The sequence below is a fragment of the Gossypium raimondii genome, chromosome 9, assembly GCF_025698545.1.
Source record: "Gossypium raimondii isolate GPD5lz chromosome 9, ASM2569854v1, whole genome shotgun sequence".
Classification (NCBI taxonomy): Eukaryota; Viridiplantae; Streptophyta; class Magnoliopsida; order Malvales; family Malvaceae; genus Gossypium; species Gossypium raimondii.
In genome coordinates, this window is record NC_068573.1 from 13,669,451 (window position 1) to 13,741,539 (window position 72,089).

Here is a 72,089-nt window from a genome sequence, read left to right on the forward strand (position 1 = left end):
CTAAAACATGAGTTTCAGCACTTATCATAATATTTATTTTGATAATTAAATTTAAATAAAAATATATTTTATTATTTTTAATAGTGAAAAGGGTCATTTGGGTGGATTTGAACCTGTAATTTTTTTCGAAATCGAGCCTCAGCTCGACTCATGAACCCCTCTAATGAAAAGGGTTATTTTTATTTTTATCTAATATGTAAATCATACATCTCCTTTAGAATCATGTTTTCATTTCCGATTCTATTTATGTTATTACTTTATTTTTCTTTGGTTTTGTTTTTTCCATTATGTAAAAAATTGAGATTTAATTTTTATATTATAATTTTATTTATCATAGTTAATTATTTCCATCAAAATGAAAAGTATCTTAAGAATACATATATTAGTGACTAAATCACGGATAAAATGATCAAGTATTGATGCTCAAGTCTTCAGTTGACGTCAATTTAGATTTTTATTCATGGACAACAACTCCTACCCCTATTGGTTATAAGAAATACAAGAACTATATATATTTTATTTAATTTGTAAATCATATACCTCTTTTAAAATCATGTTTTTATTTTTAACTTGATTTTTCTCTTATTAATTTCTTTGTCGAGTATAATATTTAATTCATTCATTAAGTTAAAATTTGAGATTTAGCTTTAATACTTTAATTTGGTATAATTTGATCTTCCTAAATTTATCTTGCATTTAATTTCTCTAAATTCTTAACATCATTACTTGTTCATGTTAAAGTTTTGACATAATAAATTTTTTTTAAAAAGTCATATTTCAATTGAATGCTTTTTTTTTTTGGGTAGAATAAACAGCATAAGCGAAATCAAATAGAACACCCTAATTCGATGAAGAAGCATTATAATCCACCAAAAGCAGCTCCCTAATAAAAAGTGGAGGCTCCTTAAACAGATGAAATCACAACAACTCTAAAACATCAATTTTAGCCAAAATAAATCCGCAATTGCATTTTACGCCCGTGGTATATGTCTAACACGAACCTCCCAGTTCCAAATAAGCATTTGATGGATTGGTCTAAGCTTCTTCAACCTACTATTCGTAGCTCCACCAGCTAGAGTTAACCTAATCAATAAAGCATTATCACACTTTAATTTCAACATTCTAAATCCCTTATTCCAAGCTAAGTGTAGCCCTTCAAGCATTGCCTTTGCTTCAACCTGAAACATTGTCCCCTCCCCAATCAACATTGAAAAACCAAATAACCACAACCCATTATATGTAGGCGACCAATGTGAACCTACTACCTAGGGATGAAAGTGATAAGATTTGGATAATGTTGATAAAACACTTCTCGTCCAACTTGTGCCTATATGCACTATTTCTTAAACACAACTACGACTATCTGAGAAAACAAACATATTCTGACTCTTCCATAGTATCCAACAAAAACTGGGAAAGAGAGTTTGCCAATTGATCTTATCATTAACACAAAAATTAACATTTTTGAAATTCCATGTCAGCTAATCCTCCAAAGGTAAAAAAAAAGAAATTTACCTAGTTTTAAGCTGAAACTAACGCCTACCAAACAACCCTTGAAAAAGAGCAATCCCGCACTGCATGGATTCATGAGTCAACCCCATAGTCACACCTCAGGAAATGGCTATCCATGGTCATATGGCTTTGCAATCGCTCCTCATTTGTCAATAACCTATTCCATCATAGAAGTTACAGAAACACCCTTACTCACAAATTGTCAATAACCTTAACCTTCTAAATGAGCTCCCAATGAGTAGACAATCCATTAGGCTCAAACTAGCATCAATTCTTATAAGTTTCCTTGAACGAAAACTTATAACTCATCATCTATTTCCAAATCAACTAATCTGGTGTGATTGTTGGTGATGGAGGATTTATAGCTTCAATGTAAACCAAAATCGAGCTAGGAAGCCAATTGCTTAGCCTAACCCAACCTCATCCTCCTGAAGCATCCACTACATCACACAGACATAGCGTGTCATCTGGTTGACCTATACCAATATAGAAATCTGTAAGAGGTCTATGTAGTCTTAACCAAATATCATTCCAAAAATTGGTCATCCTACCATCACCAATAGACAAGAAGACATTATCAAGAACCTTATTCCACATCTTCGATAGAGACCTCCAAACATAAGAGCAATTACTCCTTCAGATAAAAACCAGTAACACCCCATCAATCATGTACTTCTTTCGCAACACTTGTACCCAAAAGGCCTTTTTATTTGTCAACAATTGGTAACCTAGTTTGCGCAGAAATAATTTGTTCTAATCAACTAAATTTCACAACCCAAGACCCCTACATCCATAGGATGACAACACTTCTCCCAAGCCAAAAGTGTTGGCTTACGATCTAACGAAGTTGAACCCCAAATAAAATTCCGAGCTAACTTCTCAATCTCCCGACAAATAGAAACTGGCACACGAATTATACCTATAAAATAATTGGATATAGACAACAGAACAACCTTCGCTAATGTTATTCTGCTTGCTACAGAAAGTTTCTTCGCTTCCCATCCATTAAGCTTCCTTTGGACTTTATCCACTACAAAATTAAACTTTTACTGTCCAACTCTCACATGCATCAAAGGCATGACCAAGTACATTTCCAACTTGTCCATGTAATGCCCCGAATTTTGGGCCTAGAAGTATTGGATATTGAGCAAGGGAACGGTTAGGAAACTCTATACAAAAGTATGTTTACTTTAGTGGTTAAGGGTCCTGAGAGGAGTTGGAAAAGTCCTGGGTTCAAACTTAGGCCTTAGCAAAAATTTTGGTTAAGTGGATAAAACCTTGGATGCTTGGATGTAGGCCTTTTAAATTTGTGTTAAAAAAATATCATAAGGAAGCATGTGGTCTAGTGGTTGTGGCGTCATTAAGGTTACAAGGGAGCCTGGGTTCAAGTCTTGGTTCTCACAATTTATTTTAGTTTTTCTTTTAGGAGAACCTGGACTTTGGCCTTTAGACCTTTTTATTAATTGAAGATAAAATGTGACACAAAAAGAGCTTGTGGAAATGAGGAAAGTGGTGTGTTCAGCTATTGAGGGGGGCTTGGGTTTGAATCCCATTGCTAGCAAAAAGGATATTTATTTTGCTAGCATCAGGCGGTAGGAGTTTGAGGTGGTTTCGAACTCTGTTGGGTGAGAGTTTGAATGGGTCTTGGAGGTTGTTATGGAGGATAAGGGGAGAGATTTGAGGATTTTTTTCAAAGGATTTGGAGGAGAGGAGTGTTGTAGCCAAATTGTGCAACTTCTATGTGCAAATTCAGCTAGGGGAGCTCTTTTGGTGTATTTCGGCAATGTGAAAGTGAGTAGGTGCCGAATTCTTCTGGTATTTTCGGGTTTTGTTTTCTTATCTTGGCACATTTTTGACCATTCGGGTCCTCTTTTCTTTAAACATTATTTCTCGTTTGGCTTTTGGTCATTCTGCCGGAAACATTAGACATCAAGTGCCTTTTTCTAATTATTTCTTTTTGAAGTCTTTTTCTCTAATTCTTCTTTGGAAGAACTTAACATCTCTTTGCTTCTATTTTCTCTCGATCCAATTCAACCCCTCTCCACTCTTATGTTGTTGTTTTTCTGCTCGGTTTCTTTAGGGCCTAATATTTCTTCTTCTTCCATATTCTTTTGATACTAAGCCGAATCACTGTTGTTTCCCTTCGACTCATAGCCTTGAACTAGATAGCAATCTTATTTCTCTTTCACTGTGGTCAGTCGCGGTTTGGAGGTTACCTAGACTTTCGATAAGCTCTTATTCTTTCTTGTGTTGTTGGATGCTAAGTGCTTTCTCTTTCTTTAATAAATGTTTCCTTTGGTTGTTCACGCGTGGTCGAATCCCTTTTTCTTCCTCGATGATGGTGGTGGCACTTTTTGATTTTTAGATCATTACAAAGGGTGAAGGGGTTTGTCAAGGATTGCAGTGGTATTCATTTGAGCTAATAATGTATGATGTTAGCCGATTATTCTGGTGTTGGGTCCCTAAATCTTTAGATGTTTTCAAATTTTTAATAGAATCCATGGACAGGCAGATACACGATTAAGCGGGTGATTAATTTTGTTAGTAGCCTAAGAAGGCTAGGGGCATCCGATCAAGTAAGGCTCGGGTTTGACATTCGATAATTTCTGCGCTATTCTGAAAAAAAGTGTGTAATCACACTGTCTTTTCTGTGAATCGGCAAAGGCTGAAAAGTTGAAAAGCTTAAAATACGGTGATTGAGGCCACATAGGCATGGGAACGTTCGTGTGGTGAACTGAGACCATGAATATGGATGTTAGACTGTAGAGGCCACCCCGAGCATTCTCGTGCTCTTGGACTGTTATGGGCCTCGTTGCGCTACAATAGGTCGTGTAGGCCCCACATAGATAAAATCCATGTTAAGTGGCAAATACTGGACTGGGCTATGTAGTTCACATAGCCGTGACTGACTTTGGACTAAAAGGCCACACAGAAGTGTGTGGGCCCACTTGGGCCAAATTTGGGCCTTGGGCCCAATTGCACTGTTATGACCATTTAGGTTACTGTGTCACTCGAGGCAACCGTAGGCCCTCGAAAAGGTTGTTAAATAACCAAAATACCCCTACAAGGTAAAATGACCGTAATGCCCCTAGAGGGTAAATGACTATTTTTCCCCTCGAATGTAAATGACTGATTTGTGCTATAGTTTGATTGACTTAACTATGAGTGATATGACTGATTTTGAGCATAACATCCTGTATTCACGTATGTTACTATGGCATGTCATTCTGCATGGGGCTGGGTTAATATTGACGGAGGAAGTGTATGGCTTGTAGTCGTTCTGTTCAAGGCTTACTGTCTTTCTACTTATGGCTTTTAGCCGTTCTGTTATCTGGCAGTGTTTTTGCGATACTTATGGCTTTTAGCCATTCTGTTCACTTAATACTACAACCGATGCTAAGCTTGGTGTGTTGGCTGGGTGGGTCGATTTTATCCCCACATGGTGTGTTAGTTGGTACGAGTGGTGTATTGGTTGGATTGGGCTGGATTTCTGTCCGCATATTTGCATCTCATATTGATTCTGTAATGGGCTTAGGTCCACCCGGTTCTGTTAAAGGCTCAGGCCCAGTCTGTTTCTGCATACCGTATATCTGACTATTTGTATTATAAGGGATTACACACTGAGTTTTCGTAAACTTACCCTTCTGTCTAACTGTACAGGTAATCCCTAGCCTTAGGTGATTTGGAGCCACGAGAGACTCGGAGGTGGCCACACGACTGCTAACGCTCTATTGTAGCCTTTTTATTTGAATTTTATATTTTGGGTTTTAATTTTGTAATAAGGCCTTTTAATTTCTGGATTTTAAATTTAGGATTTGATTTGATTTTGATTTATATCTGCTAGAAGTAGAACATGTTTTTCCAAAACAGTAACTATTTTCTAACACCACGTTTCAGCAACTCAATTTTTAAATATCACATTTTCGTAAATCATTTACTTTAAATTAAGCCTCCGCAACAATAAGGTTTTGAAGGTAATAACTTTTTAAAAGGGAATATTTTTTTAGAAAACCACGATAGGAAATAAACAAACGCAAACTGAGGTTTTGTACAAAGTGTTAAATGGCAAGAAGATTGAAATTTCAAGAAGGGTTTTTAACGAAAACATGGTTTTCAAAAAACACCTCAATATGACACGCCAAATTCGGTCACAACGTTTGGGCCGGGTTTGGGGCGTTACATTTAGTGGTATCAGAGCCAAGTTGCAAAACTCAACTGTGGAATGGGTTTTCAAAATTTTTTATTACAAGAGGTTGGTTTCAAATATGTGAAGTGTTTTGAGGTATTTTACTGAAAAGTGTGGCACACCGAGTCTCCGGCACCAAATTTGTAATTTCTCTGACTCTTTTTACTGTTATAGACTGAAATGTTATACTGAGAAACTCCATAGATAGAGTAAACTGAAAAAAAACAAACTGTAATGAGTTTGCGAATGCGAAAACAAATTCTAAACTACTGTTTCTCATAAGACATCTACTTAATCACTAAAATTTTAACTAAATTGCATAATTTTTTTTAAATAAGATAATACGCAAAGAGAAAATGAGCACTAGAAGGGGTACAAGAGGCCGCGGTAGAGGTCGTGGTAGTATTTGGTCTGGGTCTTCGGCATCAGGCCACATGCCCAACGTTGAGGCGAGGGAAGTACTGGCTCCACTGGTAGCTGAGACAGGGTCGTTTGATCGAGCGGCTGGGGACGACGTATTGTCCCAAGCAATGTTGAGGATTCTAGAAAGGGTTGCGGGTACTGCTGGGTCGAATACCGTTAGTATGGGTCGCGGGTTAGTTATAGAACGACTCCGGTCAAATGGAGCAGAGATCTTTAGGGGAGTTTCTAAGGTGGCCTCGAGTGTGGTAGAATACTGGTTAGAGGCCACCGAAAGAATTATGGATGACTTCGACTGTACATCGGAACAAAAGTTGAAGGGTACTGTGTCCCTACTGAGAGATGAAGCCTATCAGTGGTGGCTTACGGTAAAAGAAGGTACTCCGTCTGACCGATTAACCTGGTAATTCTTTAAGTCCATGTTTCAGGGATAGTATGTGGGCACCAGCTATGTCGACGCTCGTAGGAAAGAATTTTTGAATTTGGTTCAAGGTGACAGATCTGTGGCTAAGTATGAGGCAGAATTTTTTTGACTTAGTCGGTATGGCCAAGGAATAGTAGCAAAAGAATACGAGCGCTGTATTTGATTTGAAAACTGCCTTAGAGACAGTCTCCGAGTGTTGATAGCTCCACAGAGGAAGCAGGGCTTTGTTGCGTTAGTAGAGAAAGATAAGATTGTTGATGAGGTAAAGCGCGCCGAGCGTCCAAACTGGGAAAAGGAAAGGAGAAGAGATAAGAGGGGTTTAGAACCCTCCAATTCAGATCGGAGGCCTAAGAGAAAGGCTAGAATGGAAGGGCCAGTTCGGGTTAGGGCCCTGCTGCTGTTACTGGATCATAGCCTTGTGTGGGTTGTGGGAGCTATCATCGGGGTGACTGTGAGAAAAGGATTGGGACGTGTTTCAGGTGCAGATTAGTGGAGCACTTTGTGAGAGATTGTCCACAGAGACCTGGGCAGATGCAGGCTATAGGGCAGGGTTTTGCTCAGCTAGTGAGAGGTAGACAGTAGCCGCCAGGAGGTCGTGGTCAGGCCAGGGGTGGAAACAGAGTGGGTCGTGGAGCACCAGGTAGGGCTGCTAGTCAAGCTGAGGCGAAGCAAACAGCTTTGGTCTATGCAGCACGTCGTCGAGAGGTCAGAGATGCTCCAGATGCAGATACTGGTACTTACTTAATCCATAGTGTACTAAATTTAATTTGGAACTAGAGTGCGCATCAGGAGTGTAGTGGTGTAGATTGAGCTAAGCGGTTGTTCTGATAGTTGGAAATTTCGAGGAAATTTTTTTTATACGGGGTAGAATTGTAATGCCCCAAAATTTGGGCCTAGAAGTATTGGGCCTTGAGCAAGGGAATGGTTAGGAAACTGTGCATAGAAATATGTTTTCTTTAGTTGTTAAAGGTTCTAAGAGGAGTTGGAAAAGTCCTGCATTCAAACCTGGGCCTTAGTAAAATTTTTGTTTTAAGTGGATAAGACCCTGGATGCTTGGATGTAGGCCTTTTAAATTTTTGTGTTAAAAAATGTCATAAGGAAGCATGTGGTCTAGTGGTTGTGGTGTCATTAAGGTTATAAGAGAGCTTGGGTTCAAGCCTTGTCTCTCGTAATTTATTTTAGTTTTTCTTTTATGGGAACTTGGACTTTGGCCTTTAAACCTTTTTATTAATTGAAGATAAAATGTGACACAAAAAGAGCTTGTGGCAAGGAGGCAAGTGGCTTGTTGAGCTATTGAGGGGGGCTTGGGATTGAATCCCATTGCAAGCAAAAAGGATATTTATTTTGCTAGCATGAGGTGGCAGAAGTTTAAGGTGGTTTCGAACTCTGTTGGGTGAGAGTTTGAATGGGTATTGGAGGTTGTTATGGAGGATATTAAGGAGGGATAAGGGGAGAGATTTGAGGAGTTTTTCAAGGGATTTAGAGGAGAGGAGTGTCGTAGCTGAATTCTCCAACTTCTATGTACAAATTCGGCTAGGGGAACTCTTTTGGTGCATTTCGACAATGTGAGAGTGAGTAGGTGCCGAATTCTTCTGGTATTTTCGGGTTTTATTTTCTTATATTGGCACATTTTTGACCATTCGGGTCCTCTTTTCTTTAAACATTATTTCTCGTTTGGCTTTTGGTCACTCTGCCGGAAACATTAGACATCAAGTGCCTTTTTCTAATTATTTCTTTTTGAAGTCTTTTTCTCTAATTCTTCTTTGGTCGAACTTAACATCCCTTTGCTTCTATTTTCTCTTGACCCAATTCAACCCCTCTCCACTCTTATGTTGTTGTTTTTCTGCTCGGTTTCTTTAGGGCCTAATAGTTCTTCTTCTTCCATGTTCTTTTGATACTAAGCCGAATCGCTATTGTTTCCCTTCAAATCATAGCCTTGAACTAGATAGCAATCTCATTTTTCTTTCACTGTGGTCGGTTGCGGTTTGGAGGTCACCTAGACTTCCAGTAAGCTCTTATTCTTTCTTGTGTTGTTGGATGCCAAGCGCTTTCTCTTTCTTTAATAATTGTTTCCTTTGATTGTTCACGCGTGGTCGAATCCCATTTTCTTCCTCGATGATGGTGTTGGCACTTTTGGGTTTTTAGATCATTATAAAGGGTGAAAGGGTTTGTCGAGGATCGTAGTGGTAGTCAATCCTTTTCTTATCTCGCAATCTAAGGTAATCATTTAGGCTAATAATGTATGATGTTAGCCGATTATTCTTGTGTTGGGTTCCTAAATCTTTTGATGTTTTCAATCTTTAAATAGAATCCGTGGACAGGCAGATACACGATTAAGCGGGTGATCGATTCTGTTAGTAGTCTAAGAAGGCTAGGGGTAGGAGTGAGCAAAACTCGATTCGACTCGAAAAAATAAAAAAAAATTTGAATTTCGAGTTAAATGAATCGAGTTATTCGAGTTATTCGAATCAACTCGAATTTTGTTTTCAAATTTCGAGTTCGAATCGAGTTGAGTTTTCGAATTCGAATAACTCGAATAATTCGAATATCAAACTATAATATTTTACTTTTTTACCCCATACTCCCAAACCTTTTTACTTCTCCCTCAAAACTTTTACTCCTTCCCACTTTCCCCCCAAAACTTTTACCCCCTCCCCTCCCAACCCCCAATCTACCCAAAATTCATTTCCCACCAAAATTTTACTCTCACATTTACTTTTTCTCAAAATTTTACTCTTAAAAACCCTCAAAACCTTTTATCTTTCCCCAAAATTTTTACTCCCTCCCACTTTTCCCCTAAAACTTTTATTCCCTTCCCATCCCACCTCCTATCTATCCCAAACCCTCTCCCCTCCAATTTTTTTTAAATATTTTCCCTCCAAAATTTTGCTCCCCCTATTTACTTTTCCTCAAACTTTTATTCCCGAAAAATTTTTATTTTCCCCCAAAAATTTTACTTCTCACCCTTTACTCTCAAATAAAAAATCAAAATTGTCCAAAAAAAAATCACTAAACATAAATAGTAATAATTTTATTTATATCTACTATTTATATTATTAAATTAAATTTTAGATTTTAGATTATTTATATTATTGAATAGTTTAGTCATATTGAATATTTATATTAAAATTTAATTATTAATTATGCCATAAAATATTCATGTTAAAATTTTATATTAGTATCAATTTCATATTTTATTTTTAAAATAACTTTTATTAAAAAAATCATATTTTTACATTTAATATATTTTTTAATTCCAAAATACATAGTGACAAGAATCTGAAGATAACTGAAACAACTGAGAAAGCAAAGAAACTAACCAGTATATAAAAATTAATAAAAAATTTTATTACGATGGGTGACAGTGGTTACAAGGACCCAAAACTATTTTTTAAAATTTAACTCGAACAAATATATTCAATTCAATTCGATTCGAATTCCATCTCACTCGACTCGATTATAGACACTTGAGTTTAATTATCTGTGTTTAATGTTGTTATTTATTTGCTAGTAAACTTACTAAGCTTTATGCTTACTTCTTGTATTTCTCTTTCTCTTGTAGTATTGCAAGGCTACTTCAAGGATCCTAAAGAAGTCGGAGATCGTCCACACTATCAACCACAACTGCTCGGTATTTTATGATGAAACTCGTTTGAGTTATGGCATATATAGGGATTTAGTTATTTTGCATGTTTGTAATTATGATTTTACTAAAGAATGAGGTGTAAGTATTTGATGATGAATGATTATTAACAATGGTTAAGTATGAAGGTGTTTGTTGTTATAAGAGTCTAGGTGATAAATTATGCACGGAAATCATGAAATGGGTAAAATTTTGTAGAGAAACAGAATTCAGGCAGCACAGTGACGTGACTTTGAAAAATCACCTAGGATGGTATAAAATGAACTAGAGGGTGAATGATATATGAAATTAAATCTTGTTGAGTCTATTTTCATGGAGAAATAACGGTTTAGCAAAAAGAATTTTATATTTTGAGATATGTGAATTTTAGTGAGACAGGGTCAGATCTATTTTTGGAGTCCCCTATTCTGAGTTTAAAAAATCATTAAAAATTCTACAAAAATGTTTATGAGTTGTAATTTATATTATTAGTTTCCTTAATGAGTCTATTTTCTTTAGGAACAAGTAGGAACACCATATGAAAATCCTATAATGAGAAAATTTATTTTTAGAAACAAGAGGTCAGAACAGTCGAATGGTGAAACAGGGGAGACTTTAACTAATAAACTGTAAAAATTGGCCAAACGAAAATTCTAAAAATTTTATTCTAGGAAGATATATGAGTCTAGTTTTAGGGAAAATTTACGAATTAAATTTTGAGTCCCATAGCTCGAGTTATAATCAATTTAGTATCTGCTGCGCGATTGGACAGATTTGCTGTGAATAATAAAATTAATTTTCAAAGTAAATTTTTATGCTTCAAATTAGTAAGATAAGCTAACTAATACCTCGTGCTTGACTCCGGCAACGGTCTTGAGTAAGGGGTGTTACAGTTGTCGACTATGGTTTTTAGAAATTAAATCAAATTTTGAAAATAAGGTTGAAAAGATATTTAATTTTGAAATAAGGATTGGTTTGAAAAAGGGTCGAATTTAGGAGTGATTCAAAAGCAAATAACCCAAAATTTCAAAATTAACCTAATTTTTCCCCCACCTACAAGAAACCACGATAGTTCTTCCCCTTAAATTTTATTTTTTCATCCCTTATATTCCCAAGCTCTATTTGTTCAATTTTGATTTCCAAACTTCAATCCTTTGATTTCTACCATCATCCTAGCATTAAACCTCCATAGAATTCTATAAAAACCATCAAAAGCACCATTGATTTTGTTATTGCTCAACTTTTAGGATTTTTATATTTTTAATTAAACGATCATTCCTTCTTTAGCTAAGGTAATATTTTTATTTCTTATTAGTTTTTAATGTTATCTGGACTTTAAAACTGAGATTTTATTCATTGAATCAAGGGTTTTGAATAAATGCCAAAAATTGAGTCGTTAATGGCGAAATTTGGGATTTTGTATAAAATCAATGTTTCAAAGTGATTTTCAACTTGTTTTGATGTCATTAAGAGGCTTTTAAACTTTCCTTATAGTTTCATCAAGAGATTCTAAGGTTTTAATGAGTTTTCATGGAAAATGGCTATTTAATGTCAAAATTTTGGAACCATAAATCTGTGTAATTTTGTATAGTTTGAAGGTTGAGAACCATGCGTAGATGATTAATTAGATGATAGAAATAAATTTTAGGCATGAGGAATAAGTACAGATTGAGATATTTGAATTTCAAGTTTGTAAGATAGAAGTTTCAGTTCCAAGAGGGAGGAACCTTAGACTTGTGTTTTTGATAGTTTGAGTGAGTTTATAGCTGTATATTAATCATTTTTATTGTGTGGTTAATTGTTTTAAAGATATAGAATCATTAGATCCTTCGATGAGCAAGGCGAAAGGCAAGGAAAAATTGGTTTAAGCTTTAGGTGATTAGGCGAAAGTGCGAACGGTGAGTGTTTAGAATTGCTACTTGTAGACATGATTCATAGCCTTAATCTAGAGATTAGGAATAGCCTAAAAGCCTATCCTATGTTTCGAGTGTAAGCTCTCTCGTACCCCTCATTAACTTGTATGATATGTTATAATGTGATATGGTTTGTGAACTATGATGTGTGATATGGCATGGAATACATGTTGAATAACAGTGATAATATTGTGTTAATAATGCAAATATGCACTGAAACTGTGCAGCAAATCAATAAGTAATTATATGGTTGATTGTGGATAGTTTGGCCTTGTGACTTTATGAGACCGTTGGATATAGTTGGCATGCCAGGGGATTTGTGAGTACTCAGATATATGTTGTGTTTTTGGGGCATTGAGGCCCGAGATAGTTTTGGAGAGATAAGAGAATGTGAGCTAAGCTCCATTCACCGGGATATGTTGGTGTGTCAAAGAGTGTTAGCTAAATGCTATGCTTTTGGGATATGTTCGACTCTACAAGTCTTTGGTGCGTTGGAGATCCGTGTATCTGATGTGTGGTGATAGTGCCCGCCTTTATGTTTCATAGCTTCAAGTGCCAATTTATCATTAAGTGAAATATTATGACTTGTGATGTTTGCATAAAAAATGACTATTAAATTAGATGAGTTGTTAATTATTGCATGTATGTTATGGAGTGTCATTATAGTAAACCAAGTATGTGAATGTACCTTAGTCATTTTCATTTGACGTATGATTTCATGTCGACTTAGTAGTTATTCCGATCATTCACAGAGCTTGTTTAAGATGACCCACTATTTTTTAAACTTTGTAGACCGTTTGCGTTTTCGGTGTGGGTGGTGCAGAAATCCAATGAAGTGATTCAAGCTAGGCAAGTATTGGAGTTGGTGTTATCATTATCATTATTTTGAACTATGGGAATAAGGCAATGTGGTAGTTTTGCTGGTTGATTATTGCCATGCCTTTTTGGATGTTTGCATGATTTTATTTCCTTTAGGATTTATGGACATTGTTAATAGTCTATTGGTTTGCTTGATTGGAAACATTGATGATGCTTTGAACTAGATTTTTAAGGTCGATCTGATGATTGTTTATTGAAGTTTATTGACATGTTGAAGCGGTATGTGCTTCATTGTATTAAATGCCCAGGTATGGTATTAATTTTGCTGTTGAGTATAGAGGTATCAATAATCGAGCACCAGTATCGATACTTCTGAGCTAATTTGAATGTGTAGGAAAACAATAGCTCATTTTTGTATTGATACCAGTTCTCGAGTATCGGTACTCTAGGTAAAAATAAAGATATTTTTATATTGTATCACTAATTACTGAATTTTAATTTTTTCCGAGAAATAAAATGCTAATTTGGTACTGATTTTCTAAGCGGTACCGATACCATCTATGAGATTTATCGATACCATCGAATGAGTATCAAAACCTACGTGATATTTTAGAAACTTTTGCTAAATGTTCTTTAAACATGCTTTTAACTCATGATTTGATTGTTGAATGTATGTTAGGTGAAATTTAACGTCCTCTAGGGTATTCTTGATTTGGAATCTCTATAAATGTTCGAATTTGAGGATGTTCACATGCTAGTGAGACGTTATGTAATGCGTGATGTTGTGATGGTGGTGTAGCATCCTGTTACTCTGGCTTGGTGACCGGACTGAGTATAGGGTGTTACATTTGGTGGTATCAGAGCTTATGTTATCCAACACTCAGACCTAAGTTATTTATGTGTGAACTAGGGTTGTGAAACCCATGTGTCCAAATTCCTCTGAATGCTTGCATTGATTGAGATGTCTTTGTTTGAATTGCATGAGTTTGTTAGAAATTCGGGTAGGAGCGAGAACGCATTGCCTTTATTCTAAATTTTTCTTACTGGAACGTGACTTGGATCATTTACCCGCCACTCACACCTTTTACTTGTTTGTGTATGTTAGATTATTAGATTCAATATGCCTCTTAGAAGTGTAAATGTGAATGTGAATGCTCAAGACAATGGTACATCCTCTGCACCTCTTGTGCCGTTGCGTAGAGTGAACATACCTAATGAGTGTGTTGACCCTCTGATGGAAGCTATGATTGGAGTGTTTCAGAAGATTGTTGGTGCTAACCCTGCTCTTGCACCTGCCAATCCTGGACCTGTTAATTGAGGGTTACTGCTTGAACGTCTGCGGGCGTTGGGTGGTAAAGAGTTTTCTGGATTAAAAGAGTCTGATCCGACCATAGCTGAGTACTAGTTGGAAGGAGTGGAAAGGATCCTTGAGTAAATGTCCTATTTTAACGAGGAGAAGTTGGGTTGTACATGTCCCTACTCAACAGTGAGGCTAATCGTTGGTGGAATACTGTTAAGAGAGGTACTATCGCTAGCCATTTGACTTGGGGATATTTTCTCGAGGTTTATAAGAGAAATTTTATGGGCGAGTAGTACATGGAAGCTCATAAATGTGAGTTCTTAGACTTGGTCCAAGGTAATTTGTTTGTGGCTAATTATGAGTCGGAGTTTGTGTGACTCAGTCAGTATGCTCTTGAGATGGTTCTTTTTGAGAGGGACCATTGTAAGAGGTAAGGTTTTAGGCTTAATCATTCAATCTGGGTTTACTTGGTAGCTCAGAACGTGAAATTGTTTGATGAGTTAGTTGAGAAAGACAAAGCAGTTGGGAAGACTTTGGCTGAGCCGCCTCATTCTGTTGTAACTGAATCGTGTAAGAGGACTTACAATGGTGCATCTAGATGATCGCCTAAGAGAGGGCGTGATAATCAGAGTTATGGTGGACGTGTGAGACATAGGTTCTGACTGAGTTAGTCGAACAGTACAACAGTGTTGTGGTTAGTATTGGAGGTTCAATGACTGGTTCTGGATGGCCACTTTGTGTACATTGTGAGCGTAGGCATCCTGGTGAGTGCTACAAGTTGATAGGTGGATGTTTTATGTATGGCTAGAAGGAACATATGTTGATGGGTTGTCTAAACAAGGTTGAGGATTCACAAACTCAGAGTTCTACACCTGCATCGGCGCCTGTTAGAGGTTGTGGTTGTGCTAGAGGTAATGGAAGACCCATTAGACATTGAGTTGTTGCTTATATTGTTGCTACTCAGGTTGAGTCTAGAGGTCAAACTCATGTTTATGCTGTTAGGGAGCCGGAGGATCAGGATTCGACTGATGTTATTGCAGGTACTTTCACTTTGCAGTCTATTCCATTATTCTCTTTGGTTGATTCTGGTTCTACCCATTCATATATCTTGAGTGAATTCACATGTAAGTTAGGGATTCCTGTAAAGACTATTTGTTTGGGTATGACTGTTATTAGCTCTTTTGGTAACATAATTATGGTAAATTGAGTGTATGGAAGGTGTCCCTTTATGATTCAAGGGCATGTTCTCTTTGTGGATATTATGGAATTTCCTTTCTATGGTTTTGATGTGATTCTTGGTATGGACTGATTAACTGAACATAAGGTTAATGAAGATTTTGAAATGAAACAAATTTCTTTGAGGAATAGTGATGGTTTTGAAATTGTGGTTGTTGGTGAAAGACCAGGATTTATGTCTAATGTGGTTTCAGCTTTAAAGGCTGAAAAGATGGTGGGGAAAGGTTGTGAAGCTTGTTTAGCTTATATGATGAATTAAATTAGCAAGGAATTGAGAGTTCTGGATATACATACTGTTAAGGATTTTCCTAACGTGTTTCTTGAAGAGTTGCTTGGTTTGCCACCAGAACGTGAAACGGAGTTTGGTATTGAGCTCTATCCTGGTACTGCACCGGTGTCTATTGTGCACTATCGTATGACACAAAAAGAGCTCAAGGTGTTAAAAATTCAGTTGCAAGATTTTCTTGACAAAGGGTTCATTCGACCAAGTGTATATTCGTGGGGTGCACCGGTTTTGTTTGTGAAGAAGAAGGATGGTATGTTGCGGTTGTGTATCGACTATAGGTAGTTGAATAAGTTGACCATTAAGAATAAGAATCCTTTAACTTGAATTGATGACTTATTTCATCAGTTTAGAGTAGCGATGGTGTTTTCGAAGATTCATCTAGGATCTAGGTATTATTAGTTAATGGTGAAGGAGTCTAACATCTTGAAAACTGCTTTTAGTACTCGGTATGGATATTTCAAGCTTTTGATCATGTCGTTTGGTTTAACTAATGCCCTTACTGCGTTCATGGATTTGATGAATTGTGTATTTCACTCATACTTGGATCAATTTGTGCTTGTCTTCATAGACGATACTTTAGTGTATTCTCGTTTTGAGGAGGACCACGATGCACATTTGAGGATTTTACGTAGATTTTGAGGGATAAGCAGTTGTATGCAAAGTGGAGTAAGTGCGAATTTTGGTTAAAAGAAGTGACATTCTTAGGCCATGTTGTGTCGGCAGATGTAATCCATGTGAATCCAAAAAAAAAAAATGGAAGCGATCTTAGAGTGGAAATCGCCAAGGAGTGTTATTGAAGTTCAGAGTTTCTTGGGTTTAGCTGGCTATTATCGTAGATTCGTTGAAGGGTTTTCCCTTATTGCTACACCCTTAACAAAATTACTTCAAGAAAACGTGGTATTTGAATAGACTGTTGAAAGGCAGAAAAGTTTTGAACAACTTAAGGCAATTTTGACTGAGACACTGTGTTGATTCAACTAGAGCCTAGAAAAGATTTTGTGGTTTACATTGATTCTTCGTATTTGAGACTCGGTTGTGTGTTAATGTAAGAGGGCAAGTTTGTGGATTATGCCTCAAGACAGTGAAGACACATGAGTATAATTATACAACTCATGACTTGGAGTTAGCTGCTGTGGTATTCATGCATAAGATTTGGCGCCATCATTTGTATAGTGAGAAGTGTATTATCTTTACAGATAATAAGAGCCTTAAGTACCTCCTCACCTAAAAGGAGTTGAATTTAAGGCAGAGGTATTGGATTGAACTTTTGAAGGATTATGATATTGCCAAGAAAGTGTCAATGCTGTTACTTTCAACTAGCTTGGGTAATATCTCTTTTCTTTTCAATTTCTTATTGATATTGTCAGTTAAAAACAAAAATTTTCACATTTGGAATTTCAGGGATTTTAATTGATTTTAAATCTATTTTTCCAGATTTTAATGAGATGTTAAACCGTTTTAAAATTCAGCCCCAAATTTGGCCACCATTGGTAGTGGTGCGTGTGCCTATGTGCAAGAAAGGGGGCTATTTTATTTCTTGGGTCTTTCCCATATTTTCCCAGCATTAAATTGTGTTATTGAACCCTACTAATCATCCTTTAATTACATGTTAATTATGGAGAGATGTTCTTGTTCAATTAGCCAATCGGATCCCACAAATCGTGAAACGTAAGTGCAACTAAGGATAACTAGTTTGTTATTTCGACATAGTTGTTGGGTAAAGATTATGAATTGATTAAATGAAGGAATTTAATGATTAATTAGCTACTGATTTTCCAGTATATTATTGAATTAGGTGTTTACCCGAACGCCCCAAATCATCCGTAAAGGCAAAGAACGATTGTACGTACGGTTCGCATAGATACAGTGTAAGGAGTGTAACTAATCTGGATTCATAAAATAGTTATAATTTCAACGATTGGTTTGAACTCATAAATGGGTGTTTGGGGTCTGATGTAATGGTAAATTGATTGAATTTATACTGAATTTTTGTTTAGGTTCGTTTAAGGAATTATTAAGGAAAATTGGAAGATTTGCTAATGTGCTGTGAGGAAGCGAAAAATAAGGTGTGGGTCTTAAAGTTATAAAATTGTTTGAAAATGTTAAATATCATGTTATATTTGTTAAATTAGCTTGCTTATTGGATTGAATTAATAGCCAAATTATTGATTTTGTGAGTGGCCGAACCAAGTATGTTTCGAGCCTTAAAAGATTGACATATCAGCAAAATTGGTAGTTTGATAGTATGGATGTTTGATTGAGTCTGTAATTGCATATTTGAGCTATAAGATATGAGAATTTTTGACTGGATGATATAATGTGTTGAGATATTAAGTTTATATATGACTTAAATGCATGAGATATTTGTTATATTGTGTACTAGAAAGGGTTCTATTTATGCACAATGAAAATCCGTAAAGTATGTGAAATTGAACGATATTGATTGATACCAACACAATGGTAATTTGAAAGATTGGAATACTATTTCCATTTACTGAAAGTATGTGATTATTCAGGACATGCTGAGCATGCCAAATGAATGTGAAAAGTATTGGGATATGATTATGTATAAGATTGTGTGACATATTGCATATGCATTTGGTTGGGATTTTGTGGTTGATGAAGGAGTTCCGTGGAGTACCAACATCATATTAAGTCCGCATTATTTGTAGTTAGTGCACTGCACTTGGAGTACTAAGGAAAATGGTGATATATCTCATTTTTACTGGCCTAATTTTTTGCATTTTGTTATCGGAGGTTTTAACCACAACGGACTTAAGCCCGTAATGTTTTGGAGTTTGGATGACAGGTTCTGGGAACTTGTGGTATGTAGCGGTAGGAACCTTTTTACATTACATCATGCTCACGACATATTGGAATGTTATTGATTTATGATATGTGTTGTATTGTGTGTATTGAATGGTATTGAAATTAATAATTATTACTCGAATGAATGATGTCCCATGTACAAACACCGTTTGACATCAATTTGATAATGACTATGTAATGATATGAAATTCCTATGATGGTTTTGTTTCCTTCTGTTAAAGTTAATATGTTTCACTGTATTTGATAGTTATGGTTTTGTTTCCTTTGCATAAGCTCACCACTAATAGTGTTTAACTTTTCAGGGAAACTTCAAAATTAGGATCGGACTTAGCATTCGGAGAATCACCTTGGACCTCAGACTATTCTTAATAAGTATTATTAAGTCTTTATTGGTTTTGGTTTGTAATTTTTAATTATTTCTGGTCAGTGGCTTAGTAACTTTTCTTTTGGGGATTTTTGCATACATGGATTACTCAAGCATAATAACCAGATAATGCATGATATTGGACTTAAGTAAAATTTGATATTGTTCCCTAGTTTCCGTTGCATTGCAAAGGAACCATTTTTGAAAAATAAATCGATAAGGTAATTAAGTTTCCAAAATGACTTGAAAAATGATTTTTCTGCTACATTAGTTTAACATCTAGTTTTTTGTAAAGAAGAGTGACAAAAAAATAGATTTTCTAAAACAACACAATCAACAATAAAATGAATCTTAAGTATACACAGCCTAGTGAATGAATGCTTTTACGCTAAATCGAAGTACAACTACAATTTTCTAAAAAATGAGTTTATTTAAGGCCTTCAAAAGTTATGTAAGTTAGCTTAGCTATTTTGGTGGCTAATGTAGCCTTCTCAATCAAGCCATAACATCTAGGCCGGGGTTTGGGAGGTTACATTAAGCAAGGTGTTAAGGGAGATTTTGATGTTGGCAGTGAAGGTATATTGAATTTTCGAGGTAGATTGTGTGTATTGCATGATGTGGATTTGAGACAAGCAATTCTTACCGAGATGCATAGTATCTCTTACACTGCATCCCGGTAGTGGTAAAATGCATCATGGTCTTCAAGAGATTTATTAGTGGCCTGGCTTGAAGTGTGATGTTACGGATTTTGTGACTCAATGTTTTGTTTATCAAAAGGTAAAGGTAGAGATGATCAGTATCCTTCAGGTTTGTTCCAACCAATTGCGATTCCTTAAGAGAAGTGGGAAAGGAACACCATGGACTTCGTCTCAGTTTTGCCTTTGACCCCGACGAAGAAGGATTCAGTATGGGTAATATTTGATCGGTTTTCGAAGAGTACACATTTCTTAGTAGTGCATACCAATTATTCATTGTAGAAGCTGACACAGTTGTATATTGCTGAAATTGTACATCTTCATGAGGTTCCAGTTTCTATTACTTCATATAGGGATCCACGTTTTACTTCTAGGTTCTGGAAAATTTTGCAAGAGGCTTTGGGATCGAAGCTTACTTTCAGTACAACTTATCATACCCAGACAGATGGTCAATCAGAGAGGGTAATTAAATTTTTAGAGGATATGTTGCGAAGTTGTGTGATCGAGTTTATTGGAAGTTGGGAAAGGTATTTTCCCTTAGCAGAGTTTGGTTACATCAGAAGTTTTCAATCGAGTATTCGTATGGCACCGCTTGAAGCATTGTAGCATAGGAAGTGTAGGACTCATTTATGTTGGACGAAATTGGATGGGAAGTGAGTTGTTGGACTGGATTTGGTTCATGAGACTGAAGAGAAAGTGAAGTTAAGTTGTGATCGATTGAAAGAAGCATCTGATAGGCAGAAATCTTATATGGATTTGAAACTTCAAGATATCGAGTTTCATGTCGGTGATAAGGTGTTCTTGAAAGTTACGCATTGGAAGAAGGTTCTGAGTTTTGGTACGAAGGGTAAATTGAATCCAAGATATGTTGGACCTTAAGAAGTTGTTGAGAGGATTGGTTCAGTAGCTTATCGACTCAAGTTGCTGCCAGAACTTGAGAGAATCCATGACGTTTTCCATGTATCTATGTTATGGAAGTATCGTTTAGATTTGTCACACATTATTCTTGTGTAGGAGATTGAAGTTCGAACTGATCTCACTTAAGAGGAAGGGCCGATTGAGATTTTGACTCAAGAAGAGAAGGTTTTGCGAAATAAGAGAGTTCTGTTAGTTAAGGTTTTATCGCACAACCATTATACATAAAAGGCTACTTAAGAAGTCAAAGATGCGATGGAATGAAAATATCCTTATTTGTTTAGCTCAGGCAAATTTCAAGGATGAAATTCTTTTTAGAGGGGGAGAGTTGTCACATCCCAAAATTGGATCTAAAAGTTTCGAAGGTAAAATGGGAATTCTGGCTCACAATAGGTTCAAAAATTTTGCATTGTTGTAACTCGAAATTGTTTTCAATTACGGTTTATGGAAATTAAATCAATTTTTGAAAGATCTTTAATTTTGAAATAAGGACTATTTTGAAAAAGGGTCAAAGTTAGGAGTGGTTAAAAAGAAAATAACCTAAAACTTCAAAATCAACCTAATATTTCCCCCACCTACAGGAAACCCAGGATAATTCTTCCCCTTAAATTTTTTTTTGTCATCCTGTACATTCCCAAGCTCCATTCGTTCAATTTTGATTGCCAAACTTCAATCCTTTAATTTCTACCATCAACCTAGCATTAAACTACCATAGAATTCCATAAAAACCATAAAAAAAAACACCATTGATTTTGTTATTGCTCAACTTTTGGGATTTTTGGATTTTCAATTAAACGATTGTTCATGTAACAACCCTAACCCGTATATGTGACTGGGTTTAGCGTTACGGAGCATTACCAAATAAAAGTAACTTAAAGTCATTCATTTCCAAACATTTTAATAAATATAGCATAATTTATTAATATACAATCATATCGTCCCTTATTCAAGCTCTTGAGGCCTTAGAATCACTTTAGAAATGATTCGGGACTAAATCAAAAACATTTGACGCATTAAGGAAAAAGTTAGAAAAATTCAAACTGCTGGGGTCACACGCCCGTGCCTCAGGCCATGTAACAATTGAAATAGGGAGACACGACCTTGCCCTAGCCCGCACCAGTGCCAGTTTAACTTTTTGACTTGGGTCACACTGCCAAACCACACGTCCGTGTGTCAGGTCGTGTAACTCTCAAAATGGCCTCACACGCCTATGTGTCAGGCCGTGTGCTAGGCCGCGTAACTGTCTGACTTGAATGCCTCTAAAACCTACAGAGGTCACACGATTGAGACACACACTCCTGTCTTAGGCCATGTAGGCAAGAAATTGGCCAAAATCAAGCCATTTCCTTCACCCATTTCAAGCATGTACCTACAAGCCATTTGCAGCCTTAACCAAGGCAATCAAAACATACCAAAACATGCATTAAAATGACAATTCAAAAAACCAAAATCCATTCAACTGATATGCCATATAGGCACCTCAATCACAATCAAACTACTTTACTTAAACATATGCATTACAGTACTTAAAGCATATACAACTAATTCAATATCATCTTAAAGCATATCACAATTGAGACCACAAGCAACACAACATGACGTACCATACTAATGTCCTAAGAACAACCAACCAATGTGCCATTTATAGGCACCACAATTATAACCAACATCAACAACTAAAACATGTAAGCTTTGATCTATTTCTTGCATAACACTTCATTCATTCACAAGCCAAAACAAATCACAAGTGATCAATTCCATACATTTCTAATTGTATTAAGAAGATACCTATTTACAATCTTAATAAAGTACCTAACATCTTAGTCTAGTATTTTTGTCCTAATGTACTATAAAAACCTATATAACCAGATATACATGCCACAACCCTAAGGAGAACAAGAACTACCAACATAGATGGATAGTGTGAATCGAAGATTGATCCGTTCAAAAGTCAGCAATGACGATCTAAAAAATAGTGCACAAAAACATATAAGCTTATAGAGCTTAGTAAGAACATAACATATCTTTTAACTGAACAAAAATTTAATACAACTCATATTTTACTCGATTTGAAGTTACCAGAGTGTAAACAGAGGCATGTATGTGCTATTTATGGTACCGAAGTACAAATAGGGGCACGTATGTGCAATTAAGGGTATAATTAATTATAAGCATTTAATTACATAACTATAATGTAAAATATACAAGTAGAAATTCAATTATGTATTGAAATAGTACGAACTTACTTTGATAACTAGAGCATTTAAATGCGATCGAGCTAATCCATGATTTTCACCTTTCCTTGATTTAATTTTGGTTGAGATTTATCTTGATCTAAATAAAAATTTATATTCAATTAAGTATTTCAATCAATCTCAACATTCAATTCAAACTATAATTCACATTATGCATAATTACAATTTTGCCCCTAACTTTTAACCTTTTACAATTTGGTCATTAAACTCAGAATTGAAATTTATGCAATTTCATCCACATTCCATATTAGATGATTTACCTAGGGACTCATATCAACCCACACAATTCATCAATTCACAATTTTACCATGATATTTTTCTACTTTTACAAATAAGTCCCTAAATGATAATTTCATCAAAAATCACTTTACAAAAGTTGTGTACTTAACAACAACAACTCGTAATTTTTCATTAAACTCCAAATAATAAGCAAACATGTTCATGAGAAAACCCTAATCCTTTAACAATTTTGCAAATTAGTCCCCAGGCTAGCTAGATTAAGCTACAACGATCCTGAAAACATAAAAATCATTAAAAATGGGACAAATCATCACTTACATGCAATAGAATATCTTGGCCGAACCTAGCAAGCTTCCATGGAGGGTTTCTTTTTTTGTTTTTTTGGTGGAAGAAGATAGAATAAAGATGATAGGTTTGTTTTTTTCTTAATTTACATTAATTTATTTATTGATTTACTAAATTACCCTTTGTTATAACATAAAAAGTCCTCTTATTTAATGTCCATCCTTGTCCAATATTTACAATAATGTTTTATTTACCATATAAATCCCTTAACAATTTAATTTCATAGCTAATAGATACCTTTCACTATTAGAACCCTACTTTTACACCTTTTTTATTTAGTCCTTTTCATTTAATTAAGCATGCAAACGTCAAAATTTCTTAACAAAATTTTTATACGACACTACTAGCATATTGTAGATATTAAAATAATAATAAAATAAATGTTCACTCATCAAATTTGTTGTCCCAAAACCACTATTCTGATTTCACTAAAAAACGGGTTGTTACAGTTCCTCCTTCAACTAAGGTACTGTTTCAATTTCTTATTAGTCTTTAATAATATCTAGCCTTTAAAACTAAAATTTTATCCATTGAATCAAGGGTTCTAAATAAATGCCAAAAGTTAGCTCGTTAATGGTGAAATTCAAAATTTTGTATAAAATTGATATTTCAAAGTGATTTTCAACTTGTTTTTGATGTAATTAGAAGGTTTCTAAATTTTCCCTAAAGTTTCATCAAGAGATTCTAAGGTTTTAATGAGTTTTCATGGAAAATGGCTATTTTACGTTGAAATTTTGAAACCACAAATTTGTGTAATTTTATATATTTTAAAGGTTGATAACCATGCGTAGATGAATAATTAGATTATAGGAATCAATTTTAGGCAAGGGGAATGAGTAGAGATTGAGATATTTGAATTTCAAGTTTGTAAGTCAGAAGTTTTAGTTCCAAGAAGGAGGAACCTCAGACTGGCGTTTTTGATAGTTTGAATGACTTTCAAGCTGTATATTAATCATGTTATTGTATGGTTAATTATGGTAAATATACGAAACCGTTGGAGCCTTCAACTAGCAAGAAGAAAGGCAAGGAAAAGTTAGTTTAGACTTTCGGCGATTAGATGAAAGTACGAATCGTGAGTATTTGGAATTGATACTTGTAGACACGATTCATAGCGCTAATCGGGAGCTTAGGAATAACCTAAACCCCTATCCTGTGTTTCGAGTGTAAGCTCTCTCGTACACCTCATTAACTTGTATGATATGTGTTAATGTGATGTGGTTTGTGAATTTTGATGTGCGAATATGATATGAGACATATGCTTAAGATAGAGTTTGTGGTCATGGAAGACATGCCAAGTGACAATGATAATGTTGTGTTAACAATGCAGATATACAGTGAAAATGTACAGCAAATCGATAAGTAATTATGTGGTTTATTGTAGAAAGTTTGGCCTTGTGACTTTATGAGACCATTGGATATAGTTGGCATGCCATAGGATTTGTGAGTACTCACCTATATGTTGTGTTTTTGAGGCATTGAGGCTTGGGACAGTTTTGGAGAGATAAGGAAATGTGAACTAACTCCATTCACCGAGATGTGTTAGTGTGTTAGAGAGTGTTAGCTAAATGCTATACTTTTAGGATATGTTCAAATTTACAAGTCCTTGGTGTGTTGGAGATCCGTTTATTCGATGTGTGGTGATAATTCCCACTTTTATGTTTCGTAGCCTCAAGTGCCAATTTATCATTAAGTGAAATATTATGACTTCTAATGTTTGCATAAAAACTGACTATTAAATTAAATGAGTTGTTAATTATTGCATGTATGTTATGAAATGTTATTATAGTAAACCAAGTATGTGAATGTACCTTAGTCGTTTTCATTTGACGTATGATTTCATGTCTACTTAGTAGTTATTTCGATCATTCACTAAGCTTGTTTAAGCTCACCCACTCTTTTCTAAACTTTGTAGACTATTAGCGTTTTCGATGTGGGCGGTGCAGAAATCCAATGAAGTGAACCAAGCTAGGCTAGAATTTGAGTAGGTGTTATCATTATCATTATTTTGAACTATGGGAATAAGACAATGTGGTAGTTTTGCTGGTTGATTATTGCCATGCCTTTTTGGATGTTTGAATGATTTTATTTCCTTTAGGATTTATGGACATTGTTAACAGTCTATTGGTTTGCTTGATTGGCAACATTGATGATGCTTTGAACTACATTTTTAAGGTCGATCTAGTGATTGTTTATTAAAGTTTATTGACATGTTGAAGAGGTATGTGCTTAATTGTGTTAAATGCCCAGGTTTGGTATTATTTTTGCTGCTGAGTACAAAGGTATCATTAATCGAGCATAAGTATCGATACTTCAGAGCTAATTCGAATGTGCAGGAAACAATAGCTCATTTTGGTATCGATACTAGTTCTCAAGTATCGATACTCGAAGTAAAAATATAAATACTGTTGATTTTGTATCGGTAATTATGGAGTTTTAAATTTTTGCTAAAGAAACAAAATGCTAATTTGGTATTGATTTTCTAAGCAATATCAATACCATCCTCAAGAAATAGCGATACCATTGAATGAGTATTGAAACCTACGTGATATTTTAGAAACTTTTGCTAAATGGTCCTTAAGCATGCTTTTTACTCATGATTTGATCGTTTAATGTATGTTAGATGAATTTTAACCTCGCCTAGGGTATTCTTGACTTGGAATCTCTATAAATGTTTAAGGTTGAGGATGTTCACATGCTAGTGAGACATTATGTAATGTGTGATGTTGTGACGGTGGTATAGTGTTCTGTTACTTAGGCTCGGTGATTGGGATGGGTTTAGGATGTTACGCATCCACGATGTCTGCCACAATATCTACATCTTGCAATTGAAAATCAGCCTCCACTATATCAAGAATAGATCAAGCACCCATCAGAGTCTCATTATAAGAAAATACGGATCTCTTGTCTTGCTGGATCAATTGGCCATTCATCTCCACTGTTGGAACCTCCGACTCCAAAGGAAAATCCGTTCACCTTCGAACCTTCTTCATGGCTCGACCAATTCCTATTAAACTAAGCTTTATTTGGAAATATATTTTGATATAACAAATTAAAGGGTTTTTGAATGAAAGTTAAAATTAAACAAAATTTACTAAATGATTTTTCAAAAGGAGTCTAACAGATAAAATTTTCAATTCTTACTTTGAAAATTTATGAATTATTCTGAAAAACAAGTTAAAATGATTTTAACTAAGTATAGATTTTTTCAATTACATAAACTATTTTTAGAACAAGTCAAAATTGCTCTAGGCCAAAAAGTATCGATACCTTTTTTGGCCAAGTATCGATACTTTCAAAATATCAATACCCCTTGAAATAAACGATACCATATTGACATTATGGTTTGTACAAAATCAACTAAGTATTGATCTGGTATTGATACCTTTTGGTTTGCTATCAATAAAATTTTCTTGGTATTGATATTTCAGCTCCAACAGTCTTAGAATTTAGCATTTATGGCAAAAAAATATCGATACTTGTTTACTTGGTATCAGTACTCGCTATTACAAGTGTATTAAATGCTCTAGTTTTCACATCCTTAACGGCTCTATGAACTACCACAACAACCTAAATGAGTGGAAATCAATTAGGGGGTATAAATATCAGCTTCTAAAGATCCTACAACAACAAGAAAGTATATTCAAGTAAAAATCATCAATCAAACAACCTTTGTACTCAATTCTTCCATAATTCTCTTGTACACACTTGTGAGCTTTTATTATTTTCTTTTGCTTAAGTATATTCTTGTTTATTTGTGCTTAATTGGTAAACATTTTGATATTGTTAGAATTATTTCTTTGTTTGCTTCTTTGTAATTCTTTGACGGGGTTTGTGTATTAATATTTGGGTAGAAATCTTAAGGGAGTTGTAAGCTTAAACCTTCTCCTCAAAGGTTGTACAAATTAGTTAATTTGGAAAAATCCTTGGTTGTGAAAAGCTAAGGTATTGGAGTAGGAAATTGGGGATGAACCACTCAAAATTGTTGTCTTCATTGTTTTATCTTTTCTTTCTAGCTTTCCTAAATTTTTTAAAAGTTAATTCACCCCTTCTTGGTGATTTCAATTTGATTAATGGAGCTAACAATTGGCATCAGAGCTAGACTCTAAAAGACGGTCTAATAACCAAGAGAAGATTCTCAAAGTAGCTCAACTTTAATTTGTTTAAACTACACAAGATGACGTCTACTTCAAGCTCCATTATTATTGGTGAGTCTGAATTCATCAATAAACCTCTTTGCGTCAATGATGCAAATTATTCCTATTGGAAGATTAGAATGATTTTGTTCATACAAGCTAATGATCTTACCGTATGGGGCATCATCATGGATGGTCCATCTGTACCTCAAAAATAAGAATGAGTGATTTTAGTTCCAAAGAGCAAGAATGAATGGAATTAGGAAGATAGGAGAAGCATACAACTCAATGCTAAGGTCATGCGCACTCTCTTTTGTACACTTGATTCAGAAGAGTATAGTAGGGTATCATCATGTACCAATGCTAAGGAAATTTGGGACAAATTGGAGGTTACTCAAAAGGGTATCGATCAAGTCAAGAAATCAAAAGTAGGAATTCTCACCCTCAATTATGAGACATTCATGATGAATCCTGACATCAAAGTTATGTTCGATAGATTCATTATCATCATCAATGAGCTCAAGTCCTATAGGAAGACCTATCCCAATGAAGAAGTAGTGCGAAAAATGCTTAGAAGCACCTATGTAATGGGATGCCAAAGTTACAACCATAGAGGAAGCAAAAAATTCGGAGACTCTTTCATTAGATTAGCTAATTGGTTCTTTGCTCACTCTTGAAATGAGGCTCAAATGAGTGAATAAAGGAGAAGAAAAAGTTGAAAAGAACAAGGTTGGTATTTCCCTTAAGTCCACAGTAGAAGAAGGTAATTTAAGTGATGATGTGGATGAGGATCAAGATATATCCATGTTTTTAATAAGATTCAAGAGGTTCATGAGGTCAAATAAAGGAAGAAAATTCCAAAAGAAGGAAGGAGTCAAGATTGAATCTACCAAGGAGATGGACCCCATCATATTCTATAAATGCAAGAAGTTAGGACAAACCAAGTTTGATTGTCCTCAATGGAAGAAAAGAGGGTTAAGAAAATAAAAGCTTGAGGCTCATGTTGCTATTTGGAGTGATGAGGATTCATCCGACAACGAAGATCAAGAAGTAGCCAATCTCTGCCTTATGGCCATCGATAACTCTAAGGTAAATTCTAACTTATCTAATTCAACTTCTTATTCTTTTGATGAGTTACAATATGCCTATGATGATTTGGGTTTGGAGTTTCAATTAATGGTTTCAAAATGTAGAGAAACTATTTCAAAACTAAAAAAGTAAAAAAATTCACTCTCCAAAGTCAAGCATGAACTTGAAAGTAAAATAAATGATATGCAAGCTAGTATAAATTATTTTGAGAAAAAGAAATTTGACTTGCATAATTTTCTTTACAAAGTTCATGATGATCATCAAAAGCAACTTGAGTTGCTTAAGAGTGAAAAATCTCACTCTAACATAGTTTTACAAAAAAAAGATTTTTTAGAGGAGAAAACTCAAAACAAAACTTTTTCAAAACTTGCTTTGATTTCTGTAAACATAGAGGTCCCCAAATTTTTTACAAAGGAAAACTTATTAAAAGTATATGGGTCCCCAAATGACTCAAAAGTTATCAAGATAAATAAATTCTTTCAAAATGGATACCTAAAGGGACTAAAATTATAGGAACTAATAGTTATGGACCCAAATTAAATTGGGTACCCGAAATGAAAGCTTAATTCTATGTTAGTAGGAAAAGGAATATTACTTCAAGGTGGAGGATTCATTCAAAAACTCATGGTACCTTGATAGTGGATGCTCAAAACACATGATTGGTGACAAGAGCTAGTTCATCAATTTGAAGTAAAAAAATGGAGGAGTAGTTACATTTGGTGAAACTCTAAAGGACAAGTAGAATGAATCAACTCTATTGGTACAAGCTCTTCAATTCTTATTGAAAATGTTCTCTATGTCAATGGTCTTAAGCATAATCTACTTAGTGTTAGCCAACTGTGGTCTTAATGTCATTTTTGAGTCTAATGGATATAAAATAGTTGAAATTATGTCTAATAAGATTAAGCTTGTAGGACATAGGATAAGAAATATATATATTGTGCACTTAAATGATTTATGTGATTCATTCATATACCTTGTTGCTAAAAATGAAAATAATTCCTTGTTATGGCATAGAAAACTAGGACATGATAGCATGAGCATGGGTAAGTCCGATCTAGTGCGTGCCAAAGAAAGAAGGTATTATGGTTGTTGAGAATAAGAATAACGGGTTAATACCGACCAGAACGGTTACATGATGGAGAATTTGCATAGATTACCAAAAGTTGAACAGGGCGACTAGGAAAAATCATTTTCCTTTGCCGTTCTTGGGTCAGGTTCTAGATAGACTCGCGGGGCGAGACTATTACTATTTTCTTGATGGATACTCAAGATACAATCAGATCAAAATAGCACCTGAATATCAACACAAAACAACATTCACATGCCCGTACAGTACAGTTGCATTTAGACGCATGTCATTTGGTTTATGTAATGCACTTGCTACATTTCAAAGATATATGATGTCTATTTTACTAACATGGTTGAGAATTATTTGGAAGTTTTTATGGATGATTTTTCAATGTTTGGAGACACTTATGATGATTGCTTAGCCAATCTAGCCAAGGTACTAAGGTGGTACGAAGAAACAAACCTTGTACTCAACTGGGAAAACTGTAATTTTATGGTTCGAGAAGGTATTGCTTTGGGGCACTGAATAACGAGACATGGAATCAAGGTAGATAAAACAAAGGTAGATGTTATCGAGAAACTCTCACCTCCAACATATGTAAAGGGTGTTGGGGGATTTTTGGGACATGTTGGATTCTATCGAAGATTTATCAAGGACTTTTCCAAAATCGCTAAACCCTTTTGCAAATTTTTGGAGAAGAACACGATATTCAACTTTGATGAAGAATCAATTAGTTTTGGCACCCGTTACCATCACACTGGATTGGGATTTGCCATTTGAGTTGATGTTTGACACAAGTGACTTTGTGATAGGAGCTGTGATAGGCTAGTGAAGGAACAAAGTTTTTCATCCCATCTACTATGCAATTCAGACTCTAAGGGGAGCTCAATTGAATTATACAATAACATAGAAAGAGTTACTTGATATTTTATTTGCTTTTGACAAGTTTCAGTCTTATCTTGTAGGTACCAAAGTGACAGTCTATACGGATCATTTGGCAATGAAGTATTTACTTGCCAAGTCGAGATTGATCCGATGGGTACTTCTACACCAAGAGTTTGATCTAGAAATTCAAGATCGAAAAGGGGTAGAAAATCAAGTAGAGATCAATTATCCAGATTGGAGTCTTAAGATAGAAATTCTCCACTTATACCCATTCAGGAGACATTTCCAGATGAGCACATACTTAAGGTAAATCATGTCTATAGTATGCCTTGGTTTGAAAATTTTGCCAACTATTTAGCTTGTGGTTTGATGCCGATTGATAAGCCATATCAACAAAAGAAAAAGTTTCTTCACGATGTGAAGTACTATTTCTAGGAAGAGTCATATTTGTTCAAAAAGTGTATAGATCAAATGATCAGGAGATGCATCGCAGAAAATAAGGTACATAAGATTTTATATCATTGTCACACAACTCTAAGTAGGGGACACTTCGAAGGTACACGTACTGTAGCCAAAGTATTGCAAGCTGGATTTTTTTAGCTAACGCTATTCAAAGATGCGTATGCCTACGTAAAGAGTTGTTATTGATGCTAGAGGATTGGAATCATCACTATCAGAAATGAGATGCCTCGAACAAACATCAATGAGGTATAATTATTCGATGTTTGGGGTATTGACTTTCTTAGTCCTTTCCCTCTGTCTTTTGGTCACAAGTATATATTGGTAGTAGTAGAATATGTATCTAAGTGGGTTGAGGTCGAGGCATATCCGACAAATGATGTAAAGGTTGTGATGAAGTTTTTGGAAAAATATGTGTTCACAAGATTTGGAACTCCTAGGGCTATCATCAGTGAAGAGGGGTCCAATTTTGTGGACAAATGGTTGAAATGGTTACTCTACAAACATGGAGTGAAGCATAAGGTTGCCACAACTTACCATATACAGACAAATGGGCAAGCTGAATTGGCGAACAAAGAGAAAAAGGGCATACTAGATATGGTAGTTTGTCCAAATCGACGAGATTGGTCCAACAGACTGGATGACGCTTTATGGGCCTATAGGACAGCATACAAAAAACCATTAAGGATGTCTCCCTATCAGTTGATTTTTGGGAAAGCCTGTCATTTTCCCTTGGAGTTAGAACATAAAGCTTACTAGGATCTCCAACAACTCAATGTGGATCCCAAGCTTACCAAAGAGAAACGAATGCTTCAATTTAACGAGTTAGACGAATTTCAAACTTTCTCATATGAATATGTCAAGCTATTCAAAGAGAGATTAAAGAGATTTTCCAAGTACCTTGAAATCACTTTCGCCTAGTCCATTTAGTATTCACCAAGATTTTCCAGGTAAGTTAATGCTCAGAGCTTAAAACATTATTGGCGAGATAAAATTGAGCCGGATAAAGTCTATTTCATTTTATCAAATACTTAATTTTTCTCGTTTTCTTTAAATAAATGATTTAGGGTATATTTTTCGGGATTAGTATGTTAAAATAAATTATGTTTAGGAGATTGGAACTTAAGCGGAACCACTTGTAAGCCCTCCAATCTTTTCTTGGAATTGATTTTAACATAATCTTTTGAGAAATTATTCCCTAAATGGAAAAATAAATTTTAGTTTTTCAAATGAAAGGGTCAATTTTGATCCAAGTTTTAATTGCAACTTAATTTTCAAATTTTCTTTAAGTTTAGGTACTTAATTGAATTATTTGCAAAATTTGGTTGTTCTTTGTGTAAATATTGGATTTAGCTATCTCTTTTGTAAATATCTTTAAAGGAAGCTAAAATAAGAGTTTTAATTTAAATTTTAATAAATAAGATGATAATAACTAATATATAATTATATTTATTATAATATATATTAATTATTATCAACTTTGTATAGAATTAAAATTGTTTTAAATTTTATCATATTTTAATAAAGAGATTTTATTTCAATAAATAAAGTAATACCAAATAATACAATAATATACCTTATATTATTTATTAATTGTTATTAACTTTACATGACATTAGGACTTAGAATATTTTATTGTTAATTTGTTCTAAGAATTGTAGTTGAACGCCTTCCCTTTGTCACTTTACATACCACCACCTTTATTTCCCTCACATCTCTCTCTTTCACTTACTTTCTCTTCTTCATTTTTCCCTTTTTCTTATCCATTTCCCTTGCCGATTTCCACCTTGGAATAGCATCATTCAATTGTTTGTAGAGGCCTTGGTTCAACAGAACGAGCAGAGAAGAAGAGTAGCATATTAGTCTGGCTTCAGAGAACTACTGGATTTGCTTTCTAGTTCCTTTCTCTTTAATTTTCTTGTTTATGTTGTGATTATGAATATGGATAATTGTTTATTTGTTTTTTTTGTTCTAATTAAAATGGCTTAATATGAATATTTAGTTTTTAGTTTTTAAAATCACTTCTTAAAAAAAAATTCCCATCACCAAAGTGTTTGATCTACATTTTATAAATATTTTTCTTTCACAGTCCTTGTGGGTACAATAACTGGACATTTACTTGTTACTTTATTACTTGATAACGATTGTGTACACTTGCACATTTTCGCCCTTCTAGAAACTTCTTCAATCGGAGTTCACAAAGTTGTTAATTCGAACAGAGTTTATTCTTCCTTTACTTGTTACTTTGATTTCAAGCATGTTTGGAATGTGCTTTGTTATCTTGCCATCAACAATGGTAGCTTAAATCAATTTAGCTAGGATGATTACATCAATTCAATGAAATTTTTTTAAATCATGTTTATAGCATTTGTGCCTCAGTCATTCATGTTTTCAATAATATTCATGCATGTATTTCATTCATACGTGATTGGGTACATTGGAATTAGCTAAGTGATCCTAACCAGACGACGGCTAATGGACACAATAGTTGAAAAGTGCATGCTTAATTTAGATCCTAACTTGTCTAAATTAGAGGTTCATAATAACTTTAATGATCTATATTATCTTGCATAGTTTTTAGGTTTATGTGATTAAATTGTTTCAAACCTAACCCGTCCCTGTTACTTCACATGAATTCTAAGAAAGCCTTAGTTTAATATGATCAGTTAAATGCATGTTTTACTAAGCAAAAGATTCCAAAAGGACTTAATTTGGTTTCAAACTCATGAAAGATTGAGTTTCCATGGAATATTTTTTGAACACTGTTAAACATGAGAAAAATGAATTTAGTTGAATGATGTAATTATTCTAGGCTATTCATGTTATTGACTGTTGAAGCTTATGTTGTTGTTGCTAAATTCATCTCATACATTTTAGTCAATTATCATACTTAGATTAGAATTGCATTAGGGATCATCTTGCATATAGATAATTTAATTTAGTTTAATCATCCATCACCCAAAATATTGTATTCTTATCACCAATTTGTAAAACTTTAATTTTTGCAATAAATTGATTAACATACACAGTCCCTGTGGAGGCGATAACCTTTTTACTCACTTATTACTTGATAACGACTGTGTACACTTGCACAAACCTACACGTTAGAGTAGTTCATACAATTATTCACTAAATCATCTATAATAAACCAGTATATATACACATGAGTCTACTTAGGGACTCACCTGACAACCATTAACTATAGCTAGGACTCTAGATTCATCATCAAACCAGAAACCGCAACAACCACAACTCATAAAATATATGAACACCATTAAAACTGATTCAAATAACCTTGTCATCATCTCTAACCCAAATAACCCACATATAAAGCCTTACTTCTTCATCTTACGATTCATGCATTCCTACAGGCCTAATCTCTCAGAACATATGAAGTTAGAAAACTTACCTTGACATGGAAAATCATTGATATTTTCTAGGATTTCATCTTCAAATCAAAGAAATACCTTTTTGCTTCTCCAGCCCCAAATAACAATATTCTAGAAGAAGGAAAAAGAGAACTCTTTTATCCAAATCTTGAATATCTATTAAGAATATCTATTGGAACATGACAAGTGTCACATTTTTCTGTATTGCCTTATTCAAAAGTCCACAACTTCCAGGAAACCTACTTGAGTACCCCTTTATCTTTTAACTATTTCGTTTCACATTCAGTTGGTTCCTAACCAGCTTACCTTGCATAGTACCACGATTAAAGGCACATTATACTTCTGACGTGAACTCAAACTCTCAATGCCATTCTACTTGGTCACTATCTTATTCCAATTGACATAGCAATCTGACATGGCGTTTTCATTAACTTAAACACATAATTGTATCCACCTACTCTATACGCCCAAAACGTACCTGGGTGAATACCATTCTATCAGTCATAATACCTTAGGACTAGTCGCCAATCCTTGTACCCGCTAGAACTAGAGCATTACAAACATTCCATGGCTTTGTTGCTTTCCTTTTTATCCTCTTTAAGTCTGCCAAATGATGTTCCTATAAGGAATTGGTTTGGCTCTCCACCTAGCGTATTCTCTTTTTAGATTCCTTCTTTATGTAGTTGTATTTAGTCTTCCAACTGGAGATAGATTTGATGAGCTTCTGGTTCTAGCGGACTGTGACCTCGTGGGTTTGAAAAAGTTGGGCTAGTGCTTGTTCACTAGAATTAAGAGCCTTTTTGAGCTCAGCCTGTTTAGTTTCACTTCCACTGTAGTGCCTACAGATGACCCAACCAAGAAGTCTGTATTCTTCCACCATTACTTGGTAAGAATCTACCGATTCTAGTAAAGTTAGTTTACTGGCTCCAGAAGAAGAAGGGAAAGCGTAGTCTCTCAACTCTTGAGGTAGACTTCTTTCATATGTTTGGGTGACATCAAGTGGAGAAAAAGGGTACTGACCTGCATTGAGAGGGTCTCTCCATGGAAATAAAGTAGATACCCCACCAAAGGAAGAATGATTTAGCATTGAAACAATGGGAGATGATAATGGTACAGAACGGACAGTGCTAAGTGTGGGTTCTTCAGAAAGGGGTTGAGCAATTGGAGTTAAGTCCACCGGCGTGGTGGACTCTTATTGTACTTCGGGTTGAGAAGGGATGACTAGTAGAGTAGTTTCCCTCTCTAAGTTGACTAATTCCTTACCTCATCTATGACAGACACTACTCTCCTTATTATTCTGTGAGCTCTTTTCAGTACTTAGCCTCTTATGGATGAGAGGCTACGAGGCTACTACTGCCCACTTGCGCCATTGCATGATTTACTGCAATGACCTCTTGTGCCCTCTCTATTAATGCCTCCACATCCATATTGTCGGGCTGAGATGATTGGGTTGGGGTTGAGGAATGAGTAGAGCCTGTAGTAGTAAAATGAGTGTCAACCTTACAAGGAATCAAGTCCCTACCAGAAGACTCACCTATGACAACTATTGGTGAGGAAGACCAACATTGTACACATAGCTTGCAAACAGTGTACAAGAGGTGTGGGGTTTATCTTTCCTTCCTACCAAAATGGCGACCAAATCATCAGTGGCGCTGTAGGGCAACACCTTTTCGGCAGATGGTACTACCTGGAGACCTGCCCTAGCTGCAAGATCCGTGGGCCTATAGCCATTAGGGATTTGATTCTCTAAACAGAAGCGGAAGATGTTTCTAATGGTGATGAGCTCCTCTAGCACCAATGAGTGGCCCAAATTTAGGTGATTGAACTTGTCCTTAATAGCCTCGTTATCGAGTGGTTGTGTATGGATACAGATGGACTCTCGGTGGATAAACCATTGTGTCCAGAAGCTAAAACCACCTCTCAGCCTACTCCTTACCTGGATAAATTTATTCCTGTTGAGATGGAGTTTGAGGCCTAGTTCTTAACTATTGGCTCACGTCTTTGGTGAGTACTAAAGCGTGCCATCCCAACAGAGGCACTTCGAGTGGTAACCTTCAATTGATAGGTCTATTGGAATACACCAAGGTTGGGTGACTCATTTTTCAAACTACAGTCAATGAAGTAAGCAATCAGAGTCCACCAAGATAGACCTGTGAGTTTGTCCTAGTACAATTCCATATTCATTTAGCACAGTATAAAAGAATAGGTGCAGCAAGAGGTGAAACCCAACCTCAAAAAGATAAAGGGGAAGAATGATACCATCAGAACTGTCACTCAGTTGACACTCACCATGAACTATGCTAAAGACATAGGTAAAATTGGGAAATTGTACTGCTCTAACACCTATATATTTGACCAGCTCGTCTTTGGTCATTGGGCACTGGAAGAAAGGAGTCTCCCCTAGGGCACTTACCTCTCGATTGTTGGGTCCAACCCCATCACCCAATGTAAGACTACGCCCAAGACCCCTCCAACTATGATCACACCAATTTCTTCCCCCTCCTACTGACTATCTTTAACCTTAACCATTTTTGGTGAAATGAAATAAAGAGAGAAGATTAAAAGATACCTAGGAAAAAATGAGAAGTTCTTCAAGGAAGAAGGGAAGCAAGACTCGAACAATAAAAATGGAGAAGGCAAAGGAGGGAAACTTAGGGATTTAGAAAGAAAATTAATCGGCAAGTAATTTTTAGGGAATAATGATTTTAGATGTAAGGATTTCCCTTCTCTACATCTCGATATATATAGCCAATTGTCTACGGGAAGTTTTCAAATTTTTTAATAAACTGTTCAAGTCCTCAAATTTGTATTCAGCACCTGTTAGCTAAAGGGAGAGTTTTTCTTAAACCCCTCGGTATCCAAAAAAGCGAAAATATCCACCAGAGCTAGTTGTCTAACAAGTACCCTCCAATTGGTATTTTTCAATAGAGAGTCTACGATGTAGTATTATGATGGGCTACTATCTGGTTTAGAGTGCAAGCCATGGTTTTCCATCAGGATAACTATGGATATGTCAACATGCAAGCTTTTCACATCAAGTTTAGTATAGATGGATTTTCCAATCGAGCGGAGTGGGTTTATGGTGAATCTATGAAAGACTAAACAACGCTAAAGAATCAGGGAAGAGTAAAGGCATCTACCCCCAAGATAATAGGGGTTATTGACGAAAAGAATATTACTCTAATTTCGCATCTGATCCTGGTTATAAAAAGAAATTTTGAGGACGAAATTTTCTTTAAATGTGGGAGAGTTGTCACACTCGATTTTCATTAAGGTCTAGAAATTAAGGAAGCGTTAAGAGTTAATTGAAAAATATAGTAAGTTCAGTAGACCCTACTGAGAAATCTAGAAACTTTAATGGCTGAATGGTAAATAATTAGGTTTCAATTCTGGTTCAGTTAAGTTGGAACCGGTAGGTTCTTTAGTGGGAGACAAGATGATTAGTGGTGGATGGTTATTCGGGGCCTTGGTAGTCGTGTGTGAATAGTTACTTATATGTGTGAGAAGGATTTTTCTGGAGATAGAATTCTCCACATTTTTTATTTATTTCTTTTTTTGGCACCATATTCTTTCATTTCTCTGAAAAAGAGAAAGCCGAGGAAAGCTCTACATGGGTGCAACACCTACACCTGATCCGATCACCAAATTTGAGTGTGAAGTGTCACACTAAACAAGATCTTTCCTAACCACATATTTTTAAACTTAATAATTCTAAAGACTAATTTATTTAAGTTACAATAAATACTCATTACAATAGAAAATGTAAAATTTAATAAAAAGTTTTTGGCTCAAAATTTTAGACTCTAGAGAAAACTGTTTAGATACAATATGTCCGACCCTAAGGTGAACTCTCTAAAGGTATCCCTTTACTATGTGAATGACACCATACTAACGATGATCTTAGATCTAACACGATCTGGCTTAGTCCCTCATCGAGTTCCTTAATCCCTCACTTAGTCCTGCAAGTATGAAACCAAATCTTATAAGTTTAAAAAACTTAGCAAGTTTCTTCACATATATATGAAACAACTAAACCCCATCTTGCTGAGGTTTCAACTGAAAGGGGAAATTACGCTACTTCATGTTGGGCTTAGAAGTTTATGCTTCATCCGAAGTGGCAGACTCTGAGACAATTTTCATATTTCCTTCTTGGAGGATCGATTGCCTAACGACCAATATTTGATCAAGTTTATAACCAACCATCACACTGTGGCGATTCCTAGACCTTCCATTATACTTGTGGATCCTCGCCTTTCAACACACTACACTTTCCTAAATACACTTTCATTACATGGCATCCGTTCTACTGATTCTCTTATCTCATAGTTTAATGGCATATTCGCTGATAGTCCACTACTAAGACTACTAATACAAATCTGTGTTATTCTGAAAAACTTAACCCTATTACATCCTACCTACTTCTACCTTACATTCGGGTTGAAATATTATTAGATTACTTCTTTATAATTCACTTTATTTGTGTTACCTTGCTTCTAAAGTGGATCATGTATGTCTGCTTTAGACTGCTTGAGCCTGCAATTTCTACCAGATTTTTAATTGAGCAATTGTTTGACTTTACCATTTCTTTTACGTGATAGTTCCCTATAGAGCTAGCTCTAATATGATTATACTCACGACATATTTTTCTTAAAGAGGAATAGTCTTGACAGACATATTTGTCACTAGAATAATCTTTTTGGATATCTCTCTCACTTTCTCATCCAAGTTTCATTAAGCACCCTCTGGTTGTCCTTAATGGCGGATCCTTAACTATGATCCCCGATTACATCTTCTCCTGTTTATCTTTACACCAAGCATTATTGGTACTTCCTTTTCCGTATCTCTGACTAATGTTTTGGTATATTGTTTCCTTTTTTTTGTTTCATTTGCCTTAGTCGATGAGTTCTTTAATAATCTGCTGGCTCACTATCGTTTTGTCAATACTTATATTTTTCTTCCAGACCATTTTTCTAGATCACGTGACTTTCCATGATTTCTATCTTTGCAATCTACCCTTTGTTTATTGTCCTAACGGAATACCTTGTATCTTTAGTTCTGGCGATTTGCCATGCATTTCCATAGCTGAGCTATGGTCTTACTTTACATATCCTCAAAATAAGTATCGTGGCAGACTTTTTGTGCTTTATTGGCTAAGCTAGGGTCTTACACCTTATGAATCCATATTTCACATCCTAATGGACTTACTTGTGTTTAATGTCCCAGCGAACTACCCTGTGTTTAATGTCCTGATGGACTACCCCGTGTTTAGTGTCCTGACGGACTCCATTGGTTGCCATATTTGAGCTATGGTATTACACCCTAAACCTCTTTTAGGTGTCGTCCCAAAGGAACTTATCACCGTCATGGTGTTGCCCTATAGAACCTGCTGACCACCATCTATAACCTAAATATCATCGTCACGGTGTCACCCCAAAGAACTAGTCGATATTATTTCTGTCTAGATTTTTACCTTGATGCTCGAATACTGAAGTTTCTCCCGCTGGGCAAGGCCCGAAGCTTCACACATCACGATTTGCACTCAGCAACACAATACGTTAGTATCATAACAAAATTCCATTTCCCTATTTATACGCCCATACCTCTATTTCACCAATTCTATACTTTGATGCTCGAACATCATAGTGTCCCCTTCGTAAAGCCCAAAGCTTAGAACATATCGGTTTACACCCAACAACACCGTATGGCGGTATATGAAACACCATTTCCCAGTCCTAACTTTGTCTAACCCATTAAACTTTCCCCTTTGTACTCCATTGCCAATAACAAGCAATACATGCATGCATAAAATATTTTCATGGGGTACGCTACTTTTCAGGCATAAAATCATAACCATTTCTTTCATATTGACACACTGGAAGATACTCATAACCCTACTCAACCTTATCCACGCTTAGAATTCACAATCAATAAAGTTCCTACATCATCACAGAACTTGCTAGTCATACAACATTCCAGGGATGGAGTACAGAAACTCGCCTGATACTTCTTTGCCTCACCAGCTTAGCTTTTCCAAACACCAATGCTTTGATCTGCCGTAACTCGGTGTAGCAATTTAAACTAGTTTTTGCACTTTAGGAGCTTTAATACGATCGCTTTTATTAAGTTTTAGTTTAGTTTTTGTAATTTTATCTAAATTTAATAAATTGTGTTGTAAAGCCCCAAAAATCTAAGTTTTTAATTTTTGCATTTTTTGACACAACTACTTGTTTGCTTTAGTGGTTAAGTGATTTGGGTGTGTTTGGGAGTGTTTGAGAAGCCTGGGTTCAAGTCTTGGCTTTTCAGAATTTTTAGTTTTTCTCTTGCATGAAACTGGACATTGGCTTATAGGCCTTATAAATAATAGTGTTGGTTTTATGTCACAAAAAGAGCTTGTGGTCAAATGGCAAGGTGGCGTGTTGTGTAACTTTGAAGTCTGAGGTTCAAGTCTTGGGTTGTGCAGTAGAATATTTAATTTGCTGCTAGAGCTGTGTAGGTAGTGGAGTTGGACTGAAACACAGCTAAGGGGAGTTTGAATGAAGTTTGAATGGAGTTGTTGGGGGAGTTGGAGGATAAATTGGTGGAGTGATTCAAGGAGGGATAAGGGGAGAGATTTTAGGAGAAAATCAAGGAGTTGTTTGTGAGGAGAGTTCTGCTGTTTTGGGAAAACTCTAGCTAGAGTTCTTATGCTTCTGTCAGTTTTGGTTTCGGTCAGTTTCTCGTTCTTGTCTTTTCACTTTCGGATGTCAAATTTTGCTAAGACTTGGTGTTTCTCTCGAGTGTGTTTGATATCTTTTTCTGCTCATCTCTTTTTCTTTTTGTGTGTTGGCCGAATAATTGTGGTTGCCCTCTGTCAAATACACTCTTCTCGTCCCTTTTCTCTTGTTACTACATTTCCCTTCTCTTTGCTCCTCATCTCTTTTTTGTGGACCGAATCTCTTTCTCTTCTCCTCTTCTTCCTTGACCGAATAACCTTTTCTTTCTGTATTTGATCTCTACTTCCTATTATTTTCTTTTTGATCGAGAGCTATTCCCCTTTATTGTCTGTGGTTCAACTGTATATCACTCTTTTCTGTCGATTTGAACTCCTCGAGGATTGAGGGAGTATCAAGTAATATCAAGTCGTCGAAACCTTTCTCTCTTCTCTTGATCTAAGATAGGTATATGGGCTAGCGTTCTAGGGGTAGGCTTAATGCTTGCTGTATTTCTGTAGGTTATCATGAAGTGGATTTAAACCACATGATTAAGCAATCTTGTCTAATAAATCCATTTGCAATGCAGATATCCGTTAAGAAGATTCTAGTCAACCATCGTCAGTGGTATAGGTAGGCTACGCCACTTTTGACAGGCAAGGCAAGTATTAATTTAGTTTTGGTTAAGGATGTAAACGAAGTTTAACCTTATTGTTTAGCGACTAATGGAAAACTTGTATGAATGTAGATTTTGGGTGCTCGTGGATCTTGGTGCGTTTTCACAATCAGGTGTGTAATCGCCCCACTGCAACCGTAGATCAGTGAAAAACTGAAAAGTCATAAATACAGCATTTGACACCACACGGGTGTGCGATCGCTCGAGTGGTAAGCCTAACTTGCAATTCGTGGGCAAATGACCGAAATACCCCCAAAGGGTAAAATGACTGAAACACCCCCAAAGGGTAAAATGACTGAAATACCCTCACAGGGTAAAATGATTGTTATACCCCTAGGAGATGAAATGGTCGTTATAGCCTTATGTTATGTATGGCTGATTTGTTCTATTATATATATATGACTGTTACTAAGTATGACGTTCTGCATACACGTATGATTTATGACATGACATACTACATGGGGTTGGGATACAGATATGAGGGAAGTATACTGTACTAGTGGCTTTGCCATACATACTATTACTGGCAGCTTCGCTAGGATTCTATTACTGGCAGCTTCGCTACGATATTGGTGTGTTGGCTGGGTGGGTCGATTTTATCCCCACATGGTGTGTTGGTGGTACGGAGTGGTGTGTTGGCTGGATTGGGATGGGTCGCATTATTGCACTGTACTTATTACTGTATTGGGCAAAGGCCCACACTGTACTGTTACTGTATAGGGCTCAGGCCCAGACTGATACTGCATGATTACTGATTGACTGTTAGGGGATTACAAGCTGAGTTTCGTAAACTCACTCTCTCCTTCTAACTGTGCAGGTAATCCTTAGCCTTAGGCGATTCAGTGCTGCGAGAGACTCGGAGGTGGCCTAATAACTGTTGTTGTTCACGCTTGCTTTTATTTTAATTTAAATTATAAGTTGGGTTTTGTTTTTGTAATAAGGCTTTTGAGTTGATTTAAATTTCTAATTGGGCTTTTACTTACATATTTTAAACTGGTAGATAGGAGAATACGACTTTAAAAAAAAAAATTACTGATTTCAAAGACAAGAGTTTTAAACAATAGAATTTAAAAAGGTTTCGCGATTTTTGACCAACTTATTAAAACAATATCAGATGACAAGACAAACATTTTGTCTAGTTGATTTGTTAATTAATTAATAAAGGGGATTATTTTAAGTTTAGAAATAAAATTTTACCAATGAGTTAAATTTTTGAAAGACACTTCAATGTGACACGTTAGATTCGACCATAACGTCTAGGTCGGGTTTGGGGTTTTACATGTGTAATTTTAGTATTTTTTTACCTTAGAGATCGAATGAGGCCTAAGGGTGAGCTAATATACTTTGTGAGCATGTAAGAGACCATTAGAAGGCATGCTAACTCGATACTGGTCGCTATGTTGCAACATGGAGAGCTGGATGTCGCAACATAGGCAGTAGAATAAAAAAAATTCAAGAATGCCTTCGTTATCGCAACACAGCCTGAGGATGTCACAACACACCCCTGAAGACGAAGCATACTGCCCTTGATGTTGCGACACAAGTACCTAGTGTGTCGTGACATCACCTCTGTATGGTAAATAATTACGAGCCAAGGGCGTTTTGGCCTACACAATAAAATATTAACCTCGACGACGACAGCTAACCTAAGGTTAAGAACAACAACCACTCTAAAGTCTATAAATAGACTCATTTAACACATCTTATGGATAACTTTCATATTGTATAACTTTCTTCCTAGTTTTAGTCTTTAGTTTTTCTCTTTTCTTAGGCTTTAAGCTTATTTTACTTTTTGTTCTTTGCTTTGTGGAAGAAATCAAACTTGTGAAATGTGATCAAACTCTATGAGGATTCAATGCTCTATTCTAATAAAAATCGAGCTTCTTTTAAACCTTATATTCTTGAATCATTGTTCATGTCTATTCTATATATCAAGCCTATATTGTTTATGAGATCCATGAGGAACGAATCCTACAGTGGGGTATTAGAGAGTGGAGGTATGATTAATTAACTGCGCAGGGTTCTCTTAGTGGATCATCTATTTAAGAAAGGAAGAACCTAAACCCTAGGAAGCCATTAAGGTAGAAATTAACCCAAAAATGGTATGGCCAATCCGTGAATACCTTAACCTTGAACCAGTCTGGGCTGTGAGGTCGAGAGATAAGTAGTTCTTGCCGACTCTTATTCTAGTGGAAGATCGAAACATCCTACTTGGGTATCAACTAGTTGATTGAATAAGAAAACCCAAAGCGATAGTTGATTATGATTACCGAAGCAAGCTAATCAGCCATACTCAGATTTTACAGATTCTATTATTTAATTTCTCATTATTCTTTATTTCTGTTCTTTTTATTTTTATTATTGAAAATCGTAAAAACTTCTCTTTTTATTTCATCGTAATATAATTTATCTAAAAGTACTTATTAGATCTATTTGTGCTTAGGTTAGAATTAACTTAATGCTCGCCTCCCTTGGGTACGATCCTCGGAGTACTCATCTACTCCATTATAACTATATTACATCCTGACCTATATACTTGAGGACACTGGCTCTTCATATATTTTATGCAGGATTTCTACTTTGTACGCATGTTTGGAAATGATCATGCTTCCATCCTCCTGGCAGCTAAGTAGTATTACCAAACTCATGAGTTAAAGTTTGTATTTTTAGCTAAAAAATTAGTTTTCCAAAAACATGCAAAATCTCTAAAAAGGTTCTGAAAATTCTTAACTTCATTTTTGGTAGCTATCGTTACTTCCACCGAATTAAATCCGCTACTAGACCAATATTAACTGGTAATATAGGGTAAATAGGAAATCGTCCCATGAAGAAGTTCGTGTTATATCTGTTTGAGGAGAATTGAAATTAAACTAATGTAAACCACACACACGCATGCAAGAAAAAAAGGGGGTGTTCTTGTTTCAATGACAAAAAAACTAAACTAATGGACGAAAGTAAATTCGAATTAGGAATGCTTGAATTTATTAATCAAATAGAGAGAATTAGTTGTTGACTCCTTAATCCACCAAGCACAAGTCATTCGCAACCTTAAATCATCCTAATAGACTAATTTGGCAGCAAGGCTGAAAAAATCACTTACGAAGCGACTTCCAATCTCTAGTAATTTTAATCCAATTAGAGAGCGTTCATAACTGAAAATCTACCCTCAATTATCTTTTCTCTGACTAATTAAAGGTGCATTTAGTATTTTAGAGGCTTCGCCTAGCATTAACCATAGAAAATCCTCCAGCTGCTTCTAAAATTAAATCCGTAGTTGTTTTAATTAGATGCTGGCCAATTAGTCATCACCAACTCTAAGCTTAATTAAGAAATTCGATTACTCAATTTGTACTTAGATGATTGTAAGAAAATTCCTAAATTAACTAGGTGATCAATCTAATTGATTTAGAAAAATTCCTTGAACAAGAAGAACAAACAATTAAGGAATACCAAATTTGAATTCAGAACAAAATATGTCTTTGAATCAACTTGTACTTGGCTTCATTAGTGTCTAAGTAAGCATGAATAATTCAGCCACTCATAGCAAGAAAAACAGAACAAGAATTAATTGAAAAGATCATGAATTTCGAACCACTCTTATATAGAAATACTACACTAATTGTCGAGCTTTCCTTCCCTCGACTAGCCAAATTTTTTGGACTGCTTTCCAGCTGCTTGTTCGCCACTTGCTGGTTCAATTAGAGGAATTCCTAAATTGAGTAACCCGAACTATCCTTGCAAAATTTCCTGCCTCCGACCTACTGCTTCTTCTCCTCTTTTTATGGAACAAATTTAGCTTCCAATCGGGTAAATCAAAATCCCATCTGCTCCTTGATTTTTGCTTGCTTATCACATAATAGTAGCTCAACTCAATTAAACTTTCACTCCTACTTAACTTCTCAAGGTTGAATCGGTCATAGCTAGAGAAAAAAAAAAGAAATTTCAATCAGAATTAATCTGATCCCCTTGCTGACTTGTCTCACCGTTTCGGCCTACTGCACCTCCAAGTTGGACTGAATCTTGCCCTTGGTCTCAAGGTCTTTTGCGGTAGATTTGGTCACTTCAATTTTGCATTTTGACCACGTCAATTTAATTTTCAAAACCAGCATATGATGATCCTTATCCAACAGCTTCATTCGTGAAAATTAGATTCCAAATTCAGTCCATTCGAAACATCCAACTGTCCCTGTCTTACACCATGGCTCAAAAATAACATTAAATTGTTAAATTGGAACGAAAATAAATTATCAAGGCATGGAATGTACTGAATGTAAATTAGGCTAATTAAAAATCATTTGATCAAGAATTCATCAATAATTAAGGTAATTTAGTTGAATAAGTTAAGCTCAAAATTGAACTTAACAAACTCCCCCATACTTAAACTATTGATCGTCCTCGAGCAATTCCGAAGAGTCGAGAATCAAGACAAAAAGAATCATGCCAAATTTCAAGAAATCAAGTCGAATCAAGAGTTGTTGTATCTTTCATTAATGGGATGGATTTTGGAATCATCAATCCTGAATTTTGGTTTATCAAATAAAAGAAAATCTGCTTTGAATTCACAAGAATATATACATACTAGTTCAAAACGAATTCGAAACTAATCAAAATTTAAGAATGCTTCCTTGATCAATCCTCACCGGAGTGTTTACTCACCTTACTTAATGTGTTTAGGCTAGTATGCTGCTCTCAAATTGAAATCGACAGTAATTAACCACCATAGGCTTGGTTGTCCACCTTATTTTATAACATAACACATAAAATTCCATAAATATGATTTAGGCCAAAGGTTGTAATGAGGCCAAGGTAATGTTTAAGGATGGGAGGGATTTATTTGGATGGTGGAGCTAGTTATCTTAATCTAGTAAAATTCATCATTCGGAAGTCATCATTCTCTCTTCTTTTTCTTTTCTGTTCTCTTCTCTAAGTACGGATGACGGATTCAATCAGCCATTCATCATTTCTATTTCCAGCCATCGGATTCAGCAGTTTTGCGTCAATATTGTTTCCTTTATTTTGTTTAATAGAAAGGCTACAACTCACTGATTTTTTTCCTTTACATTGCAAATTAGCCCCTAAGTTTCAGCTAAAAACTGCTCCAAGTAGCACTTCAATCGGCCAACCGTATGTCGAAATCAAGATGAACTTCCAAACAAAATTAACTAGCTTAGAGAAGGTGAGTTAATTTAAGCTTGGTTCAATTTCTAGAGACAAATCAATAAAAATTGGGAATTAAGGCTTCAAATTGGCTAACTAATTGGAGATAGTGTCAAGGTCGGCTTTTATAAGTAATCGTGGCTTTCTTCCTAATGCCTCTTAAATCATATTAATGTGAATCAAATGTATCACTCAACTTAATAAGATCTAAAGCAAGTTCTAAAGTAATCGACAATCGATAATAATAATCATACATGAATAAATAATAACCTCTCAAGTTGGCATGGACGACCCAACTTTACTCTCTAGGCTCAAATTCCTCACAAGGACCTCATGATTGATCAATTAAGCAGACTAATTTTGATCCAACTCCGATTTTAAATTACAAAATTAAACATGGGATTTTTTCATTTTTTTTTCTTTTTTATTTTCGAACCAAAATCAGTCAATTGAAAACAAAATTGAACCCAACCAATCGACATACAACAATCAAAATTAACTTGAATTCGTACAATACATTTTCATTATTTATTAATTAATTATTAATTATTTATATTTTTAAGGAAATTTAATAAATTTTTATTCATGAAATTAGCTAAATACAAACATCAAATATGTTAGAAAATCAATGAAATGATTCTCCCCCATACTTAATGTTTGCATTGTCCCTAATGCAAAAGAAAATCAAAAATTACTAATGGAAAGGAACAATAAGAATGTAAAAGATAAAAGAAAAACTTCTCTAAATGAGCGGGTTGCCTCCCACTAGCGCCTTTGTTTGAAGTCGTTGGCTCGACATTGCAATTCCTCACGGATCCTCAAGATTGATCTCTTCCAACCAAGCTGCTTGCTCCCCTTCATGGAAATGTTTCAACCTGTGATCATTCACCTTGAAAATTTTATTATTATCGAGGCTCCTAATTTTGATTTCCCCATGATGATGCACTTCAGTTATTATAAACGGTCGCCACCTTGATTTTAACTTAGCGGGAATCAATTTAAGCTTAGGATTAAAATGTAGTACTCTCTCCCCCACCTTAAATTCTTTGCGAATCAGATTTGAGTCACGAAATGCTTTTGAATTACCTTTGTAGATGACCGAATTGCCATATGCCTCTAAGCGCAACTCTTCCAACTCTTACAGCTTCAACTTGCGTTCTTCCCCTACCAAACTATAGTCCAAATTGCATTGCTTAACAGCCTAAAATGACCTATGTTCTAGCTCTACGAGAAGATGGCATGCCTTCCCAAAAAAAACCTTATAAGGCGACATCCCTATTGGTGTTTTGTAAGCTGTTTGAATAGCCCACAATGCTTCATCTAACCTTTGGCTCCAATCTTTCCTATTAGGCTTGACAATCTTCTCTAAAATTCCCTTAATTTCCTTGTTGCTACTCTTGGCTTGCCCATTGGTTTGAGGGTGATATGCTGTCGATACCTTGTGGGTGACACCATATTATGCAAATAAGGCTCTAAAGGTTCGATTAATGAAATGGGTTCCCTTGTCACTAATTATAGCCCTTGGTACTCCATATCTATTTAAGATGTTGGTCTCAGTCCTAGTTGGAAATGCTTCTACCCATTTCGACAAGTAATCAACATAAACAAGAATGTATAAATAATCGAAAGAAGAAGGGAAAGGCCCTATAAAATCAATACCCCACACGTAAAATATATCAAAAATATAGAAATTATGTAATGGAATTTGATTTTTACTACTTAAGTTACCGGTTCTTTGACATGATGCACAATTTTTACAAAATGCGTAGGAGTCTTTATGAATAGTCGGCCAAAATAACCCACACTCAAGTATCTTATGAGTTGTTCTCTTAGGTCCAAAATGTCCTCCACCCTCTCGAGAACGACAAAAATTAAGCACGGATTCAATCTCACTATCATCGACACAACGCCTAATTATTTGGTCACTACGAAATCCAAAGGTATGGCTCATCTCATAAGTAAAATTGGGCTTGACTTCTAATTTTTTTCTCTCAAGTGCCTAGGTGTATTCGTGGGGAACTCTTTAATCACTAAGTAGTTCACTATGTCGGCATACCATGGTAAAGCACTAGACACACTATAAAGTCTCTCATCGGGAAATAGATCACTCGACTCACTCCTCACGTCCCCAGTTTCTATCCTACTCAAATGATCAGCCACAAGGTTTTCTTTACCCTTCTTATCTTTAATTTCTTGGTCGAATTCTTGCAAAAGAAAAATCCACCTAATCAATCTAGGCTTGGCTTCTTTTTTATGCAACAAATATTTAAGAGCACTATGATCAGAAGATACAATGACTTTGACTCCTAACAAATATGCTCTAAATTTCTCTAAGGCAAAGACTATGGCATAGAGCTCACTAGCATACCTAATAATATAAGGCTCCCTACCGTTTCTTTGTCCCAGTGCCACACCAACAGCCCTATCACTAGCATCGCATAGAATCTCGAAGGGTAATGCATAATTTGGTCCTTGAATGATAGGTGTCGTGATCAATTTCAGTTTCAATTCATCAAAATATTTTTTACAATTCTCATTAAATTCGAACGTGACATCCTTACCTAACAATGCATATAAAGATGAAGATATTTGCGAAAAAATCTTGATGAACCTACGGTAGAAACCTACATGCGCTAAGAAAGATCGAATTCCTTTCACAGTGCTCAGATAGGGTAAGTTTTTAATCACCTCAACTTTGGCTTGGTCAACTTCTAAACCTCTAGCTGAGACGACATGCCCCAACACTACACCTTTCTCAACCATGAGATGACATTTCTCAAATTTCAATATCAGATTAGTATCAATGCAACGCCTAAGCACTAACACAAGATGATGCAAACACGGATCAAATGAGTCACCATAAACAGTAAAGTCATCCATAAACACCTCCATTAAATGTGAAATAAAATCTGAAAAAATGGTCGTTATACCCCTTTGAAACATGGCTGGTGCGTTGCACAATTCGAAAGGCATTCTCTTGAAGGCATAAGTTCCACACGGGCAAGTGAAAGTGGTCTTCTCTTGATCCTCAGGTGCGATGGGTACCTGTAAATAACCTGAATAGCCATCTAAGAAACAAAAATGTGAGCGACCAGCTAGCCATTCTAACATCTGATCCATGAATAGGAGAGGATAGTGGTCTTTCTTAGTGGCTTTGTTCAGCTTCCGATAGTCTATGCAAACCCGCCAACCATTCTGCACTCTTGTAGGAATTTCTAACCCTTCTTCATTGGTAACTATTGTGGTTCCTCCTTTCTTATGGACAACATGAATTGGACTTACCCATTTTGAATCAACTATAGGATAAATAACGTGAAGGGGGAGCGTATAATGGGTCTATATTACAAGTGCAACTCCACAAGAAAAGCATAGTGTTTAAATATCCGCCAAATCTTATAATCGATGGTCTCATAGGAGGATGTGGGTAAATGGGTTTTCCTCTGGAAGGGTATATTGCACGAGCTAATTTATAAGAAGGTAAATGTCGAGATAATACAGTAAGATGATATCGAGTTCGAGGTGGAATGAAAGGATCGGGAAAGAATCTACCATTGTGGTCAAATACCTACAGGTTTGCCAAAGGTATTCGACACTCTGTATATCCACTTGCATGGTTGTCTTTTGATATGTCAAACCAGCAATGTAAAATGAACGTCTGAAGATAAGGGCAGGCAATGTCAAGTCTCAAATGGAGTATCATAAAAAGGATAATTACATCTAAATCCGCTGACATGTTCGCCACCGATCAATTCAAGAAGAACGTATGGGCGTCGTCTCTGCCAGACAAATTGCAGAATCTCCTATGATACACAGGGAGTTTAATTTTGTGCATTGGTTATTTACCTCTCGAAACCTCAAAAGTCACTTGTGAACACTGTTGTATAGATTCTCACTAAGTTCAAGTGAACTTATGAGCATTTTGCCTTGCATGTAGGTTTAAAAGTTGTTATGGATCTGTGAGAAGGGACCAAGCTAGACCTCGCAGGATCCATGTGGGTTTCTTCGAAGCAGTATCATACATAAAAAGGGGCACCCTTAGAGGCTACACCTCAGGGTGTGAATGTATAATTAAGTAAAAATTCAACTTGTTCAATATTGCACATATAATTAATTTTAGTAGATGGGTACATTGTATAAAACATTTTTTTGATTTGTCATTCATTTAATAAAAGATCTCTTGTGATGAGAATTTATAGAAATGTTTTGGGTAGTAAATTAATTGGATTAAATCTGTTAGTGAATGGTGCATTAAGTTTGGAGGGAAATTAAATAAAATAGAGGTAAGCTAAATAAGTAACTAGGGTCAATTGTGAATTTGGTACCTAGGTGTGTTACAGTTCTGGAGGTGGGTGCTCAATGAGATGTTCATATTCACAAGATTGGCATAGAAAACAATTGACCCGATTTTGGGTCTAGATGGAACAGTGGTTTTTGGACGACAAATCCGATGAGGAAAAAAAATGTAATGGCCTGAATTTTCAGAGGTGTCGGAATGGTGATTCGAGATCACTAAATTCGACAAATGAGTAGAAAATATTATTAATTTAGTGAGTATAAGTTAAATGTGAAGTTAGGAAAATTTTTGAAATAGTGAATAGTGCACTAGAAATAAATATTAAAATAATTAGAATAAAAAATAGGGTATCGAGACCTCAGATATTTTAAATTAAGCCATAAATATTTTTATAAATATTTATGGAGTGTTAAAAGTTAGTATTAAAGTTTCGTTAAGAAATTTTAAAGTTCCGATAATTAATTGAATAAAAAGGACTAAATTGTAACAAATGCAAAATTATGGGAAATGATTAAATAACTTAAATGATAAAAGGAAGAGGGATTCAAAGGCAAATAGACCCAAGGTCTATTTGGGCTAGACGGCAAAGGCATGAAATCAGCAACAAAGTAAGGAGAATTAAGGGCAAAATTGGAATATTGTAAAATTTACTTAATAAAGTTAGGACCAAAGTGGAATTATATATATTTCTCTTTATTTTTCTGCATTCTCATCAGCAAAAACACAATAGAAGGGTTTCCTTAAGCTGGTTCTTCCTATTTTTACTACAGGTAAGTTTAATTCTTGATTATTTCTTGAAATTTTGGTGTTTTTGTGACTTTTACAACTAGGCCCCACTTGTTGAATTCATTAGTTTTAGATTCTATGAAAGAAGTTGAAAGTTGCTATGAATATGAGCTAGAAGTATATGATGATTTAGCATGGAATTAGAGCTTTAAATTGTTCATATGCTGATTTTATTGAAAGAATTGAATAGAAAGTGAATGTTTGGGACCTAATAGTAAAAGAGTTTGAAGATAGAGTTATATGTGAAAATTCTGAATTTCAATAGTTGTGAAACAACTTATAATGTCTAGGTAAAGTATTAATTGAGAATATTAGATTAATTGATGGGTTAATTGAGAAAGGACCGAATTGTATAAACTGTGAAATTTGGGGCAAAATGGAAATCAACATTTTGCACTAAAGCAGTTTTGGACAGCAGCAATAGTATAACTTTGAAAAATCACCAAAAATTGTGGGAATTGAATTAGAGGGTGAATAAAATAACCTTATTGATCTAGTTTCCCATAGAAGAAACGGTGTAAGCAATGGAATTGTAAATCATGAGATATAATAAATTTTGTGAGACAATGTCAGAATGATTTGGGGTTCCCCTGTTCTAACTTTGGAAAATAATCAAAAATTGAATAAAAATATTTATGAGTTTTAATTTATATGCTTAGAATCCTTAATGAGTCTATTTTCAAAGGAAATAAACGGAAACATCATCCAAATTCTGTACAATTAGATAATTCATTTTTAGTGAAGAGTGGTCGGAACTATTAGATAGCGAAATAGGGGAAACTTTAAAGAATAAACTGTACTATTTGGCTGAACCAAAAATTCTGAAAATTTTATGGTAAGAAGGTATGTGAGTCTAGTTTTAGGGAAAATTAACGGATCTTAATTTGGAGCTCTGTAGCTCCGGATAAAAATAATTTAGTGACTCTGACTCGAATAAACAGCTTTGAATATACATGTGAGTGAATAGTGAAATTATAGCTAATGTTGTTTAAGTGTGTTATACACATTAAGGATGTGGAATGGAGAGGAGGAGGAGGAAAATTGGGAAATATATGAATGATTTGTGTATAATTGGTCATATGCTGGATTATAATTGATAAACGATGAAATAGAAATGATGCTTATATTTGTGCATTATTGGTCATGGTTTAAGCTCATGTGTGAAAATAAAGTTTCATAGTATGTGTGTATGGTATATTCGGTATATGATTTGGCATGAAATAATGTCATGAATGGTTTATGAACTAACACATGTTGGTAAGCCTAATACATGAATAAATGTTGTGCTCATCCATGCTTATAATGCTTATGCTATATGTGTATTTGGCTAACATATTTGGTGTATATGCTTAGGCTCTGGCCAAGTGGTGGCTAGATTATGCCACGTTAAATTTATAAGTTATGCATTGAAATGGTTTATCGTGTGGTTAGTTCCAAAAAGAGTTATGCTTAAATACACTAGCTTGCAACTATGGTTGAATGATATGCTGATATCTTGTGTGATGTGTATAGAAACAAGTGTGGAAAGATAATGAAATAGTAAGTTCATATGGCTGAAATTTAATGGTTAAATGTTAATTTCATGAATTATATAATGTATAATGAAATGTATTTAGTGTTGAAATGAGAGTAAAATAAAAATGCGAAAATCGAACAAATGATCAAATTAAGCGGAACGCGGGATTTGAGTACTTCTGATCAAGAGATAAAGTGATAAGTGGTAGCTTTAGCTACACTTATCTGATGAAGTGACAAATTGATAAGTGCTACACTTATCTGATCAAGAGACAAAGTTATAAGTGGTAGCTTTAGCTACACTATTCTGATCAAGTGACAAAGTGATAAGTACTACACTTATATGATCAAGAGACAAAGTGATAAGTGGTAGCTTTAGCTACACTTATCTGATCAAGTGACAAAGTGATAAGTGTTAGCTTTAGCTACACTTATCTGATCAAGTGACAAAGTGATAAGTGGTAGCCTTAGCTACACTTATCTGATCAAGTGACAAAGTGATAAGTGGTAGCCTTAGCTACACTTATCTGATCAACCCAACCGGCATGATGACAAAAAATCTTCCAATTTCCAAGTTCAAGCACTTCTTAGACATGGTAAGTATTCAGCAAAGACCAAGTTAAGGCCATAACAGGGTTCGAGAAAGAAGGCATTTTCAGAAATATGAATCAAGGTGAAGATTTGTGGAGTGTGCCTCACATTTTGGATGAAATAGAGCCGACGTCACAATGACACGACAACAATGTCTCGAAGACGCGAAGAATGGCATCCCGTCGAGGAAATATGTCACATCACGACATGACGACGTGTACTCAACTTAAATCTAATTTCTTCTCCTCATTAAACACTGATATCTTTCCCCAGTCGAATGTTGACAACTCTAGGGATATTCTAATAAGATTAGCCACGAATTTTAGTGTATAAATATGGCATTTAGCAACCCTAGAGATTTTTTATTCAACAACATAATTAAGAGAGAGTTTTGTGGGAATTTCAGGAGAACTTTGTATTTTTGGGTTTGAGTTTGTTTGTTTCTCCATCCTGTACTCCTCTTCAGTTATTTGTAGTTTTAGTGAAGTTTTTTTTTACTCGTGGTTTTTTATCTTCTTCAGAAGAGTTTTTCTATATAAATATTTTTATCCAGTTTTCTCATTTTTCATTCTTGTTCTTTGCATAATTCAAGTTTAAACCAACAAAAATAAAACAAGTCACAAATGCCACAAAACTTACAGCAATTTACCTATCCCTACTTGTTGCCTAAGTGATGTTCAACCATTTCATGCAACAACTAAAACAAAGACAATTAAAGTCCCAGCACATACATTAATAAATCATGTTATATATTTTTTAACGCATTTTATTTGTTCATATTATTTTTTGCATCATATAATATTTAAAACATTTTGAATTTTTTTATGTAACAGTTAAAAATTCCTTCATTGACTACCTACTACAATTAATAAATGGCTATAGGAGAGTGGAAATAGAGTATCCCTAGCAAAGTACCTGAATGAATAAATTTCCTGGTTACTATTCAGAGAGTGAACTGGAGTTGAGGAAACGTAGAAATGAGCAAGTAAATCTAGGAGCAAGTACCATAAGTCAGGGCAATAACTTAAACCTAGGAGGAGAGTAATGGTAGTGTAGGACTAAGTAAAGTCTAGCAACTGGCAGAAAGTCAGAACTCTTAAGCTGAGGTTTTTATTTTTTGTGCCTGTTGCCTAGCAGCTAGTCATTAGCACTAAGGAAGGCCGAGGATTTAAAGTAGAATGCTATTCCTACGATAGCAAGCGAAGCAAGTATACATGTACCTATTTTATATATATAACTATATTATGATGATTACAGTACACAATTTTAATTTTTATTAGAAGATTCTGATAATCGATGATTCTTCTATCCCATTAAATATGTTACATTTTGATTTTTAGAGGTAAAAATTTTTCGAACTTCAACTTTTGGTTTTAAAAAAAATTATTATGGATAAAATATCTAAATACATATTATAAATTCTAATTTTAAAATTTATTATGAATGGTAAAATCAATATAAAAATACCAAAAATTAATTAATTAATATATCTGAAATAATTAAAGTAAAAGTTAATCTAAAATTATCAACTATAACATTTTTCCTGTTGTTAAGCCAATGAAATTTATTGATTAAAAATTCCCGAATTAGGAACACAAAAGAGGATATCAATCACACACCATAGATATCCCGGAAAACATTTAAAAAAAAAAATCAAATACAAAACTCGCCTAAAAACAACTCATAGACAATGAACGAAAAAATGTTTTTGCCTACAAAACATGCAATAAAATTTAACTGGACAAAAACAGTCACAATTCAAAATCAAAATCACTAGACGACTGTTATCAACCCAAACAAACACCGTAGACGGTAAACTCCCACAAGAACGAGTAACAATGTCCACCCCAAGCAAAAGATCGATCCTGTTGCACTTGAGCCACAACTCCCGATCAAATCAGAACACTCAAACATTACATTCATTGCCAAGGAATGAATAACCACAAATAAGAACACCAAAAAAATCCATTGAAGACAGTCCATAACGTAACCGAAGAATCTCCAGCAAACAAGGAATCTCAGAACAAGAAGATAACCAATATCGAATCAGCAAGTACCCCATCTTCCGCTAAGCTACACTAGTCAATAAAATCGAACACTTAAATAATATTGGATAGACTCAAATGAGCTCGAAACTTAACTAATTCTAGCAACATTCTCCACCTCTATATTCTTTTACCAGTGAAATTGATACATACCATGAAAAGTGATTCTCAACAACACTTAAGAAATTCAACTTGAATCACCAAACCTTCATTGATTAAGGAGCTTCCATCTCAACTCATTTTGTTCTTCAACTTGATTTATGTGAATTATTCTCCCAATGGTAGATTGATGAAATCAACAACACTATTAAACTCGTTTAATTCAAACCACAGACCCTTGTACAACTAACAATACCTTTTCCGTCCTCCGTTGTACGAACAACAATGTCGTCTCTTCTGGCTCCCACACAAGTCTCCTTATCATTTAAAATCTCCTCACGCCCAATAACTTGATCCACAACGTTACGAAGCAAAAATTTGAAGAAACACAAACAAGATAATTATTCACCCACATACCCTCATCACTCGCAAAATTAATTCAAAACCATGTTCTCTTCATTTTGAAACAAGCTTAATTCAATTAGAAACATCCCCCTATCAACAACAAACTTAACATAAGCAAACCCGAACAAAAATCAACAGACCAAAGATTTTGAATTACATGAGCACTGACCACCTCAAATTGGACCCTGCATTAGCATCAACACTGATTTGATTACCCAGAATAATCTCCTAAAAGCTGCTGTCACTGACAACAACCTCAAAACTCGGGCAATTTCTTTCATTATCCTCTTAAACCTCCATTCGGATTCTATTGAGTTTCATGGTTACTAAATAATCTCCTTGTCTCCACCTATTGATCTCAATCCTAATCTTTTCCCCAGATTCAAGGTCTCCTCTGCCTCTTTGATAATCATTTTCTTTCGGTTTACAAAGTCTGAATCAGTTAAAGATTGGTTAGCAAATCTGTTGTCTGGCGTTTTCACCTGCGTTTTCAGCTATAACATTTTTACTAGGATAGAGGAAGTATAACATTTTTATTATTTATTTAAGCTATTATTATGTACTTAAAAATAAAAGGCTATTTTAATCTTGAAATTTTGAATAATTAATTTAAGAAATTTATACATTGTTATGTAAATAAAACAAACTCATGAAAGAATACAATAAACTCGCTATTTATCTATCAAAGGATTTGGTATATTAAAAAATATTGAGTCTTAGCTCAATTAGCATGAATATTGTTGCCAATACAGGAGAACGTGGATTCGTGTGCACTGAAGCGCATTATCCTCCTACTTATGGGTTGGGGGAGCTATGGATAGTTCGAGGCATTGTACCAAAAAGAACATATATTATTAGAACATATAATGAAATTGTTTAAAAAAATATTAAAATAAATCAAAACTTTAGTCACCAATATCCTAACACTATATATAACAACACTAGTTTGCTACTGGTGCGACATTGATTAATTTTATTTTTTAGATTTATATAAATACATAATCTTTAATATATTCATGGAATAATATACATATGTTTCATGTGGGAATAAAATGTTAGATAATATTGCCAATGAAGCTTTGATAATATTGGCAAAGGCTAGGGGGCGTTCAAATCATAGCAAAAGCTTTGACTCTTATCATAGCAAATACGCATGTGGGTCTTAATCGTGTGGGGTTTTAGGTCAAATCATTTTTCGATCCTTTGTCCATCTATGAATTGTAATGGTTTAATTATATATTGTAATTTTTTGAGGATGTACTTGTGTCACGGGACGCGCAAAGGAAGCCAGTAACCAAGGTATGCTCGAATGTTCCCTCTTTTTCATTGGGGATCATTCGACCCGACAAGACTAGCCCATTGCTTGGAAGAGATTCAAGGTCCATCTATTTGGATCCTGGTTAAATTGTAAACATCGTATTTTACCAGGGTAATTGTTGTAAATCCTAAAGGATAAACATGTATAAAATTTAAATCCCTTAGGACTATCTTATTATAGATGGAAACTAATCTCAATCATTCATGTAATTCAATCTGTACCGTTGGATTTGAGGGAGATCAACTATAAGTAAAGTCCTCTCCTTCATTTGTAATCACTTACTTCTTTTTGAGTTAGAGAATATATTGAGAGCATTTTCACAAACACATTGTGTGCATCACTTTCCTGTGGCTGTTTAATTTTTTTTTGCTCTTTCATTTTGAGTTTCTTCTATTATATTTTTCGGTGCCTTAGAGAATCTCCAAGAGAATTCTCACTTTTCGAGTGTTAAGCCGACTTAGGAAAATTTAAAGCAAAGAAATCACCTAGGCCACGCAATTTTCTAGACTAAAGTTCTAGCCTCATAACAGTTAGTATCTTAGCCAGTGTTCGAAGGTGTCATTTGATATGTCAAAAAGAGTAGATGAGCAAGTTGAATTGATGGAAAACCGTGGGAGGGAAAAGAAAGCTAGCAACTCGAGGGATATGTTGTCAACTTTAGATGGCAAAGTGGCCAAACTTGAGGGTTCCATGGGTGATATGAAAGAGACCTTCGAGGAAGTTTATTGGCATACCGCAGAGCTGGAATCGAGGCAAGATCAACTCAAGAACCAATTGGCAGAAGCCCTCAGTGATAATATGGATGCGATGCAATGCGTTTTTAATATCGCTGTGGGTGAGCTAATTGATAATAATGATGCTCTCAAGGCTTTGTTGTCTACCTTGAATGAACATATTGAGGAGCTTAATATCTGTAAAGCTTCTTTGGGAAATGGGGTGATGGTTGAAACACCTAAGCCTAGTGTAGATGTCCCGAAGCCGAAAGAGTTCAACAGGACATGCTCCATAAAGGATGTGGACAACTTTTTTTGGGGAATAGAGTAATACTCTATTCCAAAGGCATCATGGATAATGCTAGCAAAGTAAATATTGTTGCCATGTATTTTACTGATATCGCTTTGTTTTGGTGGTGATGTAGGTCCATAGATTAGATGATATGGTACCGCTATTGGGACTTGAGAGGAGTTTCAAAGTGAATTCAAAAGGTAATTTTACCTAAAATATACCGAGGATAAGGCTCGGGCTAAGTTAAGCTGGCTTACACAATAAGGAACATTCAGGGAGTATGTTCGAAAGTTCAATGCAGGGGTTGATGTTTGTAGACATCATGGTAGCAGGCAGAAGATCGAATGCCCTCGTTGACATGGGAGCTTTAGATCTATTCATGTCTAAAGAGACTACTCAAGGTCTTGGTCTCAAGGTTGAGAAAAAGCTAGGGTGGATCCATATAGTGACTTCCAATAAGGTTCCGATAGTCGGTGCTGCAAGAGAAGTTGACCTCAAACTTCGTAGTTGGATTGGTAAGGAAACAATCGAGGTAATACCACTTGATGATTATGACTTTGTGGTTGGATTAAATTTCTTTGTCCGGGTTAATGCACTTCTTGTCTCTTTTTCTGATTGCATATGCATTTTGGATCCGCCCCACTAACGTTTGGTGCCAATTAAACGAGAAGAGGTTGTAGGAGAAGGGTATTATCGATAATCCAGTTTGCTAATGGGGTACATAGAGATGAAATTTCATACTTAGTGACCTTGAAAGCTAACGATTTTATTCATCCCATTGGTGAAATTTCGAAGAAGGTGGTAAAGTTATTGCAGTCTTTTCGGGATGTGATGCGTTCCGAGTTGCCAAAAAAGTTTCCACTTAAGAGGGAGGTGGATCACAAGATCGATTTGATATCCCCCATATTTAATGTCTCCGCCAGAGTTAGAAGAGTTATAGAAACAGTTGAATGAGCTTTTAGATGTTGGGTTCATTAAACCACCTAAAGCCTCATTTGGTGTACCGATTTTGTTTCAAAGAAAGCATGATAGGTTATTAAGATTGTTCATTGATTATTGGGTATTGAGAATGATCATTGTGAAGAACAAGTACCCAATTCCACTCATTGCACAATTATTTGATCATGGTGGTAGCGCAAGGGGGTTTACCATGTTGGCTTTACTATCGGGATACCATCAAGTTAGTGTAGCTAAAGCGGACGAACCAAAGACAGCTTGTGTGATACATTATGGCTCCTATGAGCTCCTGGTTATGCCTTTCGGTCTGACTAATGCTCCAGCTACATTTTGCACCCTCATTAATAAGGCACTTCAAAATTTTCTAGATCATTTTGCGGTTGTATACCTTGACGAAATTGTGGTGTACAAAAAGGCACTTAAGGAGCATGTGAAGCATTTGGGGAAGTGTTCCAAGCCTTACAAGAGAATTATCTTTATGTCAAAGAGGATAAATACTCATTCACTCAACGCAAGGTACCATTCTTAGGCCACATTGTGGGAGGTGGCAAAATCCAGATGAATGGAGGCAAAATTCGGGCAATTTTTTGTCAGGAGCTACCAACCAATGTAACTGAGTTACAGTCTTTCCTTGGGTTGGCAAACTATTATTGACGCTTCATCGAAGGCTACTGCAAAATCACTATGCCCTTAAAAAACCTATTGAAGAAGGGTAAGATGTTGGATTGGATCGAACAGTGTCAAAAAACCTTAGATCAAGTAAAGTAGATGATGACAGAGGAACTCAGGCTTGCCTTACCATATTATACCCAACTATATGAGGTGCATACAAACACATCAGATTATGCCATTGGAGGAGTACCGATGCAGGATAGGCATCCAATTCCTTTCAAGGGTCAGAAGTTTAATGATACTGAGCAGTGGTATATGATTCAAGAAAAAGAAATGACTGTAGTGGTGCATTATTTGTGCACATAGAGTGTTGGATCTGGTGCCTTGAGTGTAGTATATTCGTTTGTAAACTTGTAACTTTTTCAAATAGATTGGTTAATAAAACAAATTCATTCATTTAATTAATTTATTTTGTATAATTATTCTCATGTGGTTTTTTGCACACAAAGCAAAATAGAAGAAAATATTACTCACTCGTTGTCTAATGTTTAAACTAATACTAAGCAGTATTATTTAATTGGATCATAATATGGAAGGACAACTTGTATTATTAGATGAACCTAAACATGTCCTTAGTCTAATAAAAAATGAGAAAACCAATTGAAGGACTAAAATTTCATCTATTAAGTCTGATTGGGGAGATATTTTATCTTGGGCACTGGGGCAAATGACTCCCAGAAGATAGAGACATATATGTGACAGACTAGACTGACAGTACGTTGGACAAGACCCAAGAAGAATAGATCTTAAATCTGTTTATTGATTTTTTCACTTGTCATGTTCACAGTGCGGCATACCTAAATCCCGAGTGGATGATGGGCTATGTATGTGTAACTTGTATGCTTTAATTTAAGTAAAAGCTTGAGTTCAAATAGATATAGAAACAAAATTTGATGTGTTGGGTATACGACTTCTGTAGTACGTAGTGTCATTCACAATAGTGGAGTTCATAGCTCGAGACACGGGTAAATGATATTCTCCCATTACCATTACATGGTTGATCAAAAGTAAATATGGTCATGAGTTATTTGTCTTTGTGATGAATAACTTGATTACTATTTGATAGTATGTAACACCCTAAACCTAGCCTAGGAGTTATGACTAAATCTGGCAGTGTCACATTGAGGTGTTTAGCGTAAAACTTATTGTTGTTGAAATCTTTAAAATCAATTAATCATTTTGTTATTAGACGATGAATCAGAAACGGGTTGTTCATTTCCAAGCATGCATCATTAAAAACTAATCACTTTTAAAACGTTATAAATTTTCCAAAATCTCATTTATTGCGAAAAGTGGTGTCTTTGAAAACGGTTACCTTTTGAAAACCCGTTTTATTCTACAACTATCAGTTTATATCAAACTAAATAAATAACAACCCCAATTTAAATTTTATAACTTTAAAGAGGCCTTTTTACATAAAAATACCCAAATTTAGTTACTTATAAATCAAAAGCTAAAAACGAAAGCTGATGCGATTGTGTGGCCACCTCTAAGTTCCTCGCAGCACCGAATCAACTATGGCTGAGATTACCTGCACAGTTAAGAGGAGAGGGTGAGTTTACGAAAACTCAGTGTGTAATCCCTTATCAAAAAGTTGGCATACAGAACAAAATCAGTCTAGGCCAAAGCCCTTTGATAAGATAAGTGTGGGCCTTAGCCAATCTGTAAAGCATGTGGGCCTAAGCTCGTCTGATGTCGGTATGGTGCAAGTATGCAAACCTATCCTAATCAAACCAACACACCACCTGTACCAGCCTAACACACCAATGGGAACAGAGTCGACCCACCCAACCTTCACACCAATATCGTAGCATAGCTACCAATAGTAATAATGCAGTAGAGCTGCCAGTAGTCAGAATGGCTAAGAGCCGTAAATAGGATAGCTATAAGCTATAAACAGAATGGCTACAAGCCATAAGTACAGTAATGTGATTGGCACAAAGCCATCCGTAGCAGTGATATGATCGGCACACAACTATCAGTAATGGTAACTGATTGACACAAAGCCATCAGTAGCAGTGATATGATCAGCACACAACCATTAATAACAGTGAAATGATCGGCACACAGCCATCGGTAACGGTAATATGATCGGCACAAAGCCATCACTACCGGTACTATGACCGGCACAAAGCCATCAGTAACGGTACTATGATTGGCACAAAGCCATTAGTAGCATCGCAGCAAAGCTGTCAGGAACAGTATCGCAATAATGCTGCCATTAATAGTATATGTGGCCAAGCCACCAGTATAGTACTTCCTCCATAACAGTATCCCAACCCCATGCAGTATGTCGTGTATGCAGAATGCCATGCTCAGAATAAGTCATTCAAATCATAGACAAATTAGTCATACAGTCATTTAACCACAGACAAAACAATCATTTGACCTCGACGGGCAAAAAATAGTCATTTACCCACCAGGGCATTACAGTCATTTTACCCTACAGGGGCATTACGACCATTTTATCCTACAAGGGTATTAGGGTCATTTTACTCTACAGGGGCATTACGGTCATTTTACCCTACAGGGGCATTACGACCATTTTACCCTACAGGGGCATTACGACCATTTTATCCTACAGGGGTATTAGGGTCATTTTACTCTACAGGGGCATTACGGTCATTTTACCCTACAGGGGCATTACGATCATTTTACCCTACAGGGGCATTACAGTCATTTTACCTTATAGGGGCATTATGGTCATTTTACCCTACAGGGGTATTACGGTCATTTTACCCTACAGAGGTATTACGGTCATTTTACCCTACAGGGGCATTATAATCATTTTACCCTACAGGGGTATTAAGGTTATTTTACCCTATAGGGCTATTTCGATATTCTACCTTACGAGGGTATTTTGGTCATTTTACCCTATGGAGGCATTTCGATCATTTTACCTCTCGAGGGTATTTCGGTCATTTTACCCTTCGAGGGTATTTCGGTCCAAATATCGACCTCTCGGAAGGTCCGCAGTCGCCTCGAGCGACTCAAGTAACCTAATTGGTCACAACAATGTAAATGGGCCCAAGGCCCATTACTCGGCCCAAGTAGGCCCACACGTTCGTGTGGCCTGTTCAGCCCAGATTTCATCACGGTTATGAGATCTACACAACCCAGTCCAGAATTTGACACAAATCGTGGATTTCATCCGTATGGGGCCCACAAGCCCAATGAGACCACACGGCCCATTTCGACCCAACGTGGCCCATTACGGCCTAAGCCCATGAAAATGCTCATAGAGGCCTCCACAGTTTACGCCTATGGTTTGCAAGTTCGACTTCCCACACGAGCGATCGCACGCTCATGTGGTCTCAAATGCCGTATTTTAGCTTTTCGGCTTTTGCCGTTCTACAATTATAGTGAGAAGTTTACACACTTGATGCAATTTGCAGATTCCCTTCGATCTGAACACTTTTATTCTGCAAATCGATGATCATCGCACCCTTAGTTTCCAGGTAATGTGCCAATCTACCTCGACCACCACCAGTTAGGAATGGAAGCAATGCAGGTTGGAGAAAGTGACAGATACCTTAAAAGCCTCGCAGATCTCCCCTCATTCAGAACAAGGAACAAATTAGATGGATATATAGCTCTCTACAACAACAACCTCCCTAAATCCCAATATTCTCTCCTCAAATCTCTCCAAATATCCCTCTTCAATTCTCTCTATGACCAGTTCAAACTTTATTCAAACTCTCCCTTAGTTGTGTTTCAGTCCAACTCCACCACCTACCCAGCTCAAGTAGCAAAATAAATACTTCATTGCACAACTCAGGACTTGAACCTCAGACCTTAAAATTACACAACACGCCACCTTATCACTTGACCACAATCTCTTTTTGTGATATAAAACAAACACTATTACTTATAAGGTCTATATGCCAGTGTTCAGATTCATTTAAGAGCAAAACTAAAAATTCGGCAAAAGCCAAGACTTGAACCGAGGCTTCCCAAACACTCCCATACACACCCAAATCACGTAGCCTTTAAAGTAAACAAGTAATTTGTGTCACTTCCTTGTACAACTAAATGTTTATGTGCAGTCTCCTAACTATTCCCTTGTTCAAAACCTATTTCTTCTAACCCCAAAATTCGGGGCGTTACATGAGATAAAATAGGATCATATTGGGAGAAAGAATATTATCCGAAAGAGATTAAGGTTATCCTATGAGGATAACACACTAATCAAAAGGTAATTGGATGAGCATTGATCGAGCCTTTGAGGAGAGCTTAGTTACAATACTATATTGGATTGACTTATTACTAAATGAGTTTATAATTAATAGGAAAAAAACTGGAAGCTAATTATAAATCATTTAAGCCTTAATTGTGTATGTCCAATCGGCCCCTCCGCTAGCTCGGTAAAACCAGAAATGAATTGCATGTTGAATCAAATGAATAGAAATTGTGAAAATAGAGAAATGGGAAATATTTGGAAATGATTATGGTTTTCTCCAAAATGAAAATGAAAATGAAAATGGAGAAATGGAATCATTTGGAAATGAATGTGATTTTCTCTAAAATGAAAATGAAAATGACTTGGAAATGAATTTAAGTTTTTCGAATTAAATGAAGTTCAAAATGAAAATAAATCATTTGGACATAGTGAACCATTGAATGTAGAAATATTAAATATATTTTCTCATATATTTTTTACTAGTAAAGTCGTCATGATTTTAAAGGAATTAGAATTGGGCTTAAAAGGTTATTTAATTGGAAGCATATTGAGATGTTTATTTTCAGAAATAAAAAAACAAATATCGAGTTTTATCGAATTATAAAATATTTGGTTAAAAACCCAGGAAATACTTGTGATATGGAGAGGTCTAAAAGCCCCTAATGTTAATAAGGGGGACGATAAATCGTAGTATTATTACTAGGGTTGTCGACCCCTATACTCCTAGATAGACTAGGAGTTCGTTTTTCTAGTTGAAATTCAACAAGGGTTGTTGCCCTCTATACTGTTATAATTCAACAAGGGTTCTACCTCCTCTCCCTATAAATAGATGGCACCTATAGTGTTATTTAAACAACTTTAAGCTATGGTTACTCTATCAAAAAATAGATAGAATTTATTCTCAACTATTAAATCTATTTTTTGGAATAACAACTTATGTTGGTTTCTATTTGAGAAAAGATTTTTCGTTTTCACACTTAAACAAAGAAAACTATTTCTAATTTTCTGTTTTTATTCGGATCGTTCGATCTGACGCTCAAAGCATTTCATGGTATGAGAATAACGAAAAAGGTCATTTGGTTGAAAGCTAGGAATGATAAGGATTCGTTCATCCAAAAACAAGGGTGCAAATTTGGTTTAGGATTTATTGCTATAAATATCACAACTCGAATCGGTTTTCAAAATATCAATTTTTCGCTGTGCAAGAAAACCGTTTTCGGATTAGATTTTTTCCAACAATTAGCATGAGAGTGCCAGGTTGTGCTCTGTTTATAGTATAAACCGAGACCAAAATTCACTCTCTTCTTCATGTATGATTATATTTGATAAGATGTGACATTATTGTAATTGTATGCATGTTTAGGGAATGTACGCAAATGAATGTATGATATTATTTTATTATTATGTATGCCAAAGTTGTGATTCTTAGAAAAATAAATGTAATTTATTATTTTATAGAGCATGTATACTTTAGATCATGGGCTATCATCTTCATGCAGAGTTTTATTTTATTATTTATTTTAGAATAAAATATGTGAGTCGGGAGGGGACATAGGGATTTTGTAATATTTTTCCGGAAGGAACCCAGAGAACCGAGAGACATATAGGCCGATCGAGACAATGCAAATCCGACCTAGCCAAACTGAAGGCTAATGGTGGTTCAGTGGTGATGATCGATGGAAAGGCCTATTAGCGGTGGCCGACGGTGGTGTCCGGTGATGGCCGGAGGTGGCCAATGATGGTCTGACGGTGGTCGTGATGACAGTGACACGACAACGATGGGAAATAGGCAGCGATGCTAGAAACATAAACTGGTACCGCAACAAAAGTCCGTGCTGGCAAAATTAAAGACCCAAAGTATGTTTTAGGTGAATTTTGTAATTTTTTAATTTTTATTTTTCTACGATGGAATCATGGAAACTTTTGCTAGTTAAAGTCATTTAAATTTTATGTTTTTATTTATGAGATAAGCATGATGATATTTATATTGCTGCGAATGTATGTTCATGCATATGTATGATAAGCATGCCATATAGTTTAGGAAAGAATGTCACATGTACTTGTCATGTATATACTGATCATTCATGATTGAAATCAAACATTAAAAACCTTGCATGTTTTAAAAAGATTGATTGGAAGAAGGTCCTTAATCAAGGCCTACTACCTCCATCAATAAACTCTTGTGATGGTATGGCAATTTAACTACCCCATGGTAGGATTGTCATGTGTGCCTAAGTGAGGAGATTTCCTAAAAGTAAGTAGAACCCGATTGTGATCGTATGATAGTTGGATTAGCCTTCGTGGTAGGTACTATCATTCGATATTTCAAGAAGTTTTGTCTTCAAAGAGGACACTAGTCACAACATGCTACTTGGTGAGATTATCCCACGATGACTCATTTGTGGTGCATGATGCGATAGGTGTTGAGTTTATGGTTATACACTCAAGATATTCTAATTAAGTAACTTCCCACGGAGCTGTACTTAAGTTAGAATGATGGTCAAACATTACACGATTATTAGTACGTGTGAATGCCTAAGGAATTAGGTTCATGTACTAATTGATGGTAATCCATGTTCTTACTAGTTCATTATGATCACCCCACAGTGGCTTGATTTATTGGGTGTAGGAATTATCGTTGCAATGACTTACAACTATTTTCAAGGTTTAATGTAAAACCCATGTATCGTCTTAATGCATATCATAATTTTGCAAAAATTTTTGAAACATTTGCTTAATACAAAGATATTAATGAATGAAATTTTTGTTTTTAGTTCAAAAATGACACCTACTCCCTTATTAAACATACTCATTAATAACAAATTGAATGAAAACAACTATAAGGAATGAAAAAGGAACCATATATTATCCTAAGCTATGAAAACCTTGAAATAGTTCTTGATAATAACTTCCCTCTGACAACTCAAGCTGAGGCTAGAAAATGCTAGGAGGAGTCTGATGATATAACTTATTGCTATATGCTGGTAAGCATGACCAACACCCTTTATAAGTAATTGGAGAGTTATAAGACTGCCAAAGCGATTATAGAAAAACTAAAATACATGTTTTGAGGCTAAGCTACCTTGGATTGATAGGTTTCTATTACTAGTTTGATGAATGCCCAACAAAATTTTGACATTCTGGTAAAAGACTATATGATTACTATTATGGAATACTTTGTTGAAGAACACTCAGATTGAGATGGTGTTCAAAAGTTTGTCCAAGGATTTTGTAGGCTTTCGAGCCACGTATAAACTTAGGAATAATCCCCTAATGCTTACATAACTCATAAAGAAGTTACAATCCAATGAGTTGATGTTAAATGGCAGTCAGCTGGTCTGAAGAGTAGAAGCAAACATAGTTTTTGCTTCTTCCTCAAAAAAGAAGTGAAAACACCCTTACACGACCCATTCGTCAGATTCGGGTATGCAAAATCACATCTAAACTGGGCCAAAATACATATTTAAACATTACCATCTTTAAAACTGGATTGTAATACTTATTTAATTAAAGAAAGAAATTTTACAATAATAGCACAAACCTTTAAATAATTGTTCACTATTTCAACTTTAAAGTTTAGGGAAACTCTCTAACTACAACTTTCGTTCCCTAAGCGTTGTGTCTAAAGGAACTCCATTTCCTATGTGAATGACACCAGACCTATAGCAATCTTCAATACAATGAAATTTTTCATAGTCCTTTCCTTGAGCCCCTTATCCCATGATTCCTATAATCACATGTTAAATCCTTGTAAGTTTGAATGGAATTTAGTGAGTTTCTTCACATCCATTCACAATTTATAACTAAACCCCCAATTTGCTAAGGGTTTGAACTAAAAGGAAATGGAAGCTCTACTTCATGTTTGTCTTAATGTTCATGTTACTTCTGATGTGGCGGACTCCGAGCCAATTTTTTTTATTTCTTTTATGGAGGAGGCTTACAATCAGTACTTGGTCGAGTTTATGAACCCCTTGTATTTCCAACTGTGGGATCTAGTTAGTTTATCGTCCTTGAGGAGTCCCACCCTTCCTTTCTCAACTCGCGTTCTATATTCTTTCTCCTCTCTACTCTTTCCATACTTAATTGTCCTGATTTCATCTTACTTTATGATCACACCACAGTTACAATGCATCATTAATATTCTGCCTTTGAGGTATGTCTACTTGTAAGGCCTAATAAAAACATCCACGTACATTGGCGTTCCTATCTGGGTTCATTCTTACTGTTTCTACCCCTCCCTCAGGTTGTAATGTTGTTTGAATTACCTTCTTGTATTATGCCCTAATCATAGTATCTTATTTTTGGGATGAAACATACTTGTCTGTTTTGGATTGCTTTGGCCTACATTACCCAGCAGACTGTCACTTAGGAAACCACCCAAATTCATGATTCCTCTCATATGTCAGTTCCTTACGGAACTAGCTATTTGGCTAATACATTCCCAATGGTTTTTCCATTGAGAGGAGTATTTTTCTCAGACATATTTGTCATATTGTGTATCCTTCTTTTTAAATGGGCTCTATCTGAACCTTCCTTTCATTATCGACTAACCTACATTCTCATGATAAACCATTAGCATGTAGGGTTTATCTGAACATCCTCTACTGCCCCATTTTTTACTGATCATTAACTACAATCCTTGGTTATATCAACTTTCATTTGCCTTTACACCAGACACAACTAATGCATCGACTCCCGTGACTATTAATGTTGGGTTACTAACCAAGTGCTCTATTGACTTACACAACTTTTATTCTAGCAATTATTTTCCACATTATATTTCCCTTTTATTTGCGGATTCCTTCGACCTCCTGGCTAACTAATGTATGCCCCTACTTCTATTTTCCTTCTAACCCATTTTCCTTTTTTTGTAAAAGTGCCCACTATTGTCGTTCTGATTGACCACCCATGCTTTCTGTCCCAACAAACTATTTTGTATTTGGTGTCCTAATTGACTCCACAAGTTTCCATAGCTGAGCTATGCTTTTACTTATCTAGTCCCATGTTTGATGTCCTGACGGGCTCCATTGGTTGTCATAGTCGAGCTATGGTCTTATAACTTGTACTCTTCGTGTTTACTGACCAAGTGAAGTTTCTTATGTTTATTGTCTTCGTAGACTATCTATGATGCCATAACGTCTTTAAACTATGATTTTACAAAATATAGCCCCGTTTTTACCGACTCAACAAACTATCAAAGGATTGCAAAGTGTCTTTCAGCTATGGTCTTAGTCCTACTTACCATTCTGGCACGGTTTCATATGATGTCATAGTGTCTTTTAGCTATGGTATTACTCATTTTAGGCTTATTGCCTCCAATCGAACTCATGGCCTCGACATGATCTTTCCACTTACTTCTCACATTTCATTCCATCCATTCCTCCATTTCACCATTCCTAGACCTTGATGCTTGAACACTACAGTGTCCCCTCTGCAAGGCGCAGAGCTTCGCACATCACAAGTGCTCACAACAACACCTTGTGATGAAATCTAATAGAATCACCTAATTTCCCTTCCTAACTTCATCTATTCCTAGTGATGACCCATTTTTATATTTTGTATGCAATACATACATTTATGAAGAAACATTATGGAATCATGCATACTAGACTAGAATGGCGAATACTCAAAAACCCATGAAATATTAACATATTTATCATTCTAGAGGAGGAGTTCAAAAACTTACCTGAAGTTTCTTCGCCTTTTTCCCTTAGCTTAGCTTTCTCGATTGACGGAGCTCCTACTCTCTCGTGGCAGCTAAACATATAACCAAAATCATGAGTTAAGCTCAAAATATTTAGTTTCAACTTAGTTCACCAGAAACATACAAAACCTTTAGAAAGATTCCTAAAAATCGTTAACTCTATTTTCTAAATCTTACATGTAAAGCAAGACTAAGAACCTAACCAGCTCACTGGATTCTCTACTCTTCCTATTTAAAACTCATGATCCTCGCTCCATGAAGAGCTTCCCTAACTATCTAATTGTTAAAGCTATCAAAGAAGAAGATGAGTAAGAGAAGAAAGAGAAACAGAAAAATGAGAAGAATTCCCTCTCGAAAAGTCATTTCTCCTTCTATATATAGCCCCCTCTCTTACAGTCTTCAACCCTTTAGGAACCATCCATTGATAATCATTTTGTCAACCACTAAAGGATTCGTTGGTTCTCATCCAACCTAACCAGATTTGAAGCTCAACTATGTCCAAACCAGCCTCTATATTTCTCAAAATTTTCAGTGGAGATTGTTACCTAACGATCTCTTTTAATTTAATCCCTAACTATTTAAATTCTTGAGTTCAAAGTAAACCAAGTGTGACATAGGCAGATTGGTAATATGTTATAAGTACAAACTAAGGTTATGTGATGTTTGAGCATTTTGTATTTACATAAATTGATAAGCTTTATAAAGAACCAAGTTAATAACCTATGGTTTGAATTGCTTGTGAATGGTATTGTAATTTTTTGTTGATAGGTTAAATTTTCATGTATTGAAATTGGGTATAATGCACTTGGTATGTATTGCTTAAGTGAAAGTATAATAGTTGTGATTTGAGTGCCAAATAAGACATGTTGGTAGGGTTGATAGATGAAAGGTTGAATTGTAGCTTTTGGTATTTTTTTGAGCTAGTTATATGTAGATCAGAAAAGTACCTAAAGTACCATTTGCATTGATATTTGGTTGAGCATAAAAAGGTACTGAAATGTAGTTTTTTTGACCATCTGTGAAAATGTACTGATACCATGGACTAAGGTATTGGTACTTTGCCAAATTATTGTGTTGTAAGAATAGGAAAAATGCCAAAATGGTATTGTTACCTAACAAGGGTATCGATACTTGTTATGCAATATTTGAAAACTTTACAGTTTGATCCTATTTCAAGTTTGACTTAGAATTTGAGCTTCTATGCACTCGTATTAAACCTAAAATTATTGTATATTGGTTGAAATGAATGAAATTGGTGATAGCTGAAGCTGTAAATTGGAAATAGGGCTGACAATGGAATGCTTGAATCAAAATTTGTTAAAATACTATTAATATTACTATAAGTATAATGAAATCTCTCTGTAGATTACATTGAATAGGGCATTTTTATTTTGAAATGTGAAGCTTGGTAACTACAAGTTACAATTATATGGTAGACATGTGCATATAGATATACATGTTTACTTAGGGTAGAATTGTTAATGCTAATATTACATACTTAAATTATAGAATTACCAATGAGTGTTGTACTCAGCGTGTGATTTGTTTTCTCTGTGCGCAAGTTAGATTTAATTCAGGATTTTCTAGCATCGAACTTAGCTTTCAATC